The sequence below is a fragment of the Myiozetetes cayanensis genome, unplaced genomic scaffold (genome assembly GCF_022539395.1).
Source record: "Myiozetetes cayanensis isolate MyiCay16 unplaced genomic scaffold, myiCay2020 scf2-11, whole genome shotgun sequence".
Lineage (NCBI taxonomy): Eukaryota > Metazoa > Chordata > Aves > Passeriformes > Tyrannidae > Myiozetetes > Myiozetetes cayanensis.
In genome coordinates, this window is record NW_026087411.1 from 99,258,561 (window position 1) to 99,330,649 (window position 72,089).

Here is a 72,089-nt window from a genome sequence, read left to right on the forward strand (position 1 = left end):
TTGGAAAAATGACTTAAAAAAGGAATGTCTGTCTGCAGGCATATGGACCCTGAGGGATGCAGATGACAGCAAACTTTCTAAATGACAAATTTTTTACTTAATTCTGAAACTGAAACGTCAGTCTTCAAAAAAATTTTCTTTTAATATCTGAATGTTAAAATAACTATTTCTGCTTATTTCATACCTACTCACATGTTTAGCTTTTATTTCAAGAGGGATTCTAAAGCATCCATTTAAACATGTTAACTGTTCACCGGTAGTGGTGGTTTCCAGTGACACCTCTTGTGCCAGTCCCCTCCTGAGTAGGAAGGGAGAAATCTCACACTATGAACTAAACTTTCATGACTAATTTTCCCATTCAGAGGCTCAAAGTCAAAACCCAGTTTTGCACAGCATGTAAACCCACACTTAATTTTAAGCTCTGTTCCCACAGAATGTATTTAAAGTTTAAAATTTTGCTGAACGGTGATTGCCATAAGCGCATCTTCAATGCTCTGCTGAATCAAGTCGTAAATGCTGATTAAGTTGGAAAACTAATTCTTATCACAAGGAACGTGAGTATAATCTTAGAAGACATCTATTTTTTAAGGTCAGATTCTAAGCACTGACATACACTTTATATCTGTAACATCTCAGAAAATGTATAAACACATCTGATAAACTGGGATGCACATCTGTGGCCACTCCCAGTTACTAGACAGGCTATCACGTTTGCATCACACATGCATGTGCATTTCCTGGTTCCCCTCAGTACATGACCTACTTGAGCTTCCTATGTGGAAGGTTATGGTTTAAGAATCAAAGGTCATGAATCACCCTCTTTATGCTATACATGTCCACAGACTTGTCTCTGTAAGCTCCTATGGAATATTCCGTGTTTGCAGCCCTTGCAGTAGACATTTTGAAATAGTTTGTGCAAGTCAACACCTACCAGAAAGTAAAATCACACCCTTTGTCAGATACGGAATACAAAAAACGCTCCTGTGATTTTCGTCAGCGTGATACCCATTGGCTTAATGAGATTATACAGTGAGCAAACTACAGCAAGGTTGGACTCAAGATCTGCAGGGAGGCATTCAAAGTGCCAGCCCTACAATAGGAAAAAATATTCATCAGCTTTGCAGGAGACCTTTGTATGTATCACAATGCCTTCTAGATCACTGAATAAGTCTGTCCTATCACCTACCACATATATGTAAAATACACGCTGCCTCCCATCCTCTGAGCAGAATTTGAGGAGCAAAATCATCTTGCCTTCTGTCAACCCCAACTGGGCAATGAAACCTGTTATTACCTCACTCCTCTCTCGGCCTCCTCGGAGAGCAGTGTTCAGATTTCTTTTCTCTGTGGTACTACATCAGTCACTATTACCAGCCTTCAACCTTTGCTAGATCTATTACACATCATTCTGTTAATATGTTCACAAAAATTACTTTCCATTTGAGGTCGGAATTCAGTGCATATCAAGAAGACCTATAAAAGGAATAGAGACATTAGACGTCACGTCATTCTGAAACAACCCCAAGAAAACAAGTTGGCTTTTTGGAGGACAATAGGCTTTGAACTTTGTAATTACCGGCTATTCCTGATGACTCTACACAGAATAAGCCACAACTTCCACTGCTCATGGAGGTTGCAGATGTAAACCCTTCATTATTGCTTCTGCTGTATAAATGGGTTTTTTGTTTTTTCATGTATTTAACCTTTATGATGGCAAAGAAATTCAATGTTTAAATCAGCTTTAATTATATATTTTCCTGAGTGTTGCAACAAGATGCCTTGAGTGACATCCTTATTTGTCCAAAAGGCAGAAGAGTTTGCACAAATGGGTTTTAAAACACTACTTCTGGCCTACAAAAGTATTTCGCTCACAGAGCACAATAGACAAAGAAAGGAGACTGTGTGTTGCCTGAAAAAAAAAAAAAAAAGAACTTGGGCAGACCCCAAGTCTATCTAAATTGACTCTAGTGTCCAGGACAACATAAGATGTTCATAAGGCACAGCTTTGCTCTTCTTGCACATAATATGTTTTTGTGATGCATTAGATTTTACATTTAAAATAACTGCATTTTCAAAGACACTTAAGCACCTTAATCTTTTGGAAGCAGAAGGCCAAATACCTTTAAAAGTCTGGCCCATTATCAGCTGGAAAGAAATTGGTAAAAGTAATTTCAGTCACTTGTTTCTTTTCTCTGTTCATCATTGATATATCTTTTTCATATATTGGTCTAATTTAGACTGCAAGCTCTACTGAGCAGGGAATATGTTTTTACATTTACTGAGTGCTCCATAACTTTATAATACTAGATGTGCTTTTATAATAATAAGGGGGAAAAATCAATTGTTTCAATGAAATGATACTTTCCTCATACAAGCAATTGATATTAACACCTCCAGCAATAGCTGACACTGCCTGTAACAATATCAGAGCCTCAGAAAAATCCTGGAAACCGTGTGCATGTGTTTCTGTAGTATTTGCAGTTTGGAGTCTTGGAAAGTAATAAAAACTTTCAATATAAGATGTCTGTTGGCCTTTGCTTACATAAAGGCACTCTGCTTATCAGTGCAACTTCTCACATTCACATGTCTAAATCATTACCGAAACTCATGAGGTTTAACAAGACCAAGTGCAAGGTTCTGCACCTGGGTCAGGATAACCCCCAGTATCAATCCAGGCTGGGGGATGAACAGATCAAAAGCAGCCCTGACAAGAAGGACTTGGGGGTGCTGGTGGATAAGAGGTTGGACATGACCCAGCAATGTGTACTCACAGCCCAGAAAGCCAAACATGTTCTGGGCTGCATTCAAAGCAGTGTGGGCAGCAGGTCGAGGGAGGTGATTCAGCTCCTCCGCTCTGCTCTGGGGAGACCCCACCTGGAGTTCTGCATCCAGCTCTGGGGTCCACAGCACAGGAAGGACATTGACCTGTTGGAGCAAGTCCAGAGGAGCGTCACCAAGAGGGTTAGAGGGATGGAGCACCTCTCCTCTGAGGAAAGGTTGAGAGAATTGGGATTGTTCAGCCTCAAAAAGAGGCTTTAAGGTGACCTAATTGCAGCCTTCCAGTACCTGAAGGGAGCCCACAAAAAAGACAGAGAGGGACTTTTTACAAGGGCATGTAGTAACAGAACAAGGGGAAATGGCTTCAAACTGAAAGAGAGTAGGTCTAGATTAGATATTATGAGAAAGTTCTTTGCTGTGAGGGTGCAGAAGCACTGGAAAAGGTTGCCCAGAGAAGTTGGGGATACCCCATCCCTGGAAGTATTCAAGGCCAGGTTGGATGGAGCTCTGGGTAACCCAGTCTAGTGAAAAGTGTCCCTGCCAACAGCAGAGCATTGGAATAAGATGATCTTTAAGGTCTCTTCCAACCCAAGCCATGCTACCATTCTATGACAAGGCCATTACATCAAACGGCCATGATATGCACAACATGCAACACATGCAGCTTTTGTTTCACTATAAATTTCTTTGAACAATTATATAACTGATGTACCTCCCTTTATGTAGGCCTTTTGTCCTCTCAGCTTTTTTATGTTCTTGTCTGGCCCACACTGCAGGACACAGAGTGTGGTTTCAGGCATATAGTTTAGGCTCTAGTGTCATGCATGTAAAATGAATGCAAAATATGCTGCCAAGATAAACCCTGGCAGATCCAGAAAGTAGAGCAGAAGAAATCATTTTGCTTGTTACCTTTAAAATCCCTTCCATTTGATAATTATACAACCAATAGAGAGAGAAAAGCACTTTTCCTTGCCAGACGTGCATTTTCCTGTAATTTGGCAGAACTTCCCAGGATGCCTACTCTCTGTTTGAATCCTTAGGAATTAATTGTTTTATCCACCCATTTCCATAGGACAAGGTCACTAAATAATGAGACCCATAAACCTCTAGAATTAAAGAAAAATATGGATAACACAGAAACAGGCAGAGCTTTTGACAGCGTAAAAGGACACCTCTAGCTAGTTAACAGGAATAGCCAATGTATTCCTGGTCCTAAGTGCAATGATTTTAACAGCTGGTCTCACAAAATAGATCCCGTGATTAATACATTTGAAACAAACTTGAGTTGCTAGATTAGGGCACTCTGTTCAGCAGTGGGAGCATTCGTTAAATTGCGCATCAGATATCCATTGTCTGAGCACGGTACTGATAGTCGCATTGTAACGCTGATTCTCTAATATTCTTGGGGTGCAATGTACTGCATTTTTTTCATCATTTCCTCTACATGTAAACTGATCTCCTGCGTTGAAGCAGTACTATTTAAAACAAAAGGGTTTGATTTATAGCCAGTCTCCAGCCTCATAAATCACACCTGCAGTGTGGTGCTCTGAGCTCCCTGTGTTCTGCCAGCATTTACGTTTTATAAATGATTTGGGTTTACCTCCCATTGTGATGGAGACTAATACAATTGCATTCTTCTCTCCCAGCATTCACTCTTGCTGCTGCTCATTATTCCCACTGGGAATTCAGACCTAGTTTTTGCAAGCTTGTCAGGGGGGAGGGGATTGGTGGGGGTGTGGGGGTTTTTTTAAATTAAAGAATGTTGAATTAAAAATTTATGTTTGTGTTCTGTACCTTTTTCTATCACTAGATATACAGTGCAGTGGATTTTTTTCCTCCCTATTGGCTGTGCTTATATTTAAGCTCCCATTTACTAAGCTAATGATTTGGAACTTAAGCAGGACAGCAACTTGAAATGTCCAATACACACAGTATTTGACCTTCAGAGTAACCCAGGTATGGACATCAGGCATTGTACAAACTGCATAAGGAGCTTAAATGCTCATTTAAAAATAAATAAAGAAGGAAAGAATAATGACTTGAATTCCCTAAGAGACTAAGTGCAAAGATTTTATTTTTAACTCTGAATCTACTGAAGTGCCTCAAAGATGCTTATATAATATTTTGCAATTGTGTCTCAAGCTCTCAACCATATAACAGTTCTAGCTGGTTAAGCACAGCTCAGATACTTGGAGATAACAAGACTTGCTCCTTAGAGCTGACAGCCTTAAGTCCTGATGCAGGGAATTATTCCTAAGTCATGGCACCATTTAAGTGAGATTGATGGGATTTGTGCACATGCCTTGATTTCCTCTGTACCAAAACAATCAATGATTTAATTTGTTCAATTAATTATTTTCATCACTGCCATTTTTATTGTTAAATACTGGTACTACTACACATACAACCAACAGAGTAGTTTGAGATTGGTAAAAGCCACAAAAACGAAGTTAAATTTCTATCACAAATACTCAATACAACTTAGATTCTGTTTTAGAGCCCAGTCTGCCAAGCATGTAAATTGCAGCCTGTTATTTGATGAGACAGTTGAAAAATTTAGGCTTGAGATTTGAAAGGCTGCAACGAGTGTCAATGGAGATCAGGAGAATAGACCTAAGTAGCTGCAAAAGTATTTCTGAAATGAAAAGTAGATATTCAGAAAAGCTACTCCCTTTTCAGCATAACTCACAGGTGGACTGGAATAAGTAGACCTGTTCCAGTTCAATGAAGGATTAAGTTAAACAGAACTATTTTCTAAGTAGATTACTTGAAACAAGAAGACATTCTGATTCCTGAATTAGAACTGTCCACACATGCATTTATGCAGGAAGAGCTTTTGCACTTTAAATGCAAACCCTACTTTCACCCAAATTAACTTTCAAACGAAGGCAGCAAGCCTTCAATTATTGTGCCCATTGTCTGAAAATTCATATAAAACTATCTGTATGAAAAGCAAGCTTCTGAAGTTGATAGTGTGGGCATAAAGATAATCAGTTGTAAGAATTCTTGCTAGGTAATGACTAGCCTATTTTTTAGAACCTATTTGGGATTTATATAGCAACTGATTGTGTAAAAAACAGTCATTCCAATAAGTGCTTCCAAAATAGAATTCAGTGAATTCAAATGTTCTTAATTCTCCAGCAGTTCAAAATTACACTTTATTCTAAATCAATTACATAGAAGTAAAGAGCAAATTTTTAAAGCCAATACTTGTTACCTCAAGTTTAAATTTCTTAGATTTGTAACCAAAATATGATAGAGCCTGAGAAGTGATGGTAACTCTGCAAATATCTTACATTTGATATTTTATCTTTTTTTTATCTCCAGGACAAGGTAATAAAATTACTACATGAACATCCCTCCTCATTGCAATTATTGTTTGATCCACAGGTTAGTTTTACCATAGAATTTAACTGCAGTAGAACCGAATTATGTAAATCCTGATACACATGTAGAAGGTTAAATTACATCTTCCTATGTAGCCTTGTGCTGCCCCAATAGTAACTGAGCATAGTATGTAATACCATGCACTGTAACAAGTCCTCTATTAGGATTTGTTTTATAAAGCATGTTCATACATATATTCAGCCTCTCCTGAAAAGAGGTCCAGGATTATAAGCTTCATTCTGAAATAGCTTCACATGTGACCATGTTCACTGAAATATTAGAGAATTTTATTGTAGGTTTAGTGTATCAGTATTTCAAGTCCATTTGATCCAACTGCATGTGAGGAAGCATAATCATGACGTATGACATATCCTTATATATTTGGTTAAAAAAATCCCCAAAATTCCAATGTTTCTTCCTGAAGGCAATGTCTTTATACAAATTCCTATCAACAATGAACCCGTAAGAAAAATTTTGATGTAAAAAGAGAGGTTTTAGTTGAATGCATAAAGCCTGCTCCTTCAAAGTAGTCATTTGAGTTAACTTTGAAGTTTGATTTAAATATTAGCAAACGTGCGAGATTTATTGTTGTCTTTACACAAAGCAAAAAGGCATTAAATGTGCCCCAGTGTCTTCAATGAATGAAACTCATTTCAGTAAATGTAGATATGTTTCAGTTAATGGCTTTGTTTATAACGTGAAGCAGCAATTATAAGCAGTAGCTGGAACACTGATAAATTCATCCAATCACCTCTCAGATATTGGCACAATCAATTTAAATGGAACTACTAAACTTGTGCCTCCTAAACTCCCATTTGCACAAACAAGAGTGGTAGCTGGAAATGTGCAGTTTCATTTACATACACAGCTTCGACTTCTTCCCAGACAGTTCTGATGACAGGTATCAAGAATTTTTCTGGAAATTTGCCCTCCTGTGATTCCCTTCATGCTAGTATTCTTGACATAGTCATCCAGCTGTTTTCTAAATTAATCCTTACATAATAAAAAGTCTTGCAATCCACTATGTAATTGGAATCCAAATGGCTGTTCCAAGTTCTCCTGTAATAAAGCTGATATTTTGAAAACACATTTAAATATCCAGACCTAGCAGAAGAGGACTGCCTCTTTCAACTTCTGCAGCTCATTTACCCCTGGGAGAAATTAATAAAGAAAATTTAACCAAGAAATTTGCAAAATAAATATCTGATAGATCCATTAATATGCAATAATAATCAATAAAGAAGGCTTTTCTGGCAATAAATGACTAGCTGGAGGAACCATTAACTCTGAGAAATTTCCAATGCTGAGTGCAATGTGATCTGAAAATACTTATTCATATTATCAATCCTTATTCTTACAAAATAATGGTCTTATAATGATCTTGCTTCAGCACAGTAAGCAGCAGGGAAACAGGACTTACTCTCAGCATTTCCATAGGCTTAGGAACTTCATTAGCTAAGTAAGTGCTACTCCAGTGGTGCCCAGTGGTACACATTCTTTTTTCCTTTTTCATTCTGAGAAAGAACTAATTCTTGCTCATGGCCCCACAGTTGATCTCAGCACAAAAAATATGCAACGGTATAATTTCTCCCCATTACAACCAAGGCATATTTCTCTGGCTGGTTCACACAGTGCCAAGTGGTTGCAAACAACTTATCATTGACCCAGATCATCTGTACAACAGTAAGTATCATGACTGACCTGCTCTCCCCCCCAAAATGTGAAGTTTTCAGTTTAAACACAGAATCTTGTTTTCTAGAAGAATTCTTAGAATGATGGAATGATTATCAACATAAATAACACTGGAATGCCTCTGCTCCAAAAGAAATGAGTTATTTTAAGATGTTCAATGAGTCCCATCTTATTAAACTGTACACATGAGGAATAATTCTCTGATGCCACAGATTGTTCTGCTTCCTTGTTTTTTGACAAAGATGACCATTATACTCCCAAGAATAAGTCTCAAAGACGTTTTTAAGGAAAGTGATTGACAAAGAGAGAGCAATCTCAGAAAAAAAAAAAAAAAAACAAACCAGCCTATAGAGAAAAATAATTTTCTTTAGATGTAAAGGAGGCAGAGAAGGGTCACTAATGGAATACACAGCTTTTCATCTCTATATCAATACTTCAGATATAGCTGAAATTGTCTGTGATCATAAGTGATTAGTCTACAAATGCTGGTAGGTTAAAAAACATGCAAGAGGCAGAGATTATTAACAGCAGCATCAGAGACAGAAAAGAGGTAAAATAGGGTTAAATTAATATTAGCTTTCAAAGTAGCAAGAAAACACATCTCAAGAGAGAATACAGTTACCTATCTTCAGGTGGACTAGTGACCTAACAGCTGTTTTCTGTAAGATGATTTCAAGTGTGTAATAGGTCTACTGCTGCAATCAGGATAAATGAAAATTTTCCTTAGACTAACTTTTAAGATTACTGCTGGTCTTTCAAATATTCATCAAAACTCCCCTATCACCTCGTTCATAAAAATTTAATCGTGTGTTTTCTAGGTTCAGAATGGCCAGCAAAGTTAATTATAAAATTCTTCTTAAATAAAATCTTATTGTTAAGCTCAATATTTAAAAATAATTACTAAATTTGCTATTTTAAGGCACCTCCAGTGATGCTACATCTAAATGACTGTAAAGCTAGTCTGTGCATCCTGTACCACCACCAGCACCATTGTTTTGCTGTTTACTGTCTTCTCACAAGTTTCACGTAGCCTCTATAACCCTATCTAGTAACTCATACCTTGGCTTCTGACACTGCCCAGGCTTTCAGGACACTGCTGCAGAACAAATCACCATCATGGTCAATATCTGGGGAGCTGTGACATTGCTAGATGTGAACCTGGCTCAGTGACTACATTAGCCCCATCAATACACATCCAGTGGCCATGTGAGCAGCTGTGTGATGTAGCAGCAGTCGCTTCAGAAGAATCATTGACTGATTTACTGCACAGACACAGAACTGACAATTAAATGAACGAACAGCTTCAATTTACTTGCTGTGATCAATTCAAGCCACAATGCAGTCATGTGGGGAAAAGTTAGGAGCAGCATGACCAAACCTGAACCACAGCTCCAATTTTATGACAGCTTCTCCCAACAGAGAATTTTTCTGTCAAGGGTAAATAAGGCATCTTAAAAATCATTTTCCGTGGTTAATCTTAAAGGTGCTCTTTTGGACACACAGAAGAAGATTTTGGCCAAGAAAAGTATAGAACAATTAAGTGAAGCAGCTTCTGAGTGGGCTGCAGATCTTGTTTGCTCTGAGTAGAGAAATGTCCTGCATCTCAAATGCGCTCGACTGAGTACTTGTATATAACCCATACCTGGGTCTAATTCTTTGCTGTCTCACAGATTAAAATCTGTGCAAAGACTGTGAAACATGGTCACTCAGAGCAGACTTTTACAGCCACTTTGCAGCCCACAGAGCAGGACAGTGGAAAGCTGGTCCCCGAAGCCAGCACTGCAGCCATTACATGCAGTAAAACTTACATTTACAGTATATTTTTCCATGCTCCTCCTAATCCACTTTTTTTCCTTCATCCTAGATACAGGAATGGTTTATTTACTTTTCATATCCCTATCCTGTACTAAGGAGGTACAGCACTCTTTAAAATTGAGAAAACACTAAGTCACACTGAAGTGGTTTTGTGAAACACATCCAAGTTCTTGAGTACAATTGACGTGGTTTCCTTTTAACATAGATGAGACAGAGTTGAATAGGCTCCCTGGAGACTCCACAGTTGTTTTCAGTAGTGACAAGAGCCCATCCCAAACATAACTTCCAATCTGTCATCCCTTCTCGAATACTAAGAAGAGTCTCTTCCTCTTGAAATGTACTGAAACCAACTCTGTATAACAAAAACACCTCCTGCACTCTGATACCACCTGTATTACTTTTTTAGATGTGTATCCCAGTGCTGTAAATCAAGATGTAGATGTAAATCAAGCCAGCAGGATTGTGCACTGCCTTTTCTCCAACCCTACCAGCATGGGAAGTTCCACTGAGAAATACACATTTGTTCCAGGGGTAGCACATTGCACCATGGAATTAAAAAAAAACACTAACGAGGAGAGGATGCACTCAGAGGACAACAGAGCTCTAATGCAAACTAGAAAGTTTTGGGAGTTCCCCCCAAAAAAATCAATTTTTATTATAAAGTGTCAACTCAGAAGTAGTTCTATGTAGCAGCATAAGTCAATAGTAACGACAGAGAGAATTCACACTTTCTTTTTTTGGCAAGTGACTCGTATTTTTACAGGCAAGTAATTAAAAGAATTTCCCACCACTGGTCTTTTAAACCATTTGTATAGATATAGAAGCTCTTCATTTTTGGCAAAGTGGCAAAGCTGTGGTTATTACAGATGCAGTAACTTTGATTTTATGACAGTAACTGTTTGCACATATTCTCACTAAAGTCTTAACTACAACAATGAAGTTTGGAGACTGTTTTCATGGTGTTCTTGTTACTTTTTGCAAGACTGCGAGATTATTCTAAAGAAAAGAAAACAATTAAGATGTATTGTTTGATTGTGATCACTCATTCAAACAAACATCATTTACAGAATATATTTGGCATTTCTCATGCTTCAAATTTATGTAACAGTGTTGCCCCTCTTTCCAACAATTGTCACGCAAAGTCTGAAAAATTTCTCTTCTACTAGGAAAAAAATCCTACATACTAGACCCCTTTTAATGTCTTTTCAAAAGGAGATGGGTCTCAGGATAAAACAAGACATGAAAGGCCCAAAGACTGCATACGATTCTCTTGTGAAACACGAGACATGATGCTCTGACAGCACAGTCAGCCTTTAAGCATTACTGTACGTCTGCAACACAACCTGTCTTCAGTCCCGCAGCACAGCTGCAGTCCCAGGGGGTGGTTTCCCTCAAGCCCATAATGCCAGGCTGTTACTGGCTCTGACATCCCTGGCACCAGCCCTTGCACAGTTCCACATGTCTCAGCCCCTCATCCGAGTGCATGTGTCCCAGTGCCGGGGGTTGAGCAGCCGCAGTACCCGGCACAGAAACACCACGATGGCAGCGTCTACCTGAAATGCAAAAGGGGATCTGAAGGAAAACTTACCCTGACAGGTAACAGGGCTGATTATTAAAACCAGTGACACAATGCACGTGCAGCTATACAGGAATCATGGCAAAGGAAGACAACTGCAGTGCCCTCCTGCTATCTCTGCTCAGAAAAGAATTTCTACCAATATTGTTGGGCATTGTATCAGTCAAAAAGCAGCAAAGACACAGTATTTTTTTGTCTTAAGACATTACTCAGTTCCAAGGCACATGCATTCAAAAGATAATTTTAGTTTCCTATTACTATGAATTCATTAAGCACAGTATCGAAAGTATTCCTGAAACCATTTTGTTTATCTTTTGGCATTGAATTTGATATGACTAGAAACAATTCAAAATTTGTTGAAATAATTTTTAAGCCAAACATTTTTATCATGGAAGCTCATGCAAATGCTCATGCTCATGCACTGGAAAAATAGGAATATCATATTATATTTGGTATAATAATTGATAGTAAAACATTGTAGGACAGGTTGTAAGAACAATTGAGAGTGGTACTGAATGGTTTATTATTAAATTGCATCATATTGTTTAAGACAGCAAGTACATGATCTCTTTCTGCTTTTTAAATTATTTATATGGACTTAGCTGTCCTCTGTTAAATAATGTCATATAACCATTGACCCAAAAACAGCAATTGATTAGCTGAACAACATAGAAAGATTTATCATCTGTATACAGCACTGCAGCCTTCTTGCAGTTTGCGCACCTAAAGTGCCATTCAAAAAAATGTGTCTCCAAAGGAAATTAATTGGAATTACTTTAGCTGTTTCATTCTAGGATTATAGCCTAATACCACATTTTGACAGGAAACCAGTCCTGATCTCTTTCTATTCCTATTGCTCAGTGGGGGTAGACAGGAGGTACAAGAAGATGCATACTTTATTTTGTATACAGTATTGACTTCTGTGTTCACAGTTTACCATCAGTTTGATTTCAGTGGGACTAATGACCAAAAAGAAGACATGACTTAGTGTGTGACCAGTTCAAGAGACAGTTCATTCCCTGACTACTAAAGAATATTAAGAAGCAACTTTTGCAAACCTCAACTGGTATAAGCTTTGTTAAAAACTGCTGAAACGTGTACATCACCAGTGTTCACACTACCAGCCATTTATTACTGTTCAGCCTACCTCCTACAGTCTTCACATGTCCTCCTAAGAGTGAATGCAACAGCTCAATGCAACAGTTTCTCCTGCACATTCAAAAGCTACAACATCAAGAATCAAAACAGTTCTCTCTCATATTCTGTGCTGAAGGAACTGTTAATTTTTTAATTACGGCACACAAGCCACTGCTGACATAAGAAGCAACATTTCAAAAACCAAGACTGGGTAATGGATTTTGTTCAACACCTTTAGACCTTTGAATAAGAAAGAAGATGTCAGTAGCCCTGATCAAACAGCCATAGAATCAGTCATAGAATGGTTGAGATTGGAAGGGAACTCTGGGGGTCATCTGAACACACCTTGTTCAAGCAGGGTTACCTGAAGCAAGTTGCCCAGGACCATGTCTAGATGGCTTTTGAGCATCTCCAAGGATGGAGACTTCACAGGCTCCCTGGGCAACCTGCAACAGTGTTTGACCTCACTTACCATGAAAAAGTGTTTCCTGATATTCAGATAGCACCTCCTGTGTTCCAGTTTGTGCCTGTTTGGGCCTATAGCCTGACAGAAAGATAACAGGGAATGACCAGTTGGAGTACTGGGCAGAGTAGGAAGACAAGAAGGCTTTAGTACATAACAAGACAGGAAGTACTTTCTATGCACAGTTATAGGCTACATACACGTAAGGGTCAGTTTTTCACTCCTCTAGTGGTCCTGTTATGGGGTTTGTGATACAGCCTCTGTGACAAGCTCAACTTGCACCCTTCATTCTCTTTCATCCTTATCAGAAGATCAGCCTCAATCTCTGTAGTGACGGACACATAAATATGTTACAGCGAAACTTCTGCAAACTATCATCTGGAAAGGCTCAAAAAGTCTAATTTTCTTTATTACAGAAGCTTTGGGCAGGAGTTTGAATCTTTGTTCTGTTTTGGGTTTGGTTTTTTTTTTGGGTAAAATATCAGTTTAATGTTTTTGAAAAGATTTTGTCTTTTTTGTGGGCATATTATCAAAGCCTATTAGTGTAATACTTGCTATCGTTCATTTACTGGAGAAAAATCATTAAACACATGTCACTTCAAAAGTGTGTGACCTAATACGAAATTGAAATGACCTTTATTTTGGCACACTACTGCACTGAGTTAGAGTATTATGAAGTCCCAAGCATTCCCCGTTTACAAATGCCAGTCAGGTTACTACTACTGCTCTAATGTGCTCAGAGATTGTGCAGCCTACGAGCAACTGTAACTAACTGCAAATAGTCAATTGGTTGTGGGGGAAGATTCACAGCTTCCCAGGGCGAAAAGCCACTACTTTGAGACAATGATTTAATTTATGTTGGAAATCTGACCAAATAGAAGTGGAAACTTCGACCAAGTACTCACTTTTGTTAGATGCTGTTTCAGTGTTTGGCCTCCTGTTTTGCAATACGTAAATTTGGGTCTAGGTTATTTCTTCCCATCCATATGGTTCTCACACCAAGTCTGCAAGAGTGACAGATGAATGAGTCACAGTCATGCTTAACTTCAAGCACAAAGGTGTCTAATTCTTAGTCTTAAAAATGCACATGACTGCATCATAAAAATCCACAGGCTGCAACTCAAATCTTCAAAGCACTGCCACGGAGTGCACAGATGTGTACATCAACCCTCTTGCACCCACCGTGCCATTCTCAGGACTCAGGACAGTCAGACAAGAGTCAGATTTCCACTCATTTCCTGAGGTTGTTCAACAGCTTTAGACAGCATCTGATGGATGCTGTGGATCACTAAGATTCTGTCCCCTGGACCTTTTAACACACATTCAGCCGTCCCCCTCTCACATCAGGGGACTCCTCCTGAAGAGGTACAGTGCTACCAGACAAAGACATGACTGATTCTCATATCTGTTCCAACGAGAAGCGTCATGGCTATAGCAAACGCAGCATTTCACTGTGTCCAACTGGGGTGCTTCTCTTGAGGCCTAACAACACAAAAGGCATTTTGTAATAGCTCCCTTTGAAATCAAATTAGTAATGTTTCAAGGCGTGACCCGTAAAGGGCTGCTGTCCAGAATCTACATGTGTTTGACAGATACATCTTCCACCTAACGGGCCTCTTCAAGTGTACAGATGGAATCAAGATGTGTGAACAGAGCTCCAAAAGGAAAGCCATGGGATATCAGGATATACAGCAAAGCACTCTATCTCAACAGATAAAAAGGAAAGAATATCAGATATAGTGTAGAATAGCTCACTCCAGCTGGTAGGACAGATTCTGACACTACTATATAGGTGAGATTATTGCAGAGGAAGACACCATTCCATAGGTGTAAAAGCTAACAAAAATATAGCCCAAATTAAACAACATAACCTTGTGCCAACTCCTTACAAAGGTCACACAAAGTCACAATGTCCTTCTTACATATGTCCATACACTGCAAAATGCTAGAAGTTACTGAGGGCTGTAGCTCAGTATGCCCAGGTACATAACCTGATGGGCAAGAGACTAGAGTGTCCAGAAAGTAGCTTATTTTTACCTGTCTAGCTACAAAATTAATGGAAAAGTTATAAAAGAAGATGAGCTTTCAAGTTTGTCACAATGTATCTGCCAGAAAACTAACCACTCCATTGTCCTGTAGGGTCAATCTCTCTGGAACACAAGCGTGAAGATGAGAATCCCTGTCCATAGTATATGAAAACAGGAAAGGATTTGGTGGTTGGCCTTTCCAAATATCCAAAGGTCACATTTGACTGTATAGAGAATTAATTTAAAGCACAGCAACTTCCTAATGCAGTCCAGGCCTCAGCTCCATAACTCATTTTCACACAAATTCACAGACAAGAAAAAAAAATCATGCTAGTATAACAAAAACCCCTATAGCAGCCAAATAAAATGAAACACCTGCTGTCAGAACTCCACCAGCTACTTCTTGTTGCCAGTATCTCCTGTCTGAAAAGAGGACACAACAGACACTAGCTATGAGTATTTTTCAAGATGAAACAGAGTCCAGGGCAAGGCCGTAAGAAGACATAGGCTGTGCATTCTTTACTATATGTCAGGATCAGCCACTTCTGAAAACAAAACAAAACAAAACAAAACAAACAAACAAACAAAAAAACCCAATGGCTCATTTCTTTAACAGTCTTCAAGTTTTGCCTCTGCTAACAACAGGAATTGCAACCATTTCAGGAAAGAAAACCAACTGGCACAGTGGAGAACAGTGGAGCATGCCATACTCTTATACAGTTTACACATAAGGTTATAGCCAAGATTTGGTCCAAGTTCTTGCATATCAATATTTTCAGCTGCATTTGATTACTTAAAATGCCATAAATCACTGACTAGCACTCACAATTTTCACATTATTTTTCCAGGAAATTTCTTTAGAGACCAGGGAACTGTCACAGTGATCACAGAACAATATGTGAGTGCCATCCTGATAAACCTGACATCCCTGCAAGACATGCACAATATGAGATTCAAATCCTGATATGAAGTGCCAACTCAAACAAGGTAGGAATTCAGCTCACTCTCCATGTTCAAGAAGATCTCCCTGCTTGGATTGCAAAGGTGGTCAATTTTCACATTGACTTTGATCATTAACAGATGTCCCTCAGAACAGGAGTGAGAAAACCAAACTTGTCCCACTAGAATTTGATGGTGAATGATTTGCATCTGAATCCCAGTGTGGCCATAGCTCTCTCTTGGATTATGAACCTAGTTAAATCTTTAATTAAGGAGTTAGTAACTGACTGGTAATAGGATCATTCACATCAGTGCATCTGTATCAACAGCAGAGTAACATTCTCCTGTTGTTTCTGAAGCAGTAACTATTTGTGTTCTCCATGTGGTCTGTAAAAAAACTTGGTCCTGGAAACTGTGCTGTTGGAGTAGTCAGTTAAGAGAAAGTTTAAAAAAAATAATGCGTTAAAACACAGACTGAAGCCCAAAGGCAATTATCAGTCTGTCCTGTCCTGTCCTCCCTCAACTCAGGTTGGGGAATATGAACCAATGCTTACGCTCTGAGTTCCCCTTAGCATGGTACCTTTTCTTTTTCAGTCCATCATGACATATTTAGAGCTTTGTCTCTCAGCAGTCCCTACCAAGACTCCAGGGATCCACACTGGCCCATCATGAATGTTATTTTTCTTGTGCTACTACTGCTAAGAGCCAATAGAAGATATTCAGCAAAGAATTAAGAGTCTGTGTTAATGTGATTTCTGTCATCCCCACATATCCTGGATTAGGTTAAACACATTCTTTCTCCCCTTCCCCATTTCAACACTGCTTCCAAATGTGTATGCTATAGAATTAAGCTTACATTAGCTGTATCTGCACTAGACAATTGAACAAGCCTGGGACAGTTCTTTGGGATTATAGTTACTGGTTGCAAATATTACTTATTCATATTATTTAACCCTCATAGGCTCCAAAACTAAATAGTCAGGTACCTGTTCAGAATGGATCCTGGGTTGGAGTTAATCCCTGAATTGTACCTCTAAATTATTTGGGAGAAATCTGGTTGGTCCAGGTCTCAAGTCTGCTGGGGAGTCTTCCAACACTTTGATTGTAGACAATGCAGTGCTTGGGAATGCTTCCTCATAGCTTTTTTTTTTTTTTTAATAGTATAGATATTGCTGTAGATAACAGAAAAAGAAACTCAAAATCACACAGAATCCAATGACTAGTGCTCTGGTTTTGTTTTCTTTTGTTTTAATTTAAACTCCTGCTTTCAACCTATTAATATAATATTCTATTGGTTTATAAAATTATTCAATGCTCCTACGAACTCCCCAATAAGCTGTAAATACATTATCAAACAATACATTATATTAGAAACTGGAAACATCATGTGTACATAAATCACACCCAGAAATGAAACAACCCTCTCAGACCAGAAGGGGTCTGTCTTCCAGACCCACACGGAGAAAGAGACAGATGTATTGTTCAGCAGACCTAAAACAAATTGTGTCTAATATTAGAGAGCAAGCAAGCATTTACAGGTCTCTACCCTAGGACAGAGCTCCCCATCTCTTGTCTGAGGGTGACAGATCCCACGCTAAGGTCATTGGTTTCTGGGTTATTCAAGCACTCAGTGTTGATGTAGTCGATCTGTTCCTACTCAGTTATGCAGCTAGGACACTTTACCCCTCAGTTTCACCATACGTTCTCAAACAGATATGCAGACACAAGGACAGTGGTTCCAAATCCTTACAGAATGGAAAAGATCTCTGCTCAGAGACAAAAATCCCTATATCTCCCTGGCATCATTACTCGGTAGCAATAACTCCAAGGTGTTGAGACCACATTTAGCTTTACGGAATAAAACATAACAAGCTGTCAAAATGTGCATAAATAAATTACAGTCATTATTCTAGCTTAAGGTTCTGGGGACATAAACAATCCTCTTGAAGTTCACTGTGACATTTTTTGCAGCAAGAGCCAAGCATTAAAATTACGTCCTGTATACAGAGAGCTGTAAATGCATTCTGTCTTAGGGTCTGGCACTGTGGCACAGAAATCAACAGGCCTGCCTTGGAATAGAAAATACAGCAGTTCAGGGCCAAGTCCCTGCCCCTGAGCACAAGTTTTATGGCACAGTCCATGTCCATATGGCTAAATTCTGTCCTTCTGCTCACTCCCCAAAGAGGCATTCTCATCCATATCTGCCTGCTTGGAATAGTCACTGGCTCACACTGCTGCCCTAACCTCTATCCAGGCACCACGACAGAGTGCTGCTGGCACGGGTAGAAACACGCAATGGAGTGTGCCAACAGTCAAACCACAGGTCACCACATGCCACTGCTCCTGGTAACTGACACAAGTCTGGGACTTCTGCTAGGATATTACCCTAAAACATGCTCACCTTTTCAAAAGTAATGCCCAGTTGCATAGTAGAAAACGCAGGAAGTGAGACCGAAAAAAGACATGAAGACTGAAGACATGCACACATTTTTTGTGTTTAGGGATATAAAGGAGCTGTACCAGGTGAGACTGTGTATCCATCACTCCTCCATCACTAACCAATTACACAAACTTAGGAAAAAGTGTATCAGAGTAAGCATGCAGTGATACCTTCTTAGTACTCCTGCAGTACTTTTGACTTAGAGACTTCCTGAACCAAAAGTTGTCTCCTGGTATTTAATAGTCTTCTGAGGATTCTTCTCAAAGAAAATGAACTCTGGATTTAAATGCTGCACAATTAAAAAGTCAGTGAAAATAGGCTTCAGCAATTTGAATTACAAACAAGGACCAAACCCATTCATTCAGAAGACACATCAAAAGACCATCAAAACAAGGATGAACAAGAATAGTGTCATTACACGACAGCATCAAGTTGAAAGCTACAATCTCTGAGAGCAAAATGGCACTGACATCCTCACAGAAGGCTTTTGCTTGGGCTCAGTGCACACAAAACAAAATAAAAATAAATTTCATAGCGCATTCAAGGCAGAACCTGCTGTGGCAGAAATCAAAACAAACAGCTAGTAACTCAGCAGCAAAATGCAGGATCCTTCCTATTTTGCAACCAACAATTTTTACAGTAAAGGTTTTTTCCTGACTTTTTTTATTATACCCCTTTAAGGTTTTGAAAAACCACCATAGCAACTGTGTCTTTGGGTCCTAATGGGTATTTCTGAGCTACTTGCTAAATCCATATTAGGAGCTGAGGCAGTTGTGGCAGTATGAAGAATTGTTCCATTCCTGAGTGGGAAATTCCATGAGATAAAACATTCTTGCATTTTGTCCAGCAGAAATACTGTATTTCCACTGAAAATGCCATACTAATAAGCTCACTAGTGATGTTTTTTCTAGAAATAAATAAGACAGAAAAACTTCTGATGCTCTCTCTCTGTCTTCCCCTTTTTTTCTTCTCCTCTTCCTTTCTCTTCAAGGTGGGACAAAGCTGGTCAGAAATCTAAATGCATTTTCCCCACTAATAATAAAGAAATGGCTATTCCCTTACTTTTGCCTTGAAGTATCAAAAACATACCAAGGGAAAACCATCCTGCTTTCCAAAACTTTTTGTTGACCATGGAAAGGAAAGACTCCCTAGAAACACACCTAGCACAGAAAAGTTCTTGCTTGCTCTGTGCTTACTCACGGCTCAGTCACAGCTGTGCAGGTGCAAGTTTAAACATCCATGACCTGACTCCTCTGAGATTTCCCCTCACCTCCATGTACATTGTAAACATGACAAAAATGTGATCCAGTGTTTTTATTTGGGAAATTAGGGAAAATTTATAGAAATTAATTTGGAGCACATGACAGCAATTCTGACTAGGACAGAAATCAAGAAGAATGCAAAGTCTTTAGCCAAACTTGAGAAGGAGGTATACAGTACTAAACCACAAAATTCCCATTTCTATATATCACCATCTGATATATATTAGAGGAATGCTATGTTATTTGACTCTGTTCTGCCAAAAATTTCTTCATCTGCAAAATGGTGTCCTGTGAGGACAATGACCTGATTTCTAGTGTTCCTATGGTGGGTAAATATTAGATGAAGGACAGAGGAGCCCATCACCACCCTATGGCTCCCTCATATGTCAGAGAAGTATATAGGGTTCTTGGGGTGCAAAGCAGCTCCATTCATTCTCACTTGTACATATTGTTGCTATGGACTACCAGCTACTCAAAAGAGCAAAATACAAGCTCAAGGTTTTGCCAGCAAAGGCTGTGAAGAAAAGCAGTTGTGATCTAGTTGGGATCACTAAGTACTGACCAGGGCAACACAAGAAACACAATATCCAAAGATATTCAGGAGTAGGATGGGATCAATTTATCAACAAAAACCTCGATATAATTACCACTTGCTATAAACATGCTGATTGCAGTACTATTTAAACCTAGTAAATTAGATTTCCTTTCACCAGGAAGAATAATCTTGGCTCCAGTGCTGTATGGAGACTGACAGGAAGGTAGGGAACCATGCATGCTACTAGGGAAAGATCTGTGATCATTTTACCTAAACGAGCATTGATCTGGCTTCCTCGTATTACTAATCACCTTCAGATCAGAACACAACCACTATATCAATACAAGATATAAAAATTCAACATTTACAATCATATGTGTAGATCAAATTAAATAAGGAAAGAGGAGGAGGAGAGTGCAGGACAAATGAAACTAACAGAATACATTTGAGTCACAAAAAATTTAAGAAAAAAATGGGGAAAAAACCCTAAAACCATGTAAAATGATCCTTCAGACTAACCAGTAACTCTAGTAAGCAACCATATAGCCAGGGTTCAGTGATCAATACCAGCCTTGTGGGGAAGAAAATGTTGTTATGATGTGGGCAGTGATTGTTATGATAGGGAGGGCAGCAAGTGACACAAGCCCCTCAAAAACATTACATTTTCAACACAGCTTCAAACATCCTCTCCAAAGGAACAGTTTTATACGACAGTGTCCCAAAGCCTCTCACTCTCCGTTGGTGAAATCCATGTCTTGGAACATACACGTTAAAAAACAGAGGCATCACTACAAGGTATCCCTGGAAACAGGTTAATACACAGGAGGGGCAGAAAGACATCATGAGGTTCCCCATTTCCTTTCCCCTTAGCCTATGTTGTGGTAGGGTAAACGGTAGACATAATAAATATGGGAATCCACTCAAAAAATAGGAAAAGTTTTTCTGAAAATACTGTGTGTACAAGAATATAACCTAGTCCTTACCCTTCGGTGTTTACAGTCCAGCTTACATAGGCACGCCTTATCACTGAAGACAGACAATTAAATATGGGAACGGCTGTCAAGTAAATGGTCTGTGTTCTTGTGAAACCATTTCACCATTCTTCCACAGACAGGAAAATATTTAGCAAGAGGTGTGCAAACGGGGCACAGATGCAAGAGTGCGATTGAAAGGTGGGTGTCATCTGCTGAAAGCAGATCTAGACAGAAGGATTCAGCATGAAAAGCATTTCCTTTGTCCTCCAGACTTAGAATTTTTGTCCTCTGGTCTGAAAATGTTTGTTACTTTTAGTCTGAAACTTTGAGTTTTCTATTCACACTGTCAACTGCAGTCTCAACATTTACAGTATTTCTCAGAAAAATCTACTGACCTCAGCAAAATATTCCTCTACTTGCTCACATAGACCAAAGCATTTGAACCATTGGAAAATACAGCAGAGAATAAAACATTCAGCCATTAAAACTCACTTATCCAGTTAGATTCTCTCTAAGGGCACTTCAGAGCTTCAGTTCAGTTACATGAGAAACTCCCAAATCCAGAAAGTAGGCAGTCTGCAGAAAAAGCACTTTCCAACTGCTTTGATATGTCCTGGTGAGACTCTACATTACTCCAGGAGCCCCAAGGATACATGTTGTAGCAATATAAGGGTTGAAATTTGCCCTTATATTTTTGTACCACTAAAATCCTGCATAATCCTCATTTCAGAGACTTAAGTGACACTTAAGCAGTACATAGCCTCATACCAAATCTTCTTTGTGTTGGCACAAATTTCACCCAGGCAAGACAATATTTGCTCAGGTGCAGTACCTTGAGTGAGAGTTAATCCCTTTCATTTCTGACACAACACTTATTATGTACAATAACTAATAAAAGCCACTCTTGAGATCAACAACCTATACATTTTCAATTTCCTCTCATGTACTCTAGCCTTTCATAAGCTCCTTTGATCCTGTATAGGTGTCAATCTTTGCATGCATATAGGTCACAAGAAAGTTCATCTCATGTCAATAGCCCCATCACCTTCAGATCCATTGATTTTAAGTCATTTCCATTTCCAAATTTCAATTTATCCTCTTAGTCATTATCTTAGTCATTCCATTATTCTCAAAGATCCCAAGCTGTAGAGACCATGATTTTCGTTGAACTCTGTATTAATGGGAAAAAAGTCATGTCAAATATCAAAGCTTCCTTCTTGCTGACCAGTTGGAGACACATGTACACACTGTGCCCTTCCCCCAGGGGAAATGTGGGCCATCTGGGGCAGGGTTTACTGGGGCTCCCAACTCAGGAATAACTTTCTTGAGCTAGAGACTGGATTGAAATCACACAAAACACAGAATCAAATCATGCAGGCTCAGGATGCCTCCCGATATCTACAATGAGGATTCTGAATTTGGAGAAAGGCAAAGGGCTACCTGATGCAGGCACCCCTAGAAGAGGTTGGATTGAAGGCAGAGAGCAGCCTTGGGTTTCTGCACAGAGTGCAGCTGTACCCTCTTCTCCCCCCAGCCCCAGAGGCTGAGCACAGTCCTTCAGGAGTGTACAAGCAGGATCCTGTTGAAGCCTGAAATCCCCCCCACAATGTAAAACTTCTTTCATAGTTTTTTCCTTCTTTTCCATTAGCACAAAAAGTTCTGCCTTCTTTTTTGTTTCAAATAGGACCAGAGGCTGCCAATGACAGAGTGTGAGATGAAGGGCTGGACTTGATCTTTCCTGAGAAGGTAAACCTTATTGAAATGTTTGTTTTCACTCTGCTGTTAGACATTCCAGCTAGTGTGAAGCTTCAGGAACTTGTTCCAATGGCTTGTTTCTCCTGCTCCCTCCCATGGTAAATTGAAATCAATATTTTTAGATTCTTGTCATTCCCTTAAAGACTCTCTCTCTCCCTCCCTTTCTGAGGTCACACAAACTTTGCTTTGGACTCCAAACTATTAATTTCTCACATTACTCATTTTAGGTGTCTGAAAAGCTTCTTACTCATCAGTCCATAGAAGGAAGTGTTCTTTTTCAATTTTTTTTTTTCCTTTTTAAGACAAATAAGAGATACAGATCTCAGCAACAGAAATGAAGTCTCCATGCCATTGTAACAAGGTTTCTCCAAGCCTGATTTGAAGTACTCCCCACTCTGGCACAGATTTGCTGGCTTTCCTTCACACTCACTCAGAGTCCTTTACTTCTGTAGGCACAGCAAAAAATCTGTGCCAATTGAGGAAATCAGGAGTGCTTTTCCAACCAGGTAAACTAACTGCAGGGAATCTTAATGAAATTGAATTAATTTCTCACAGGCCACTGAACACTGTGTCAAACATTACTGACTTTTGGTAGCTAGGAGTTAAAGTTACACTTACACTCTAACTAGAGCTTAACAGCTACATAGCACAGTGCAAGTTTCTGGAGCTCAGCAAGGACTCTGGTCAGCAATGCCTGGAAAAGAGATGAGCACGTAACAGAGGAAGTGGCTTATGCAGCAAGAAGCAGCCTTCCTCATTTACCAAAACTTCCCCTTTCTGCTCAGCTCCTCTCCCAGACTCATTTGGACTAGCAGAGGAATATATCAATGCAGTCCTACCTGTGAGTAGGGAAGAATGTTTGGGCATCTGATTCCCTCTATCGCTCTACCAGATCTTTGTTCTTGAATCTCCTCAGGCTCCTGATAACCTCCTGATATTACTGCAGCTGTTTGTTTAACATAAACCCATAAAATTCTTGAGGTTGCCATATCTCCCTTTTCTCCTGTCCACACCCAGGATCTCCTCATCTTCTTACACACAGTAAACAATTCCCCCCAGGGTCCACATTTATTGTGATAACTCACCAGCCCATTAAAACTTCAACTCTGACAAACACAATGCAGCAAGTCTGTACAGTGCTGTCAGGTAAGACTTTGCTGATGCACTCAGACTTTACCAATAAAATAATGTTTGTTCTCATAAGGTTCTCACAGTAGAAGGTCCTCACAACCTTTTAGTGTAGTCTCCCATAGAGAAAATATTTTTTGCCATAGAGACTTCAGCAAGTCTAAGCTTACAGAGACAGTGTGGAAAGCATTTTGTAAAGGCAAGAAGTAGATATGGTCATACAGACAGTTTTGTTCAGCTCACCAATACAGTTGCTTTGGTTCAGAACAAATTGGATGCAAGTAGCACCATATTCAAGTATTTCTGGTTTGGCCCTTGAGTGAGCAGAATACAAATGAAATCCAGACAATCTACATTTTTTACACCAGGTAAGCCAGGATTACAGGGCAAAACAAAACAATTTGCAAATGTCCCTATCTAGACTTCAGGTCTGAAAAATATGCTGAACTGTTTGTGCTTGTTTGGAAACAGTCTTAAGTCTAGCTCAGTAAGAAGCTCTTTCTTTGCTGCATTGTTTCATGCCTACCTGGGACAAGGCTCTGCGCAGTTGTTTCTGTATTCAGGATGTCTGTTTGAGGTCCTAACTCGCCACCCCTGCAGACACTTGAGAATACATTCAGTGACAGACTAAATTATGTAGAGTTTCTTCATTCAGTTGACTCTCAAAATGAGATGATCTTTTTGATAAACACATAAGTTTTTTTTACACAAATGTGTCTGCATACACAGCCAAAAGAGAAAGAATAAAAGAATTAGTCAATCTGTATTAACAAGCTTTGTTTTAATAATACAAATATCTGAAAGCATTTCTTTGTGCATACCTTTCTGAAAGTCCACAGCCTATTTCCCAAAGACAACATGTTGCCCATGCAACGGCAATAAAGCTGTCACACTGCCTTCGGCTGTAACTTGCAATCTGTCTGTATCCAATACTTCACTAAAAAAGAAAGGTGCGGGTCCTAAATCTGGATGAATTGACTGGCAAAGGGCTCTGCTACCTAAAATTCAGATCACTTTTTTCTTGGTAAAAGCATTTAAATCCTCTAATATAGATTTATGTAATTTTGTCTGGGTGCCTTTCCCACAAAGGCTTCAGAAATTAATCATGCTTCCTCCACAATCATGGAAACATCCCTGAGTTAGCATGAAAGTACCTTTCAATTTTTTTTGCCTCATTTTTTCCACCTATCCCTCTCCTCTAAAATATCTGTCCTAGTTGAAAGTATCACATGCTATATTTCACATTTATGGAGAACCGCATCTGTGATAGTTAACAAGATTCTGCAAATTATTAGGACTGTAACATCTTCAACATTTCTTAAATTGTTTTCCAGACTTGACTGCTGGTCATGGACACCTGTAAATTCAATATCTTTAGAGATACTTTCTGATTTCCTATTTCACAATTCTACAATTTCAAATAGCTCCAGACTTGTGATTAGTTTTAGAGACAAATGGCCAGCAATAAACTACTCCCTTATTTATTATTTTTTGCTATGTTTCATGTTCCATTAGAAGATGCAAAACACCCTGACAAACAGGAACTGAAAGAGAAAATATTGGAGCAGCGAGCTCTGTTTTTAAAGATGTCAGTTTAATATATGCAAAAGGAAAGATATTTTATAAAACCTATTAATAGAATTATTCCCAAGTTAAACCAAAGTCAACTGCAGTACGTCTGCTCTACTTCAAACAATATTGGTTTCATAACTCATTATCTCACAATTACTAATATTTTTTCCTTGATGAACTCTGTGTTGCCTCATCCTAATGAAAGTGCTGCAAGGTAATACAGCAGTTACATGACAATGCAAATAGGACCCATTCAATTTGCACAAAAAAAGGTTGCAAGGAGCAATTAGCACTTCATTAATATGATATAAAATGCTAATTTGCCATATATCCCAAGTGACTCAAAACTCCTTTCCATCCATATGTGCAAATAATAGTTAATATGATGCAGTGTGTGTGAACCAGGTTCATGGTGCATTAGCTGGAATCCCTGTGTCAGTTTTCAGTATAATAGCTATTAGTTAATATGAACAGTAGCTCATATTTAACCTATGGCAGCAGTGTTAAATGATAAAAGGATCTGTTGGCAGCAATATCTCATAATTCCACCCCTGTAAAGTTCTCCCTTCCTTGCTATCCAGGATGAAGTATTGGAAACTGACTTCTAATCTAATTTATAAAGCAGATTGAAATGAAGTGCTGGTAGCACTCAGCTCAGCTGCTCAGCATTTTGAGAGGCAAGATCATTCCTGGTGAATTGCACAGCTCAGGCATTCAAGCACTCACTGGCAGCTTCTAATGATCAAAGTATTTGACTTAAATAATTGATTTATTTATACCAGTAAAGAAGCTCCAGGGGGTTGTGAATATTATGAGATATAATCACACCACTAGGGAATTAGAGACACTCAGATGTGCCTTGTGCTTTCTAATGCCCTGTGGGTGTGATTAGGATATCATACATCAAAGGAATTTGCTCTAAAATTTTTCATATAATAAATTAATAAAAGTAATTTATTTAAATAATTTCATTGATTTAATGGGACAGATCTGATGCAAGATGCAGTATGAAGAGAACTACAATGAAGTATGTTGATCTAGGACAGTACAAAAGCCCTGTCCATCTTCAGTTAACACACAAGCACCAGTGGGATCCTCTGGCTAGTGGGTCCCTTACGAGATATTAGCATCAGCTCACAGTTTACTGTCTGTGACAAGCATTCCCACAGACTGCATTGTCTGAGGTGGAGCAAAATGGTGCTCCTTCAATAAATCCTTTCAGGAAGGGAAATGCTGATTAACAGTGTCATACAAGGTGGTACAGCATTCTGCCACAGACAGGCAAACCTATGGCTGCAGTTCCTCATGGAGAACCCAGGGTCTTCTGGACAGACTGTTTATTCAGATATTTTAACAGCTACCTTAACAGCTTATATGGTTTGACCATTGCAGACTACAAGTACTTTACAGCCTTTAATGCATTTCTTGCCCTAGCATAAAAAGACATTAGGGAAGTGTTCTTATTTCAGTTATACTCAAAAGTAATTGAGTTACCCAGGCACCAACTAACCTGCTCAAGGGCACATTGACAGTCTGGGTAGACCAGGGGATTAAACCTGTACTGACTTTCTGCAGTATGCTTCTATTTCAGAAATACACCAGTTTTTCCACAAGAATATTATAGCAACAGGCAAATATCTTTACAGTAGTATGCTGCAAGGGAAGTACACAGATGTACCACTTTCAAAAGTATAATCCTTTTCTATATCCCAGGACTCACAGGGAAGCATTTATGGCAATGACAGGAAAAACAAGAGCATCCATTTAGAGAAGAGATGTGAAAAAACCCTGTAGATCCTTTCAGAGTCATAGAAAGGCATGAAGACAGAAAGCAAAATTTGGGGACAATTTGTGCCTTGGACAAACTAGTACTCCAGGTGCAAAACATGATTGCTGTCCTTGGGTTGCAGAAAGAATGAGTGAATAAGACATTTTGAGCCCATGTCTTAAATTCCCCGGGGTCAGGCCTTGTCTGTTTTATGTTGCTTTAATGCCCTCCTAAGATGTTGCAAAAGAGCACCAGAACCACAATCCTGTTTAAACAAGCCATGCAAGTTCTAAGTGAAGAAATCAACAGAAATTATAAATTCCTGCAAAAGCACCATCTCTATCGCTAAAATTAGGAAGGGAGTGGTGTCAAAGGACTTGTTCGTGCTTATAGGAAATGCCTGAGACTGTGTTCAGCTTTTCCACACTTCATTCTCGTCCTTGCAGATGTGTTCTGATCTAGGAACAACAAGCATTGTGGGTGCTGGCTGGGCCCATTATCAACTTATGTCACAGAATGAGGTACCCAGAAGCATATCAAGTGTCATACATGCCTTTATTGCAAGGGTCACATCCGAAATCAGCTTCAAATGCACACAAAATTCAGTCCCTCTCTCTTAGTGAGTTCAAAAGAAACTCTTCTGTCTTGGAATTTCAGGATTTGAATTGAGTCTGGAGTCATGCAGTCCACTACCAATTAGTGGTGCATGCAGCATGCTGTGTTGAAAATAAATGTACACATCTTTTTTATGTTTATAACCTCTTTCCCTTTCTTTATCTCATTTTTCCAACATGCACATAATAAATGCAGCCTGTCCTACAGATGCAGTTTCACTAATGTGCACAAAAAGAGGCTTTTTTTACTTCCCAGCACTAGAGGATACAGCACTGTCCACTGGATGGGCTGTGGCAGAGTTTCAGCAAGGGTGCCTGCCCAACATTTTGGTAGAGCTTTATCTGCCCAAATATGTATTTGCTTTGTATTGCTTATGTTTCTCATCTGTCTGGGTTCTCCCATGTCAATTTACACTTGTAGAACGAAGTTGAATACAATTACCATGAGGAATTATGAAACTCAGAAATAGTCTCCATACCTAGGCACACCTTTAAAAAAAGAAGTAAAAAGTCAGTAAGCCCCTGACATATCTGTCATCACTAGAAACAGAGTCGTGTCACCAACTCTGACTCCAGTTTCAAATTCTTAGTGTTTTCAGTGACTGCCAACTGGAGCCTCAACTCCCCTGCTACCTGATCTGAGGGAGTCCTGTGTTGACTGGGAAATCTCAGATGTGATCCCAGCTTAGATTAAAACAGAGTTTAATAATTCTGATTCTAGTGATATCCCAATAGTCATCCTATAACACAGCTGCCTATTAGTTAAAACTGCAAATATCAACAATCTACCCTTGAAGCAGATTGTCAAGTTTGCAAGAAACCAGTGGAGATCAAGGATTATTAACATCGGCTCTCAGAACTGAGGGGTTATTCTAAACAGTGTCTGTTTTGTTATCTATATCAGCCATGACCTGTGTGTTACTCTCAAGGAAAACAATAGCTACACCACCTTGAGCAAACCAACGAAGCCCAGAGAAGTGATTCACTGAGAGATTTCACAGCAGAAAGCAGCCCCTGAATGTCTCAGCAGTGAAAATACCTACTCTTGATTGAAGACAAAACTTGAATGTCAAGGAACAACACAGTATTAAAAGCTGAGGCCTATCAATATACTAGTATATCAATATACTGTGTGTTTTTTTAACTGAAAATATTATTTATATCTATACAATACTATAAAGTCCTCTCTCGTTGCACACGATACCATTTGCTCTAGCTGAAGTGAGAGGTGGACAGCACTTCTCAAAACCAAACCTCAGCAGAACAATAGTGAACATGGAGGGGCCCAGCATCTGTGATTAACATCATGCTGACTGGCAAGCCACAACTGAACTCAGAGGCAGGAACATAACTGCCAACACAGGTGTATGAATCACAGGACAAATGTAATTAGACAGGAGCTTTTGTAAGCAGGACCTGACCTTGAAGGCTTGGCTGTAGTGAATCAAGGATGGTGGTAGCTAACACTTGGCTCTCTGCACAAGGTGAGTCTCCAAGTTGACTCCATCCTTATCCTCCATTGCAGGAATTCAGTCCGAAGATAACAAAGACATGAATGACCATGCCAAATCACATACAAGTGCAAGATAGAAAGTAAAAAAATACATAGAGTCTGGAAAGAAACACTTTAGGGCATAAGAAACCAAGAATAGACTCAGCAGTGACAGTGGGCTTTGTAAATGAAAAGCAGGGGGTACCTCTCCTCTAACAAGCAGCTTTCCCTTCTGTAGAAAGCCACGCTTCCTTAGCCTCTCTCACTGCCTGAATTCAGTTAGAAGCCACTCTCCTTCATCCCAGTGGTTGCATCCCAGGCATTGTGAAATCTTAGTGCTAGTAGCGCTTGCAGCTGTAGGAAGTCAGATATAAGCCTTAGTGCCACCAGTATGCTGCTGGCAATAGAGCCTGGCAGTTCTGTCACCAGCTAGAGCCTTCAGCACACAAAAAAACAGTTAAATAAACCACAGACTTGGTGATCAACAACAGACCTGCCTGCTCATTCTGCCTGGAAAGGAAATTCCCTCCTTTTGAGCTGGCTCTTAAAGTGCCATTCTTCTCTGAAAAACACCTGATGTAACATGACATCCTCCACCTGAACCAGCCAAGCTCTTCAGCAAAACATTCAAATCTGGTACTGCAATTAGATGACTGTATTCACACTTACTCCCCTGTAAAAGAGAAAAGGATTTTTAGGGGCATTCACCACACTCAGTGGCTCTGAAAGACAAGCAGTTTGAGAGATGTAAGGGCCAATGCAAGGTCCTGCGGCTAAAAAGTATCACTCTGGGTACTGATTTCCTGCTCTGGATACACCCTACTCGTGGAAGGAGTCACCCCACCTTGCACTGATGCTGCTCTGTATTCCTCCTCCCCATTTCAGAGCCAGTTAGGCCTTCATTTTGAGTAGAGGTTCTGCAAATGGAATCAAAAAAATCATTATCATTGTGAGGCCAAATTCAGTCCTTGGTGCATGCCTGTAATGATATAGCCAAAACCACCCAGGGAGGAACCTAATGACATATTTCCACATGAGGCAAAAGGAACATTACTTATCTTTTCAGGCCTTTATATTGCTCCTGATAAAATCAATAGAAAATTTGTCTTTGGTTTCAAAAGGAGTAGAAAGCTGCACTATACATTTTTAAACAGAGTTTTCAAGTTTGGGTTTTTTTTTTTTTTTAAAACTCTTGCCTTTTTCAATAAACTTGCAAAATGAGAAAACCTTCTTTGCCACCGATAAAAAGACAACAAACATAGAATTCATTACTCCTTAGCAGTCATTGTGCATCACAGAAGCCCTGTTTTTTAAAAGGCACCCCCCTTTCAATGAAGAGCTGCAATGATTTCTAGTAAAATGTTTAAGTCTAACTCCTCATTACTCCAAGGTCCCCACCCTTCTGCCAGCCTGACAGCTTTGGAACCTGTGAAAGGAGGAATGTAATGAGCATACATTAATGTTATATAGTTTCCACAGTTCTTGTTCTGGTGTGACCAGATTTATGTATGGAGTAGCTTGAATGTAATTCATTACTATTATACATAGCATTAGCTTCAACATTTCTGCAGGTAGCACTGTCTCCAAACTCTCTTAGCTACGGCTGTATGAAAGGAATTGAGATGTGGTGACACAATGTTCATTTGTTTTGGTGGTAAGACTCAATTTAAACAACATAACAGGGTCTAAAAAAATAATAATCTGTGAAAAAAAAGTGAAAGTGAGTTGAGTAAAACCTTCAAATATTCCCTTGTTCAGGACAAGCTGTGTGGGCTGACAGCTTCTCCCATGGGAGTGAGAGGTCTTAGAAAAAGCCTTGCTACGAAAGGTCTGGCTGTTAAGGCAAATCCCCAGCAGTCAGAGACCTGAGGAGGGTGAAGCCCAGGTATTGACACCCAAACACAGAGCAGACATTGTGAAGAAAATACAGGCAATGAGAATGGCGGTGGAGGTAACAAAATAAGGACTGCCTCCCACACAGGGGAACAACAAACATGAAAATAAGAAAGTGCTTTTTCACTAGGTAGATTTTTAAGTAAGAAAAATGTGTCCCATGGCTTTCAAAATGCTACCTGGGCAATTAGGGAAGGCTGTCCCTACCACAGCTTGAAGCATGGTAGGAGGGGAGAAGGCAGGTTATTAAAAAAACAGAAGTACAAGAAGGGTTCTTTGCAAGTAAGAATCAATTCCATTGCAGCCATCTTCAGAGGTGACCAAAAAAAATAAAGTGACCTCAAGTATTGCTGACTTCCCATTTTCATCCTAAGTTCTGCAATAGCCAGTGTTGTTCCCGGAGCACCAGGGTCCTCCGACATTGTCACCAGAGCTCTCACTTTTCAGAGGACTGCAGTTCAACCAAACCACGTTTTAAAGCCTTTTTTTCCCCACACACACATAAGCTATAGTCATGAATCTAATGCAAACTGTTAGAAATAGTCATAATTTAGTCTCAATTAGGAGGGGGCAAGAGACAGGAAGAAGAGCCATGTAAGGACCTTTGAGTCTCTGAAGCCAAGAGTAACTTCACAGAGCTGAGATTGTTGAAAGGTGGCAAAGCTCCCACATTGTTGGTTTACACTTCCCAGAGACATAAATGGATTACACTTGAAGGCAATAATAATAATGATACATTATTATTATATATTATATATATATTATATATTATATATTATATAATGATAAATACATTAAAAGAGTGATTTTCACCGAAGAACTTACACACAATTTTACCTATCTGCAGTTCTTACATGTCACTACACCTCTCTTTAGAGTTACTCCTATAGCTGTTTCATGGCATACTGTACAGGAGTCCTGAAAGCCAAATGCTATGCCCCAGGACACAGTCAGAGCAGCTAAAAGAACCACAAAATCCCCCTCCCAAAACCCAGGTCTCACTGAAAGTCCCCAGCATATCTGTACAGGCAATGCTGGTAAATTGTGTGACTACAATGACTAAAGACAAAAGAAAACATTGAAGAACAATTCAACACTGAAGACAGACACAGACTTTTCTTATTTAGTACCATACTGCTGTATCACTCTAAGTCTCTTGTAAGGCTCCTGTGTTCTTCTAATACATGAGCAGTGAGAGAACAAATTGCTAGAGGCCTGCACATGAAAGACTATGTAATGTGTGAGACTGGATTTACTTCCCCAAAACTTTTCTCCCCTAAGGACCTTCTTCCCCGAAATAAATTCACTAAGGGAGAGGAACCTATTTGCAACCTCCATCCTTCACAGTGAATTGCCTAACATAGGGGCTGTTCCCAAAAAGTAAGCAGAGTATTCAGCTGTGGAAGTATAATTAAAAGACATCTGTGCAGTTCTTGGAGACCTCAAAGAGAAGATGTGGCCAGCAAGACCCAGGACTGCCCATTAGAAGCCTGTTTTTCTCGAGACATGAACTTTCTTGCATACCCCATGGCAGTTTCCACTAAGAGTAGTATTGCATTTGTTTAAATTTGCATAAGGACAGAAATACTTTGTTTCATAGAAGGCAAAATTCTCCTAGCAATTATTTTACTAGACAAGCATCTCAACTTTCATTTTAAAAAATAAAAGGAGCTGTCTCTGGTGTGTTAAGAGCTGCAGGAACTTCACGGAGCTTGCAACAGTTGATCTACCAAAGAGGTTGAAGGCAGCTCACAGCCCTAAGACAATGCCAGCAAGGCATTCCCAAGGAGATGACAAAGGACAGCCACATGGCCCTACCATATCCCAGACAACCCTGCCCTGAGCCCCTGGTCTCAGAGACTTTGTGAGAAGGGTTGCAGTCCCAACAAACACTGTTCCTTACTTTTCCCATTTTCCACAGCTTCTGTCTGGGCCTGGTAATGCTGAAGTTCATCTCTCTGAGCACAGTTAAATGAAATAATATGTCACAATAAGCATCAATTATGGCTAAGACAGCTCACCTCCAAATGCTCCCACCCCTTCCACGAAGCTGCACAGCCCTGAACATGACATCCCTCTCACTTGTACAACACTTGAGACACTGAGGCAAAGCTGGGAAAGGGATGTACCATGTGTTGCTTTAACATATCCAAAGTTTCTTTTGGAAGGTCAGCTCCCATGCTGACACTTTTGTTCTCAGGAACTGACAGCAACAGACAGTGCACAGCCCAGCTGAGGTGACACTGGATGGGCCATTGCATTGTGAAAATTATGAACTTGCAACATGGTGCTGTTTAGAAGCTGCATCCACAGGCCCCACAGCACCGCAGGCACCCCGTGAATGTAATAAATGTGGCAGAACAGATCATTTCCTGTAGAGGCAGCATATATTTGTGTCAAAAATGGGTGTGTTGCTTTTGAACAAATCACATGGCCAGAGACAGCAATGTTTCTGTTTACAAAGGCTTCACACAACAAACTATTTCCCCATAAGTACCTTAACTGACTACAAAACAATTACCTTTGTTCATGCTGATACCAAAAAAAGTACATTAACATAGGGAGAGTTTGGGAATCCCAGACTCTCTTTTCTCAGATCCCAGTTGTTACTTGATTACTATTCTCATCTCAAAATCCCAGAGAAAGAGCTAGGGATTTAAAACATATTATCAACATTATAGCAACGTTTGTGGAACTTGGATGTGAGTAGAAAAGCTGTCAGAGTGAAGACTTTGGAGGAATTACTTGAAATTCAGTCTGTGTGCACGGCTGGAATGCTTAATGCTTCTCCAACAAAGTTCCACTTTAGTTTTACAAGCATGGCATCCTTTTCACATTAGCACATGTTATGTGAAACATCACCCTGCTTTCCCAAAATAGCAGCTCTAATGAGTTTCATGGTAGATGTCCTGCTGATCAAACATGGGTTTATGAGCAATACAAAGAACCAATAGGATGCCTGAGACCATGTACCAACCCAAGTGCAAGCACGCTGTGAAATGCCTGCTTCTGCCCACACAGCCACTGGTTGCTGGCTAATGAATAAGGAGATACAAATACAGTCATACCACAGTTCATTAATAAGTTCAGCTGAAGTAGTAACAACCAGTTCGAATTGTTCAATAAAATATTTCAAAATGCAGTAATCTGGATACACCTTTTTATTGGAAAAAGAAAGCTAAGACTCAGCGGTACAGAGATCAAAAACATTTAGCCTCTCTCCTCCAGTGGACATACAAAAGAGGGAAGGAAAGAGACAAAAAAGTAGCATGCTTTCTATGCTCTTCCCTCTTCCACTAAATGTACTCAAGGCCCTCCACAAGCCAGCAGTAAGCTTGGGCTCCACCTGAGGGCATCATCTTGACACTGGGACACACATCAGGTTTACATGCAGCACTGAATCCCTAAATGGGAATATTAATACTTACCTTCCATACTTTTAGGCTCCTGCAACAGGGAACAAGACTTAGGCAAAACAACACAAAAAAGGAGTCAACATACTGTAATCTCCCTTCCTAACATATGATCAGTCACCTACTAGTCTTCCATTCAAAACATCACTATTTTGCCACATGACAAGAAACACATTCACACAACCAGAGAGAGAACTGGAATAACAAAACTGTTGTCCTAGTCCATGACCAAGATGAAGGCTCATGGCCATAGCCCAGCATGAAACCAAGAGAGATCCTGATAACGTGACTAGGCCAGAACTATCCCAAGCACACAGCTGTAAGTCCAACAGTCTTTATGCCACAGAGTCCAACATACTGCCATTATACAAGGAAAGAGTTTTTCACATATGACAATTACACAAGAGGGAGTGCCCCATCAAAATACCTAGACAGTCTGCAAATCACTCCCTGCCTACAACTGCAGAGACTTTGAGGCAGTAAGTTCCTGGCCTGGAGCTGAATGGATTATGCAGCCTAAGCTGGATATGACTTACAAGACCCTAAATGTGGCAAACCTACTGCAGAGGAACAAAGGAGAAGTATTGCCTGTACAACATAGTTTCTAAGCTCTCCCCAACACACGGAGAAGCTCAGCAAGGTGAACTACTGCATTCCCAGCAATTTCTCCCTACAATATCTATTTCCCAGGAGGCAGGGACTAGGCCTAGTTAAAATAATCAAGTGCTGGCTCATAAGATCCTGCCCTCCTTTCTGCACTGGGAGCAGCCTTATGATGATATGTATTGCTCAGCCTCTCACTATCACATGGTACAATTAAGTTCAGCTTCTAAAAGTTCTACCTGTAATTGGAGCCAGCTGCAACCTTTCTGACACATACTAATTGCCAGTAATGATTTAAGTGCAGTCAATTCACATGCTGCAATTGTTTTAAATAAAGGAATCTCTCGTACTTTTTCCTTGAGAAAAATCTGTTAATCTTTGCTGCTGACTTATCAAATCCTCCAGTCACCTGTTTGCCATCATTTTCATGAGCTGATAACGTGTTTATTAGAGCCATAATATGCAGGTGGAAGCATAAAGGTCTCATTTGGTAGAGTATGAATTCTGTCTCATATATCTGCATGGAAAAGCTTAGTTTCACCCTTCAGCTGTGCCACAGAAAAAGAATAAGTTCTAAAATAGTATCCTTTATTCTTTTCAAATGGAATATTAGTTCTTTTAAGCTCAGTACATATCTCAAAATACCATTTGGATGTGCTTGATAGGTTGGTTTTTGTTAAGCTCCAGATATCATCACTGTCTATGGTGAATCTATCCAGCCTTAGTTAATTTCAGCTTAATTGTATTCTCCTTTTAATTATTTTTTATATATAAAAGCAAGTTCTACAAAATAATAAAATGTCGTGTGGATTCTATAAGGCTGGTTTAAGAATTCTTCCCACAAACTATTTTAGTCTCCTGCAGAAGACCTGACCTGAGATACTGCAGACAACACATTTCTGGCAGAATGAACCAAATATCTCTCTGTAAGTTTTGCTCTCCTTTCTGTAGCATTTGGAGGTAATGACTGGGGTTTTGTTGTGGGTTTTTTTTGGGAGGGAGGTTTGGACATTTGATGTGGAGGGAGGTGCTTGATTGCTTTTTAAGGCATGCTAGTGAAGTTACCAGAGTTTGGAAGTCAGTGCACAGGGTTTATCAGCCTGCTTTTTGCAGCAGATGGATGTTCTGCTGCAGCTGAGTTCAGTGGTCCTTCAGCTGGTTTATGTGTGTGATGTACTGAATGCCCGTAGCTCCTGGGGCAGTGTGTACCATAACTCAGCCTTTAATTGGTATCTGCCATCTTCAGAAAAATGTTCATAACTCCTCACCTGTGAGATTGCAAGAGGAAAAAAAAATGTATGGACCATACTGTGAAGTGGGGATGTTCAACCAAATATCTTTAACTGTATGAAAGAAAAGAGAAAGAAGTACCAAAAAAAGGTACTGACCAGCCACTCATGGAATCATGGCAGATTTTTCATGTGAAAGAACCAGTCTGAATCCAAAGAGAAAATACATAAGAAAGAAAAGAAGCTGTAAACAAGAAGACAAATGAAAACCTAAATTACATTTGGGACAGCCAAACTTTCCAACTGCAAGTGGAATTCCATCTGAGTTAGGACTCCTGGACTTGGCTCCTGAAAATGTGAAGTAGGGGTCTAATTCTAGGACAGTATGTGGTTTACTATAAAACAAATCTAGCATATAATAATTTCCTTCCACAATTCCCATGACTTGTGGCACAGACCCAAAACCTCTTCCATGATTCACATCCAAACCTCCCAGGGGAGATACAGTGGCCAGATTGTTAGTTTTAGTGCATGAGTAGTTTGGGTGAAATGACAAATGCTAACACTCAGTCATACTGTGGAGAAGAGATGACCACAGTTATGAGCAAAGGGCAGAGCTTCACTGACAGTTTATTATTAGCATCTTGGATATGCATAAAAAATGTTGCTTTTTTTTTTTTAAGGTAAATAACATTTTCCTACCTAACTGTCCAGTCCTTGGGGACAATTTGTTAGTCACTGCACAGCATGGGCCAATTCCTCTTTTCCAGAGAGGAGAACAGCCCAACAGGCTGATGTTACAAAGTACCTCACAACTCTAAAGTCTGCTTCTGTGCCCAGTAATCTCCTGAATCTGCATTTTGTACAAACTCTGAGCCAGTGCTGACCATGCCCAGACTAACACCTCCTGGAATAGCTTTCTCTACCACTGAAAACCTTGCCAGAGTAAATAATGTACCAGTTTGCTGATGCAGCCTATTCCAGAACTCCTCCTAGCTTTAACCTTTCCAAATAGTCTCTGAATCTAAAATACAGTTAATCTGTGCCTTCGACTCATCAAATTATTCATTCCAAATTTCATGTTTGTTGTTAATTATCCCCTTTTTCTTTCTGTTTGCAGATTAATCACAGATCAATCTGTCAAATCATGCAGAGAAACAAGTCCCAGCCTCATGGTCTTTGCTCACAACCCATTCCTCACGATACAAGAGTGATCACTTATACCACGTGATATTTCCTCCTTGTCCCTGACTACATGGCTGAAACTTTTGAATTGAGGAAAATACTGACAAGTATTAAACAATCCTTGCCCCTTTGGCACAGCTTTGCAGAAAAAAGAAATTAAAAAAAAAAAAAGATAATTCTACTAAAATTTGTGAGCATTTCAGATCCATTACTCTTTCTAAAAATGCATCCTAAATATCCCAGCATTAGCAAAAAAAAAAAAAATTGAGATTATAAAGAGAAAAAAAGATTAAGAAAGAAATGGAAAAAACTTGCAACATTTGACTGTAAAAGCTATCATTGGAGAGATCATATTATGCAGTTAGATATATCTAACCACCTCACCTAAAACTTGTGGCAGTTAGAGATAATTCAACAGTAGAAAGCAGAAAGGCAGAGGTCTGCCTCAAAGGGCCAGAAACATCCTTTTTCTTCTCTCAGAGCAGTTCCTACTTCACACATGGTGTCCCACACACACAAAGGACCACGAGTTCTGAGTGGGAGCACCAAGCCAGCTATTCCTGTTTTTGAAGGGGAAGTGAGGGGACAGATAGGAGGAGGCAAAAATAGTGGTGACCACTGGAGAAGTAGAATTTGAAGATCAAGATTTCCTAACTGAAGTTAGAAGGAAAGATGATTGAAAAAAAGAACTATGTCTCCTAGTATATTTTCCCAGAAATGTATCTAAACAACACCAGTCTTAGCAGATAGAGGCATTGAGAGATGGAGGTGAGCCAGTGGACAGCCATGTGAGCAAAAGAGGGCAAGGGACAGGCAACATGAAATTTTAGCCTACTGCAGAGCAGGGGAAAGCATATGATGCTATTTCCCAAGCAGCCCCTTAAGCACAGAGGAAGAGGAACACCACAGAGACAAAGCAGGCCATGCCTGAACCCCTGGGTGCTAAACATTTGAGGACAAGATGGAATGGAATTGCTTAGAGCCATTACAAACCCAGCAGTGCTGATAGGAATAAGAGTTCAGCCTGGGCCAAGGCACTCCAGTCCAGCTTGCCAAACTTGGAAGTGGCTCCATACAAATCTAAGCAGCCTCTTACTTTCCTATCTGATGGGCTCTTAATGCAGTTCCTCCATCTCCCACGTATGAACAGTAGTAATGTTATGTTCTTACTTGCTATAGGATACCAGAGCTGTAATAGCAGTGGAAAGGCTGGAGAGAAATCAGGACAAGAACCAAGGATTAAAGGAAAATGTCAGGTTAATTGTCATTAATAAAAAACCCTTCTCAGAGTGGTAAGTTTCTGTATTTATCATGTGAACTTCCCCTGAAAACAAACAACCACTAGTTCCCTGAGGACTTTTCCAACACTCACAGAAGATATCTAATGAGGCAATGTTTAAGAGACCTAATTATAAGAAAAAATAAACCTTGATAACCATCTTATCCCACGTACAGCTCAAATATGACTCAGAGTTTATTTTAATAATCCTCACAGGTTAACACAGCACAGTCCAAGCTACACTGCAGCAATGCAGCTACTGAGAGATCATGAAAAGGAGCTGGGAAGTCACCCATAACAGGATGCCTGACCAAACGGAGGTGAAAGAACAGAGATGTGCTGTGGAGGGCTGAAAATAGCAGCCTTGAGAAAGCAGGGCTTTGCATTGCAAACTCATATCATTATATCAATTTTGGCCACTTTGCTCTGATCACCTGTGTCAACAAGGCATTTCCTCTGTTCTGTACCTTGAGCCACATTGCTGCACCTGCCCTTGAGGGAGGAGTTATTGGATTAACCCAGCTTCCTCTTATCTGTGTTTACTCACCAAAATTACTCTGCAGAGAAAACTCCCTGAATCAGTCCCAGGGCTGCAGTTTCACTCATATGCAAAAACTCAGATGTAGCATTAAACATGCATAGCTAAAAAAAAAAAATAGAAAAAAAATGACCTCATTGTGAGTAACCACCACAAGCCAAGCTGGGTGAAGTCACTGGGGATTTTTCTTTCCAGCACGCCCACACCACTGGGACTCTTTCAGAGGGACAGACACCTGCAGTGCTGCTGGGCACAGGCAAACCTTTCTTCCCCACTTTCCCTGAACTAGGGGAGAAGAAAGTGGGTAACCACCAGAGCAGACAAGGAAATAGGTTCAGACATGTTACTTTTGCTTTTGCTGCCTGTGTTGGGCGAATAGCAAAAAAAAAAAAAAAAAAAAAAAGGTGGAGTCATAAGGAATTCTGCTTGCTAACACTAGGGCTGGCTTTGCTCCAAACCCATGACCCTTACAACATGTCGCTGTAGGATTGCTGGGCAAGCTGCTAAAGTCACTGAAGCAAGAGAGAGAAATCCCCAGATTTCCTACTGTGTGTAATACTGCATAGTGTGAGCTAACCATAAACCCCCTGAGATACCTCTTGGTTTTACTGTTAAAATGGGCCCCAAAAAAATGAAAACTACACAACCTTTAGCTTTAAAGCAAGGAAATTCAGATGGCCAAAGACACTAGACTTCAGTAACATTTTGTTACTTAAAGCAGCCTTCCAATCCAGAACTGGGAATAAAACCTCAGGGCTGACTGCCCAATTGCTGAGATGGAATGTGATACAGTTACTAATGAGTCTTCCACTGAACAATCAACTTCTTCAAGGTGAGCAGAAATTTCAGCTGAAGGATAAACAGGAAACTGTTAATGACATCCTTAAAAGGTTAGATAAGAAAACAGGTTTCAAAGTACCTTATATTTATCTACTTGGCTTTCACCTGCAGATGCTTGCCACCACTTACTGCCTCCTCGGTGGACTGTTAATGACCCACCACACTGTTTACATGCAAGCCTTCATGTAAGTCATTTGTGTGAAAGAATTATAAACTCTACTTGTGAAAATCTATAAAATATATATATATACACAAATCTTATAAAATCTACTTATGAAAAAATTAAAATCTTCTCCTTAAAGGCAAAGGAAATGGGCCACTTCTCTCACCTGTAAATGGTAATTTGCCTCTGCTGAAGCCATTCTCTACCAATATAAGCCTGTATTTAAGTCAAAAACAGTGACTTGCATCTTAAACTCAGCAACCCAAAGGTTATTCTTTTGGCACATCTCCTGAACCTTTAACATACTGATTTCTAAGGGAGAGCATTTACTTCACAGCATCCTGAAGCTCAGGAAGCTGTCATCAGGATATCAGGGCCAATGCAAAACTCAATGAAGACAAAACATACCGATAAAAGTGATTCAAGTTAAAGTTGCATCTTGCAGCTTTCCAAGCCCTTGTGCTGTTTCTGCAGACAGACAAGTAAATCCTGGTCAGAACCAGCCTATACCCAAAACTATGCCAAACTGCAGTTTCAAAATAATATACCACCATTTTCCAAAAGTGGGAAAGACAGTAGGGGTATCTGCACACTGAAACATTTTCTCAGCCTATATTTCTAAGTACTTATAGCAGTGCTTCTGAAGTCCCCTTCTTCTATCAAGTGGAAAATTTCTGAGATTCCAGAGACCCACATGTGACTTGGCTAGAAAAATGCAAGGCCCAACCTTTTAGCACACAGGCCACCCACATGAAGAGATCATTCACAGGACCTGGGATAAGAAGTCTGAACTCACAAATAAATCAAGAGTTTGATCTTGGGTAGGTTCAGCAGAGCTTAGAATCAAATCTAGGGAGTCAAACAGATGTGAATACTGTGGCCCTTTGGTGCTAAAGCATCCTGGTAGGAGAAGACAATGATCAATACTGAAGAATAACTCCATAACAGAAATGTAGAGTCCTGACAGAGGTACCATGGAATACTAGATGTTTCAAATTGCAGGGGAAAAGGAGATGGGAAAACACCATTTCTCACCAGAGGAAGGAAAGTTAGGACAGAAATTAAAAAGAGTAGTTGACAAACAGCACACTCAAATACAATCTGCTAAACTGAGAGATTTTCCATACCTAAAACAGAGAATGTATTTAAGGTGCTATGACTTGGTACCTCATCATTTTCTGGTTGTCTGTGAGTTTACATAGCTGCGAGGCAACCATTTTCCCCAGTAAAATCATTCAGCAAGCAGGATTCTAGTGATTCACTCAACTTCTAAAATAAACACTATCACAACTGATTATAAGCACTTACCCATGCTGTAACTGCTGTTGTGTTCAGATACACAGGAGTATAACACTACCTTCAATAGTAATACCAGAAAAATGACATTCATTTTCTAAGTCAAGCAAGGTCTTACTTTCAGCTCAAGGGCATTCATCTGTCTGCCTGTAATATGGGAACTTTTCAATGTCATCTCCAGGCAAGCCCAATGTTCAGGAGAAGTTCTACAAATCAAAACACAGACCATATGATTTTGGTGACAAACCGTTCACCCAAAGAGAAAAGGGCAGGATGCATGCAATCCCTTGCCTCTACCCAGTCAAACCAATACCTTTATTTCCCCCTGCAATGGTTGATATAATGGAAAGAAAAATAACAATGGCTATTAACCATCTACTTCTCACCCCATTACAGCTAAAATGTGGTCAACTGAATAATTTGCCTCTTTTTGCTCTGCCTGGCAGATAAGACTGGTGGGAAGGAAAATTGTATTCCCAGCTCCTAGCACAGAAACAAATAAAGGACCTTCAAATGAGAGAGAGATGAGATAGAGAGATAAGAAGGTCACTATTTTCTGGTAGCAATGGAAGTGGATATAGGCCGTGTAAGGTGGCAAGCCTGAAGCCAGCAGGAATGCTTGAAGAAGCAGTAGATGGGAGAGAAGCCTGGAGAGAGCCTACAGGGGAAAAGCATGATGCAAGGAGGTCTCAGTGCCGTATTCAAGCCTGCAAAATACATGCCACACAGTGCTTTTCAATAATGTTACAGTTTTCTGAAACTAGTTAACAGGGTCCCCCTGACAGCCTGAGAACTTTTTACGAGCCAGATTTGGTGAAGTGGATTGAAATGAATTCATGAGAGACACTGGACTTCTTCTGTGTTGTGAAGAGCACTGGAGACGCAGAAAAAGAGGGGGTAGGCAAAGGTGCAGGCTGACTGTCACACCTGGGGACAGCCAAGGAGCACAGTGCTAGCCCGCACGTACAGAGCTGAGAGCTGGTGCCTGCTGATGAGGAGGCAGCATTTTTACCTCGAGGAAGCCAACATGCACACCAGTACCTTGAGGTAGAGAAATAGTGATGAGGCATTACAAGTTTTAGCACGGTGACTTGCCAAGATGAGTGTTGTACCCTGCCTGGGGTTGACCTGAGGGAGTTTACCTCATGGTAAAACTAATGTGTGTTGTCTTCGCTGAGCTTTTTTATTCAGACAGTTGACATGTACCTTTGTTACCCTGAGGAAAAAACACTCGGGTTTTTCTGACAGTGAAAATATGATGATTCACATCTTGGTGCCCTGTTCAAGAAACTGAAACCATTTTGCACTGGCTCTGGGTGTCATTAGTAATTTTCTTCACTTACTTTCACTTAAAAGCATATAATTTGACCAATACACAGATGCATATGCTCACCAGACAAGTTTCTGCAAATTTTGCAAAGATTTTTTTCATACACTGCAAATGTACTTTACTCTTCATTTCTGCACAGAGCCTAAGCATTTCACCATGTCATTTTCTTGCAAACAATTAAGAGGAAATTAATAGAATACAAATTAAATTTTTTACCACAATCACTCTGGAGGAATAATCCATCTTCTTCTTTTAATGAGAATAAACCTTATTGTTCAGCATTTAAAAAAAGAATTAAAAGTCAGCATGCAGGTGAAAACCCTTTCATGCATACAAAACCCCTTATTATTCTGTTCATGTGCCAGTATCACAGCACACCCAATAAATACACATTAAACTTTTCACTAACATTAATTATTGAGAAGAAAGCTAAATTTTTGCATGAGTTCCATATTATTAAAACATTATCAGAAGCTTCCACACTAAACTCACTGGGGATCAGTTTCACATTCCTTGCATCCCCCAATACATATGCTAGGCAATAACTGTAAGCAATTCAGGGTAAGAATGGTCCTTCCTTGTTTAAGAAATGGCCAGTACCATATGTAATTTTGCTCCTAGTTCACTGTAAACAATGATCAGTGACAATTAATAGCCATCTTAATGATTTGTAAATACTTTATAAAGGATTTTAGAGAGATATCTTTCAACAAAAAGTCTTTTAATTAAAGCTATCTCAGCCTCTCTCTAGAAATTTAGCACAGGAACTAGATTGCTTTTAATGTGCCTCATTCAATCAGGCAAGATAGAACAGGCTGGTCAAGTTTCCTCTGACCCTCTTCCACACTTTCCTGCCCCAGTAAAATGACCTTTCCCATTCCATTGTACCACGAGCAGCTGGCAGATGGATACAATGGGTGGATGCCCCCGTCACAAAACTCTAGAAGGTTGCTCATCTGCACACAGCAGTCAGAAACACGTGGTGTGCCTGCCATAAGCATTTTGTATTCAGTGATAGATAAGCTCTCAGCTGCTACTCCCAGCATTGACCACCAGGATAATGGAATACTTCCGCAGGCATATCCTGGCCAAGATTCAACACTCGTGTGCGACCTGCATCAAATGCGCCACCATTTCGGACACCTCTGCCCTTTGCATGATCACATTAGGACTTCAAGACTGTAGGAGACCTATGCAGCTAGTCTCCAGGTTACATACCAGGCAGTAGTTAAGCAGGCACACATAAATATCTAGCTTTGGGCTTAGATACTCCTCTCAATCCTCCCAAAAGACTAAAGCTGTCCAGGCTTCCAGGTACATGAACACTGAATGTCTGTGTAGAAATAGTTTTGTAGATACAAATTCTGCAGCCATGGACAACACATGGGCATAAAAGACACCTTCTTATCCATCTCCTAGAGCACTTCAAGGATCAGAAGCATTTTCCCACTTGATCAATTTATTTTCACTATAGGACAAAGTTATGGATTACATAGTTGATCTAAGTTGGGACATGCAAAGAGTATTAGCAACCAATGTATTACACAATGCAGCAAAAGATGGCCTGAGTTTTCTTCTATTTCAGAGGTTTTGGTTGTGCTTCCAACTCTAATTGTACTGATAGAAGGGCTAAAAAATTAGTATTCTAGTAAGAAACCAAGATTCTCGTGGCCTTGACCTTCATCCAGGAGCTAGAAAAACATGAAATATTGCAAGAATCACAATATAAATCACAAGGGAAAACAACAACCTAAAGGAAAACCATATCATCCACGCCACATCAGGTAACTCCTCATGTCCAACATCCCACTCCTGCTGGACTACTTAATGACTGTCACAGATTTAGAGAAAGACAATAACCCCAAAATGCGCCTGACCAATTACAAAACGCTGTATATGGATAAGGAAAAATCCTTCCTGATCCCTACAGAGACTAGCCAATGTGCTGAAATATGAGATTTAATTAAGCCTGTCTTACTACTTCAAATGCTACAACTGTTTGTAACATTTTCTAGGCCCTTTTGAATCTAGTATGGCATTCACACAGCCTCCTGTAGCTCACAATTCCACCAGCTCAGCCTCACACTGTGAGGCACCTTCTGTGGATGAATGAAATTTACTGGCCCTTTTGCCTCATTTTCTTAATACAACACTATGCCAGGTAGAACTCTATGTTTTTTCTGATGATGACACACACCTCAGGTAGTCACCTCTAAGTCCTCGTTAATGTTGGTCGAGTTGTAGAGCAGGGAGCATGACAGGAGGAAAGGAAGCCAAATAAGAAGGTATACCAGGACTAGCAACACAGTCCCTTCTCAAGTTTGCCTAGGATACCCTGAGTACGCCTGTGCATGTGCAAAATTAGTATTATATCTATAATGCTGCAATTATTATTAAAAAACAATAATTACAATAATATTATTGTTACTTTAGCCTGCCTTCTGGAACACACTCTGCTTTCTGCCTCTGCAATCCCACAAAAATTTACTTTTAACATTTTGAAAGCAGGAGATAAGAGTGAAATGTAAAACCTCAGGTACAACTATAAAGAGAAAAGGAAGGAAGGAAGAGGGAAGGCAACAAGTTAATAATTGTTCAGAAACTGAAGTCTACAGTAAAGAGGGAAATAGTTTTGTTCTGTTAAACAAACACCTTATTAATGACAGGGTCTCCTGCCCAGTTCCCACAATCCTCTGGATAAATTAAATTTAAAAAAAAAAAAAAAAAAAAGAAGTATTTGTAGGTTTAGCCTCTGCCTTACTTAAAGTCAATTCTGAAGAAAATTACTTGGAGGGGGAAGGAAAAAGGGGAACTGAAGGAGAAGTTAATTCGGAGAAGAAAATGTTGCGTTTTTGGAATTCTCCTCCCTAAAATTACACAGTACCTCATTTTGGAAATTCCAGAGCAATGTTTCAGCAGTCCTGGAACTGAGTGAGACCCTTGTCAATGTCAGCTGACAGTCTGCCCCAACCACAGCTGCAACACTGCAGAGCCAGTGAGGCCAAAGCCCCACAGCCCAGTGGCTGGGTGACTGCTGGGACCACATTCAAACTGGAAACAGTTTTCTACAGGGAAAACCAAAATTTCCAATGGATATTTTTGATTTTGAATGAATTAGGTTTCTTCCTGTGAATCTGTATGACTGCAAAGCAGGCTATCAACAAACCAGAGTGACTTCAGCAGGAGTCCGAAAGCATTGGAGCACTTGCCCAATGAGCAGGGGCTGAGGAAGGTGGGCTTGTTCAGCTTGAAGGAGAGATGGCTTTGGGAAGACTAACAGCAGACTCCCAGTGCTTATGAGGACAACCATCAGGGAGATGGAGGCAGGTTCTTCACAGTGGTATGTAGTGAGAGGAAAGTAAGTTGCAAATGGAGTTCAGACTGGATCTGAGGAAAAATATTTTTTCGCAATAAAAGTCTTTGAAATTGAGCAGGGGAACAGGTTGCCCAAAAAGGTTGTGCAATCTCCATTCTCGGGGGGTTTCAATACCTACCTGGATAAAACCCTGAGCAACCTGGTCTATCTTTTAGCTGACCCAATTTTGGGTAGAAAGTTTCGCATGAGGCCTTCCAAGGTCCCTTCTAACTTTAATGATCTTATGATCTTAAAACTCCCAACCTGCTTCACCAAAAACAGATTTAAGAACTGAACCATCTCGAGCAGATGAACTCATTCAAGTACAAACCATACTGTCCTCTTCCCTCTCCTCTAAACTGTGTTAGAAATCATTCAGTTTCTCATAATCATCAGTGCCCCTCTATCTTCAGTTTGTGTGACTAGAGAGCTCATCAAGTACTTCTGTTATCTGACACTTGTTTATAAACCTTTCTACAGCATTCACAAATGCTGTGCAAACAGTGCAATAACAATAATGAATCAAGGCTGCCGGAACCTTCAGAGCACACCCTGCAGCCACCAACTCTCTGCAAGGCTTGGAGGGGCTCTATCCCATCCTTTTAGCTGTTTTAGTTGTGTATCTTTATGAATGATAACACCTGTGATACTGAGGGGTTTCTTTGTCCTCCAGCACGTTATCACTAGGCTTTACTTCACTATTGTTATCTATCTAAAAATTTTGAGGAGCAAGCAGAGAAAATGGAGCAATCCCTTTTAGGTACTAATGCTTTTCTTCCTGTTAGTGTCATGCTTGAGAAATTTTTGGATATCAAAACAATAAATACATTGATCCACATGGGTCCCGAGGTCAATACAGTCCAACACAGAGTATATGAAGTCACTGCAAAGATTCTAATAAAACTTTACAAGCTTTGGAACAAGCAAGCAGAGCAGGATCAGCAGATTGCTATGACTTTGGATTGCTTTGTGATTTTCTCCTGTTTGGCAAAGCAAAATGTCAAGAATAGGAATCCAGGGAACAACAAAAGTAAAGGTTTCAAACTTTTCACTGTCCTATACAACCATAGTAATTGAGCACATCACATTCTCTAAAGTACTGATCTCTGCAACACCTCTGAAAGGTAAATATAGCACTCCTGTTTTGCAGATACTGAAGTGAGGCACTGGAAAACTAAGTGATATGTTGAAAACTGAATCCAGGCCTCCCAAATCCCAGGCCAGTATCTAGACCCGTAGACATTGCTAACATATAACTACTTACAAAAATTAAGTTGTTTTCATCCTCAGTACTAAAAAGATTTTTAAAAACTTTATTTTCTTCCAATTTACCAAGAGTTCAATTTGCCAGAATTTAGACAAACATTTGACTGAAATGTAACCCAATAAGTGTTCATACTAGATCACTTTCAAACTGTGAAATGAAATTACTTTGGAAATTTTTAATTACATGTGCTTTTTCTACCTTTTCATTTCTATTTTTGTACAGCAAGAATAAACCTTTGCTGGTTGAATAGATGCAGAGAGAGACTGGGGTCATGGTGGCTAGAAACTACAAGATCAGACAAGTAAAATCTACCACAACACCTGCTGCTCCTCTAAATGCCCCACACACAGCACTTTTAGCAAAAATTACTGAGTCAAGAGATACCTAATTAACACTTAGTCCTTGTGCTTTCTGCATCTGACCCAGGTGCAGAAATGAATATGCTAGCTGAAGTTTCAGTTTTCTAGCTTTCTGTTTTTAATGAAAAAACTGTTTTTCTGTCAAGCAACAGTTTTAATGGAAGTTTTTTTGAGCAGTGCCAGTTCCAAGTGCTCTCAAACCCCATTAATTCATCAAGTAAGGGCATTTAGTAGCTCTAAGTGCTCAATACTTTTGTACTTGACCCTCTGGGATCAACATAACATGATACTCAGAGGCAGAAAAGTAGTTCCAAGTAGCACAAAACCTAAAAGTGTTGATGCACATTTGCTGGCAGAATTAACTGGGATGCATGAAGCATTTACTGTTGCCAGCTGTCGCCTCTGTCCCTCTGTTAGAAGCTACCATCCCAGGGAGGGTTTAGCAGAACAAGTATCCCCTCTTGAGTCAGCAGGGTTTACAGCCTGAAATCAGCAGGAGCTCACAGGAGAACAGCGAGCTATCAGCGCCCTGGCTGGGGTGCAGGCACACATCACATCCCACCGTCTCATGGCAAGGCAGTGTCCCCAGCAGAGGGTGGGAAGAGAGCTGGGAGCCGTTTCTACTTCAGCTGTCTCTGACTGAACTCTCACCAAGTGTGAGTCAACACCCAAGGCCGGTTAGCGGGCCGATAGCATAGAGCACTGCTAGCTTATAAAAGGGAATGGCCCCACAAAAACAGGGCTCAAACCTTCAGTGTGCAAACCTGCTCTTTGAGACAGACTGTAGGGTCACTTTGAATCACAGAATGAAATATATATCTAGTGAAATCTAAGAAAAATGACTGCCTTTTCCCTCGTGTCTGCACTTTTATCTGCTCATCTGAACATTTTGCAAAAAAACAACAGAAAACCTATTACAAAGATTGCTAGTGCGTGAAATGATTGAGAAATATTTGCAGTTTGAAAGCAGTTTCACTTCCTGCTTGATACCACAATGAAGCTTTTTAATAAAGTTAACATCACTGTTATTTGTTTTACATCTATGTCCTTATTGAGTCTATTTTAGATTTCTTGAAAATTTCTGTTAAAACAAAAAAACCCCACATCTCCTAAAGCCAGAAGTTCCTAGGCTTTCATTGTAAGCCACACTGCTGATAATGTGATAATGTTTCTAATAATAATACTTTGTGCTTACACTGTAAAGCAACTTTCATCCAAATATTTCAATGTGTTCTACCAATTTTAGTTAAGCTACCTAAATATAAGCATATAATTTAACAGCTGGGCAGCCTGACAGATTTTGTGACCCTCTTTTCACAAGCATAAAGGCTGAAAAACTAGGTTATGAAGTGCTGAGTTAAAATACTCCAGGAACCATTAAACTATACTGTCTGTGCAACACCTATTCACAGTAGTTATGCTCCAGAGCTGATAGAATACTAATTAAATTAATTTTGTGAATGCTTCTGTGTGGCTATTTGTGAGGTTGTGTTCCAATATGCAGACAAGCTGTTAGATAGTCATAAAATATATTTATGAGTCCTGAAAGTAATGAATTTCAGCATGAATAATTAGCTAAAGACTGTCCTACAAAATAGAAAACACAACAAAAAGCTCTCGTATACTCCCTACTATTATTTTTGGTTACTTAAAATGTTTCAGCTACCCACTCAAAAAGCCATGTGAGCAGTATCATAATCTTCCAGGCTCTGTTTCTTTCTAGAAACTACTTGCACCATGTCCAGAATAAAAAAGCTACATTTGTTCATTACAGTTTTAACCAGTACAGTAAAACACAGACCCAAACACTGTTCTGACCCACAAAGGAATTGCCACAGGGATGGCTGACCACTTGTTCCATCTTTTAGTTCAGAAGGAGGCTCATCAGTTTTTGTGACAGCATCTTCCAAGGTCTAAATTGGCAGTGGTAGAGTTACCCCATTAAAATCATATCACACAGCTTTACTAATACAGTGATGGTACAGACCATGCCCTGCACTGCCTCAAAGGTCATGTTTCTTGCATCTTCTTCTGAAGCCATCTGGGGGCACCTGTTGGCTGTTGGACTTGCTAGACTCTGGGCCAGTTCTTGCAGGATAATGGACATTCTTACACAACTAAGTAATGTGGCATAGGTGCAAAAAGTCTTTTTTTTTAACCATTTTCTTCCCAAGGGAAGACATGCATACTTAAACTAAGAGCTTTTATTTCTATAGGGCTAAATGAGTTGCAAAACCCACACCAAAACGTGATTATGATTAGTGACATATGTGGGAAAAATGCAGTAAGGTAGGGTGTGAAGAGCAGGAAGCAATGATGGCATCTGGGTGATTCATGTGTGCCTGCATCTTGCATCTTCCACACAAAAATTTCATTGCCCAGGGATAATCCCTGAGTGAGCTGATGTTAAACCACCATAACGAGTCTATTCCTTCCGTGTAGGTAGATCTGTGTAATTTAGATCTTTCCAGTACAGCACACTGGAAGTTCTGAAAGCACCAGGACTTGAAATAGCTGTAAATAGCAGAAATGCTAAAGAAAAGTTTTTCTGATGTGCATAGATTTCCTTCCCTTCAGGAAGTCCTGACAGCGGTCCGAGGCTTTTGCTGCTCTCTGTGTCAGCTCACACATTGCCCACTGCCCATCATGGAGCATGGAAAGGCTTGAACAGCCATCTGGCATGCAAGATCTGCAGCATCTGTTTCCAGGTCGGCAGTGGACCTGCAGAATCTCCAGTGTTTTGAAATTCTGCTTTTACCCTTCTTTCTTTCTTTAAGAATACAATTTCTTATTTGTTCCCTGATCTTGACCATGCACTCAGAGATCATCAGATCACCAGAGGCAGGGCCAGGCTGGCAGCAACCCTCTGTGCGTGCAGACCTGTGTATGCACAAACCTGGCAGGATGACCACGTTTCAAGCAAAACACCAACAGTGGACAACAAACAATTCAAGAGGAATATATGAAAGGAAATTTGGACAACTTTTCACTGTTTTAGCACGAAAAAAGTGTCAGTTTATAACAAGGGACAAGGTTTATAATGATGAAATTATCACTGTATGATGCTTTTTTTTTTCTGGTAATTCCCACTATTTCCATTGTCTATGCCAGGACATCTTCTATACCCACACCACTTATCCCTGCACTGCAACCCACTAACCTTACTCTTTCCCCAGTATCTTCATATCGACCACTACAGCTTTTTATAACTGTAAAAACTCCATAAAGACCTACATACATGGAACACACAGAATATACATAGCTACATGCCTTTTCACCCATATGAAAGACATTTAGGCAACACTATTCACTACTCTGGACCTCCTGTGTTCTTCAAATCCTATTCTCTGTATTACCCAAGATTTAGGACAAAACTTTGTGTCTGCTTTTAGAAAAAGACATAGGCACAAATTGCAATGTTAAGAGTGATGGGAATTGCATCTCTCCATACCTGCTTTCCACTAGACCTGAGCAGTTGTCAATCAGGGTACTAGTTTAGTTTGGCTTCTCTTGGCTCCAGAGAAGTCATGCTGTATTTGTTCATGACGTTGGCTAACATATGTAAAATAAATTTGCATCCATCACATGAAGAATGGATGTTACTATGTTGATGGGTACTGTAATAAATAACAGGTTACACAACAAAACAAAACAATCACCCCTGTCATTGGAACAACAATTGGTAAACATGCTGTCTCCCTTTTTATGGAGCATTTCAGATTCTGTCTGGGTTTTACTACAATGCAAGCAACATTTGCTTTGTGTTAGGTTACTCTTCTCTTTTATTCTCTTTTAAAATCAATGGAGTTTTGTTCTACAGTTATTTAATTTTTATTCTTATCTTATATACCACTCCACTATTCATATAAATGCAGCAAGATCAACCTGTCAAGTGCGACTAAAAAAATCTTGGAAATAACAGGAATAAAGTGATATATTCCCCAGACCTCCCTTCAGCATACAAACAAAAAGTTGCTAAACAGTACAAGCCAGCCAACATGGAAATCTCCAGCATTGTTCTCTTCTTGATCTTGATTTAAAATGCAGAAAAATTGGAAAATGTGGGAAACAAAAAAAAAGGCATAGACGAGTACAGTTACGAGGACAAAGAGAAATCTTCATGTAGAGCATTGTATCATATTTCCAAAGCTTTTTCTAGTGTATACAAAACAACTCCTCATTGATTCAACTAACAGAGGAAATAGCAGTCTATCGATCCAGTTAGAGTAGCTGCAAGTGGTATGTGAGTACATAAGCACATATTAAACACATTTTGGAAATAAAAAGTAGTTTTTAGTACATCACCCCTCTCAACATGGCTGCAGCAATGTTGCCAGTTGTGCTGCAGTTTAATATAGATTTCCTACAGAAATTAATTCCACATGCTGATGGCTTACTAGTTAATGCCTACGAGTTACTCATTTATCTGTTTCACATTTATCAACTGTCAATGTCATAGAATACCCCCCACTTTCTCTTGTTATGAGACAGTGAATAGTAGCTCTTCATGTTTCCTCTATTCAGTAGTTTCCAATAAATGCCTTATGCTTCTCAACGTAATTTTACAGTGTATTATATGTCTTTTTAATACAGGCCTCTAACTAGGATCATTACACTCTTATTTAGTCTATTTTGTTTTATATAACGTTTGTGAGGTGATCAAATACCTTCAGTATAATTGGTAAACTCCAAAATTGTAGAGAATATTGCTAATATTTTCCTTATAAATCTCTTTCTTTGCAGATAAAAAGCAGTTGTTAGGTGAAGGCAAGTTAACATCATTGCTAAAATGAGAAAGGATGACTTGTGTACTTGCTTTCTCCTACATGATCTCATGTAGGGCTGACCGAGCGTGTTAAGGTTATAGTTCAGTTTGACATCCACTTTTGCAAGGAAAGAATTGTTAACCAAAGTTGGGTCCTCTTACTCTGCTTCTTGTTCTACTGTATTCTATTCCAGCAAGACTTCACCTGGGAGATTTGCAGCTCAAAAACAGCCTGAAGTCATTGTCTCACATTAAGGAAACATATCTAGGGAGACCAATTTCTCTCTATATTATCAGTGCTCTTCTTGTATGTGATAATTATAGGTCAGGGCATGATTCTCAGCTTACCACAACAATTGTAAAACTATCAATGTCCATGGAGTTGCTCCCAATACAATAGAGATCTCCAAACCCTGCAATCAGTTAAGATAAATATTACTATTTTGTAAAAGCACTTGTATGGATCTTGGTGACCCTATGCTTGAAATTCTAACATGCATACTGGACAAAAACATCAGCACATTATTTTCAAACAAATTGTGAAAGTGGTTCTGTTAAAAGCAACATTTAGTAAGAAGTCCTTCAGTGAATGAATTTCTGCACTTAACAGAAAGCAAGAAAACAATTGTTTCCTGTAATTGGACAGTTTGATTAGAGGCAGGTGGTGCAGAGCTGAGAAAACTAGAGCCATGAAGCCAATTGTAACGTCAAGTATGCTTCCTTTTCTTTAGGATCCAGAAACATAACATGCAAATTGCTTCCCCCCTCCAAAAAAACCAAACCTACATTTAGTTCCTATTTATTATCCCCACTGGTATTCTATCCATAGTAGGATTTTGCAGCTTGAAAAGAGATGTATACTTGATGTTCATTATACATAATGTATACAGGGATAAAAAGAACATAGACTTAGGAGGGGAAAAAAAAAAAAAAAGAGAACACAAAACCAAAATGTCTTTAAGATTTCCTTGAAAAGGTAGGTAAGATATGTGGTGTTGTGGCAAGGAATCTTTTCTTGTTCAAACAACACACCCTCACTAAACTATTATCAACTGTACCTTTATTACTTTTATTACCAGTACACCGAGGAGTCCCATGATAAACCAGTGTGCTGGGCAGCATACAAAGCAGTACCTTTGACTGCAATAGAATTAAATTTCCTTCAGCTCTTGCTGAAATTTCAGTGGGTATCAATCTCAATTACTGCACAAGCAAATAAAATAACCAGGTCTACTCAAACAGCCTCAGCTCACATTAAGCCAAACACCATTTCTAATCAAGGAGAAACTAAAGTCCTGCCATGGGATGGGAAAGAGGTTGACTGTTTATATACATCTGGTTTAAAGTATACAGAATACTGGACACCGAGCTGAGATAGAATTAATTTTCTTCTTCACAGCCCACTTCACTTTGATCATTCATAAGAGTATGCTTTAAACAACTGAAGGATAAAAACCCCAGGGACAAATTTGCTGCTGGTGTGGACCAACATATAACTTTGATCAGTTTTTGGTATAAGAAATAAGTCTGAACAAAGGGAACTTCCTCCTCAGAGGATGACAGCACACCAAGAACTGTCAGTGCCACCAACCTCTCTCAAAGCTGACTCCTCATGCGCTGAGATGGGAGATGCTCATCACTCCCATTCTGACATGGTACAGAGGACATGACCTCATCCCACCTGCTCCGACCAAGAGCCTGCTGCACATCTTGACAGCAGGCAAGAACAGGAAAAAAACCCCGCGCTGGGCCCTGCGCGTGGGAGGAGGAAGCCGTCTTGGTTAGCTGTCACCCAGCGCGACTGCGAGCGATTGCACACTCCCACTCCCACCACCTGCATCCTACAAGCGAGCTACACCTCTGATCTGGACTGAGATGCTGTGTGAGCACAAATTTACCACCTCAATGCTGCCGGGAAGGGGAAGGGGAAGGCCCGTGCAAATGGCGGCACCAAACCACTCAGTGTGGTGAGCAATGAGAGGCAGGAAGGAGCTGAGTGCGTGACAAAACTTGCAAGGGCCACTCCTAGGCTTGTGAACTTTCTCTATCACACACTGCTCATAGCTAGGCCTAATTCTCCCACAAACATGGGACTGCCTTTGGGCAAAGCTTCATCCAAAAGCATTGTCTGGGGAGGTACCTCAGTGAAATGCACACGGCTCAGGTCAGAAGCATCAGCAGTGGGATCACAGGGACAGCTGACACTCATCCAGAATATAGGTGGATGACTTACAACACGTGATGGGGCAGAATGAACCTTCCCGGCTGGTGCTTGAATGAGACACAACTGACACACCTGGATATGTTGGGACTATTACAACAGCAATATTTTCACAAGGAAGATAAGTACTGAACAATATTTTTACTGTATCAGGCTCAAACTTATCTTCAATCAATACAAGCTATGCGTGACCTCTTCTCCATCTATTCTTTCCCTCAACAAGGTATTTATTGCAGGTAACATTAGGCGTACTTGCAGGGCAAGTGATTTTTTGCATCAGAACCTGCACCATTTAAATGAGGGTAACATGCTGTATGTTACATCCCAAATATTTATAACTTAGGCTTAGTAATAACAAAAGGGTAAGGGACAACAAATATTCCAAGTGATTGCTTAATGCCAGAAAAAATGCTCACTATTAAAGAAAATTACAAATTCTGAGAGACAGAAGTGAGGCTATATGAAATCCAGGAGTGCCTATGTGTCTTTAACACATTTCAGTGGTCAGCGCTAGTGACTTGTTAGTTCCAGATCAAAATATCCCATCTTTTTCTTAGTTGTTGAAAATTGTTCTTAATTTGGTCACTAACTCTTCCAGAGCAGTCCAACCAGGATCCATCAAGACGACTGTCAAGCATGTCATTGATTCAGTTTTGACTAGACAAAAGGATTTGACATAACAGGAACAGTCATTACCAACAACATAGGAAATGAAGCACTATTTGAACATCCTAGAGCTCATGCCTTCCTTGGTATCTCTCTGTCTCTGAGACACCCACTAAGATGAGAGGGAAACGGATGAGTTCTTAACATAACACTCTAGATGCTGGTCTGGAAGAGGTTCCCTAAAATGAGAAACCTACTCCTCTACACTGAAAAAGCTTGGTCATCCTGGGTAATATTTATAATATCCAGTTGTTCCATATGGTTAAGTTAAATTTTAATCACACTATTAAGCCACCAAAATTCTTTGCATTTCCTCAGAGAAGTCAAAACAAAACAAATTCTCTTTGGTAGACACTATTTCTCAGGCAATCATGCTGACTGTGGATAATCAAATCACATTATTTAAGCTCTCTGTGTACTCCTCTTCAGGTTTTCCAGCCTCCTCCACATGCATATTGTCTCTTTTCATAATACACTATTTACCTAAATGGTGCAGAAGCACAGGGATACTATTGCTAGTTGGACAAAATTGGCATAAAGTCAATACAGATTTTAAAGATATTTAGGCATTTAGCTCCCCTGGCATTAGGAACAAAATATCTCACAAAATCTGTTTGTTATACAGGGACTGGAACAGAACTGCATTCCTCTGTACAGCTGGAGTCTGATGGTCATGTTTGAAAAGGGTCTTTATCACTGAAGTGGAGAGAAGGCAGGCACAAATCAGCTGGACATAAGGTCAACAGCTATGCAAAGAAGGAAGAAATCCTGTCCTTATTTTGCTAAATCTCCAGCAATTCCAGTCTAACCAGGCCTAGTCCAGGAAGAACTGCTACTGAGAAGTGCAATCTCTTCCCTAATCCACAGTCTTCCAGTTCAGCCATCCTGTTGCAAAAAATATTCTACAATACACACACTAATAACAACAAAAAAATGCTACTGAAACAAGGATCTCCACGACAGACTGGTTCTCCCAGGAGGAGAAGCTGAGAGAGCTAAGACCCCATGGCTGTTGTTACTGGAGGTGCTCAAATACTCCAGTTATGACTGAGATTCAGAAATGCACATAAAATAGAAACCACCCAGCTAAGAGGACTGCTGTACTTTGATTCTCTTTAGGTCATCACTGATATTACACTCTTGCCAGTCTTACAGCACCTCCCAGTTTTCTTGTGTTGTCCCAATTGCCTCAGAATTCAGAGAAACTGGTTACCTAGGCATGGGTTATATCGACCTTGAGAAATTGAGTTTTCAGGCATTTCAATTTCATGATCACCTGTGCAGGTCTGATCCTGATCTTCTCTAGTAATTCTCTTTTCTCCCTTGGGAAATTTCTGCCATCTGTTCTCTTATTCTTTCCTGAAAATGGAGGCAAAAATATAGGTTTTAGCAACACCCTCAGTAAATGCTTTCACTTTCTCTCATAGGCCCCATCATTCCTTTCAGAAGCCTGTTATTTCAAATGCACTGCAGGCAAATACATTTAATTGTATTTTAAAGTGAGCAAAGGTTTCAATTACCAGTTTCATTCTTGCCCAGTTCATATATTTATTTCAAACACTTATGCATGTTTCCCTTCATCCTCCATCTGTCTTCTTTTATTTCCATTCATTCATTCTGTTGTGAATTGTCATCTAATATAGAACATTATAATGAAAGTCAGGTCTTCTAATTCAGCTGCTTATCTCTCAAACTCATGGTGTGACCCTGTGTGTGTCATTAAGCCTTAATAAGCCTCATTTCCTACCTTTAAAAAGGATGTTGTCTGTTTGAACCATTATATTAAAATTGTTTAATTTAATAAGAGTAGAAATACTTTATAAATGCTAAGTATTATTTCCATTACATGCCAATCATGCCACCCACATTAATAAACTCCTTTGTGTTTACTTCTGGGCTGATATTGTCAGCCCAGCCTGGGCTGATAATGACTACTCTTGGGCTCTGGGTCCACAGTTGAACAGACAAATTTCACTTTTGAAGATCTGTCTTGCTTCTGAACCATTTCCCTGCCTGCAAAACTTTCCTCCAAAAATTATCCTTCATGAAACCATGCAGAGAAAACCTGTTAAAAAGAAACTGAATTTTTAAGCTGAACAACAGATAATATAAATAGTTAGGTCCCCTACTCTGCTAATTGTTCTCTTCTTTTAGAGGTTTCAGTAAGAGTATCTGAACATATGTATTTACTCAAAGCATTTTCAACACAATGCAATAACATTGAAATGAGGAAGGAGACCGAAGTATAGATATTTGAAGGATGGATCCCATCTATTTATTTGTGGTTCAGAGAGGTGCAGAAAGCCCATTACACTCAGATTATGGTAACAAATTGAAAATTGATACAATGTGTTTTGTTTTGGTTTGTTGGGGATTTTGTTTGGGGTTTTGTTTGAGTTTGGGGTTTTTAACTTCAGTATGATATTATTCAAAACAGTTGACAGAGATAGGATAATCTTGTTTTAGTTTTGAATGGTCTTGTTAACATTCAGCTCCACAAAGAAAAATATTTTTCCCACTCAGAGCAACTCAACAGAACCTGATTTGGTTACTGCCACTGGAACCCTTGCAGTCACAAGTCCAGGTGGCCTTTGTGCTTCAGGCAATAATTTTCTAACACCTTTCACCTCTCGAGCCTCAGCTGCATTCCTGACATGCTCAAAACTCCTCTGAACATCATGGCACATTAGAATATTCAAGAAACATGGAATCAGAAGGACAACAGAGTGTGTGTTGTACAATTTATTGGGATAAAAACATCTCAATCATCATTTGTTCTTGTTTATAGGAGGTTATATTAACTCTTCAGCTCTGGTTCCTCTAGAAGAGTGAATTGCCTATCAGTTTCTTTCTATTATAATATCAGGTAGCTTCTGCTCTGGGCACCTGCAGTAACACACACTGGTGGGAGATAGTTTATAAGTGGAAAAGCGTGAGGATTTTCATTATTCCTTTGAAGTATGAAGGCTAGATCAATGGCTTGATCCTAGCCATTGAGAGGCCTGGAGCAGAGTTGAGTGCCTATTTCATGTCTGATATTTCTTTCCTCTGACCAGATAAAAAGGAATAGTGAGAAAACACAATCATTGTGCTTTGCCTCAGTACACCTGTCAGTCAAAATAACCCACAGCAGGAGCAAACCAGGAAACTTTAAAGCTCTGCAAACCACAACTTTTTCTCTAAGATGCACCTCACCTCTTCTGGTTTTAGTGATTAGTGACTAGTGATTCCTGGCTAGGCTGTTACAAAGCTGATAGCTGCCATACATTCCTCCACAAGGATGCAGTAACTTTTTTGCCCTGACCCCTTAGACATTTCCCTTCACTCAACATTGATGCTTTTCCTTGGATTTTGTTTTCTAAAACTTTCCTTCTCCCTACAACAACAAAGTTATCTATTCTTTAGTTCACCTGGTGTCTCAAGTGTCACCTCTAGTTTCTCCCTGTCTGATTGTCTAAACCTCCTCAGAGATCTCTACCCACTAACCACTATTTAAGAGCAGTAGAGAAGATGCTGACACCTCTGCAACTACTTTGTTCTCAAAGACTAAGTGACTACTAATTTTCATTCATCACCTAAAGATAATCACACACATTTACCAGCCAGAAGAGTACTGCTACTCAAATACAAGTGTTAACATTACACAGATTGTTACAGCCATTCAGGATTAATACCATTTACCTGTTGTCCTCTGAAAGTCTTTCTTTGACTTCAGGTCTTACTTTTTCCTTCTTCCCTATAAAAGGCTATTTGTCACTGTACTCTGTTTCACAACAATACAGAACTTTCCATGAGATTATGGATTTATTTGTCAACATCAGGCACTTCCACTCCATCTTTCCCACTGGATCCTCACCCCTAGGGCTCAGTCATCAGCCTGGTGTGACTTTCAACCCACAGGCTGCTCCATCTCCAGTCCACTTAGCTGGCTTCTTCTCCCCATATCTCTACCTGAGAAGTGCTGAGTAGCACAACTTGCTCAAATCTCTCACCTTTGCACTCATGCAGCTTTGGAGGTACATCTCAAGGCATGTCTCCCTGCAGTGCAATACCCACTCCCTTTAGATTCTCATCTTGCAGACCTCCCCCTCAGAAAAAAAGGAAAAGGCTTGTCTTACCTACAGACCTTACAGGCTCAGCTGATCCCCTGATAGATGAAAACATTTAGAATATGTACTGCTGCCATAAATTGTGGATAGTTAAAAGAAAAAGAACCCTGTGGAGATATCTGAAATTTAAACTTAGACAGGCAGCAATCTAAAATAAACTACAGCCGGTGTTTCAGCTTTGATTCTGCTGCCACTAAAGGTAAATGATACAATTCCCATTGATTCCAATTAAATCATAGACTAGGTCCTCTTCTTACTCATCTTTCTCTTTTTTTGATGCCTCTATTTGCCTTTCAGTAGTAAGTTTCCTTGTAATACCATGTGGCTCTCAGGACAATAAAAAAAATTCTGAGAAATTCATACAAGTGCCAAACTTGGTATTATTTTTTTAATAAGAAAGTAGGTAAGATTTTTAACTCCACTAATTAATGGCATTGAAGTAAAAGCAGAATGGTTTTGTGCTAATGGTTTAGTTGGTTTCAGTTTGGTCTATAATCCATGCTAAGAACCAACGTACTTTCTGTACATCTCTGTACTTAAAAAAAAAGCACTCTCTTATGACACTAAATACATAAATGTTAAAATGTAACTTAATCATTTTGCAACGAGATGGATGTTTAACCATTTCGCATCCAGCTTGACCTTGATATGCCTTATCTCAAAGCAGAACATGCACACACTCATTTTTAGGATGTGCTTTGCACACCCTTGTAGGAAGCAAGCTGTAGTGACATGTGACATTCCTGCATTGGTGCTGCCATTCCTGTGGGAGTTGCATTGCCACAAGCAATGCAGCTTTTTGCTTCACTCTCTGTTCTTACAAGGACAGCCAGAGGGTCTCCTGGTTTCCACTTCAATGGTGACACAGAGCATGACACTCAGCCTACGCTGTGGGCAGTTCAGCTGCAGCTGTTTTGAGACACTTGGGGGTAAAGTTTCAGGGTTGTCAGCTTCCACACTTTGCTGAGCTCCCTGTCCTCTTTCCTAGAGGTCTGTTCTTGAAACTCTGGCCTTCCTGGTTGCAGAGAAAAGCCTGAAAACATGGAATCTTACAGTATTTTGAGGTGTGACTCCTGACTTTTTGCCAAGAAGGGCATATACTATTGCCTCCTTTCAACTTCCCTTTGCCTCTTTGCATGCAGCCGCACCTGCAGATGTTCAGGGAGGAGTGCCTGCACGCATCCACCCTAAAAGCAGCTTCTGTGTATGCAAAAGTCAGCACCCGCCTGCACAGGTGTCACTATTCCCCACGGGCGGGTGCAGAGGTTCTGCTTGACAGGGCCACATGTGTATAAGCAGTTGCCCCTTTGAGCAAACTAGTCTCTGCATATCACACTTTAGCAAAGTAGCACAGCTTCTTCCATGTGTTCCATGCTCAGCAAATTTCTTAAAGTAGTTTTATAGAGGTAGATATACAGATGTCTATCTCAGACTTTTTTTCCACTTGTCCTATTTGACCTTCGCAGTTACATCACACTGAGCTCAGAGACCAGAGCTCAGTTTAACTCAGTTTCTAATGGCTGCTGCTGAGAGTGCTCAGCTCACAGAATAAGAACCAGCCCAAAAAACTGACCAGGGCAGAAGGGCTTAGAAGTGCCTGTCCTCATTACACTGGTCCTCCTCAGTTTCCTCTGGGATTTGGAGGATGCATGGCCTTGTACCATAAGTGAACTGGCAGGCCAGGCAAGGACAAAGCCACTCTACCCTGTAGCCCACTCCCAGAAGAACGTCCCTCCTGACTGGACAGAATGTCAGGATCATGTATCAACACAACCCAAAACCATTGTAACTTAAATTCATCTTATGACAGATTTTTAAAAGATGTACCAACAAAAATGTCAAGGAGTTCTGTCATTTTTCTTCAAAGATAGCAAAAGAGGTTTGATCCTTCTCCAAATCAAAAGGTGAGAGTCCTGTTACCCCAATAGAATCCCATCCTGGGACTCTGCTGGCAGAAGACCTTCTGCAAGCTGGCAACAAAGTTTTTTATATCAAGAAGACCACCCAAAACATCCTTGTTGCTTTCAGAGCACTACAGAGGGAGCACAGATCATCGTTTTTCTTTAAACTCCCAGGATAATTTCATCAAAAAATTACATTAGATGATGAGACCAACACCATGACAGCCCCAGGGGAATCTTCCCAGAATGGCCTCAGCCACCTTCAGCACAAAGTTGCCCAAAGAAATCATCACTCCAGATACCTTTAATAACAATGCCTATGACTCAGACAGCTCTTAGCAGCAAATGTGGAAGGTAGCTGAGCATCATTACCCCATACAGATGGGGAAAACCAGACCCACTGGGCTAAGTGATTTGCCTGCAGCCCCGCAGCACCTGGCAGACCTCAGAGCAGGAACTAGGGCCAGGGCCATGCTGTGCTAATTCACAGCAGAGAGCCAGTGTATCCCCCCCTGCTTCAGAGGGGTTACATCCCCCTTGCTCCTCTGCATGCATGAGGTGAGTGTGACCCCACAAACTGTTTTGCCTGGAGACAGGATGAAACATAAATTTAACTGCATATTTTTGCTATTAAATCTGTTCCACCAGCCTAGTCCCACTATATTAGTATACATGAATACAAAGCCAAATAGAATGTTAAAAATTAAAGTGTAAGTGGCTGAACTCAGTAAAGCCAATAGTTGCATTCAATACAGTAGCGTATTTGTGATTACGTATTTTTGCTAGACACGTTTTGAAGATAACATCTTATTTGTACAATGAATGGTTAGGCTAATCAGTGCAAGGGTTTAAATAGTCTTAAGTGCATTAGCATAATCACTCATGAAGCACATGTAGTTTATAAATGAATTAACAGCTACAAATTAAAGACGAAGTGTCTGCTTTTTTAAAGCATCTGCCCAATTTTAAGGGAAAAAAAGGGAAGTTCAGCATTCTGATTTTCAAACACTCTCAGTTCGTGCACTGTGGAAATGCTTCCACCCTCCACTCTTCAACCTGCCCAGCCCACCACGGGGCTCCCAAGGGCAGCTCAGATGAGGTAGGACTCCATACACGAACGAAACTTTGCAGTCCTCAGTCCTCAACTCTCACCAGTTCTACCTCACTCAAATTCAAGATTTTTTTATGTTATGATGTGTTGGGGTTAAACTGTTTTAGGTTTTTAAAGTGCTTGTACCTTCCCAGAATTTAGAAAATATGTATTTTTATAAATAGGATGATTTTACAGACCTATTGAGTCTGAATTGAGAAGGATGTATGGTTCCCACTCTGTGTTCCCTCATTCCTGCACCTCTTTCACATGCATTAATCAAAGGAGGGTGACTTCTTCACTGCTCCCTAAGTTCAGACATACCTCAGCCAACCTGACTGCCCATTTCTCTCGGAGTTGAGAAAGACAGGTACCTCCTTAAGCCTATACTGGAGAAATCCCACCTGAAAAGAACCCCTGCAGCACCATATCACAGCCTCCATCGAACATACTAAGGTGCACATATGATGGAGGTACAGATGCTTCATTTCCTGGAATAGAAACTGAACGGGTAGGATTCTTGCAAAAAAGTGACATAGAAAGGGGAATAAGAAATGGTTACTGAGAACAAGGGACACAAAATAGAAATGAGGAGACAGAATCAAAGTGAGGAGAGGTTCTTCTCAGCAGAACTGGTAGTTAAATGGAGGAGTTCCTTGCCAAAGGACATTGTGAATAGTACATAGTTTCAAGGTGTAGTTACACAAATTAACTAGACAGACATCCATTTCAGTACTAAACACAGGCTTCTGTGGCTTAGGAAGGTAGGAAATTTATAAGGAAATATTCCTGGGTTTGCCTTGTATACCCTTCCCTAGGCATCTGTTTGACCACTGTCAAAAGACAGAGCTGGAACAGCTGTTTTATGTTCTCATATTGATTCCTGTAGCATGGCACAAGTGAAAGTTAAGAAATACATTTTCCAAAAGGCAAAGCACGGGGGAACATTTTACCCCAAGTGGATAGCCTGTTCCCCTCACCTCTTGCACAACATCACTTGAACAAGCTCATTCACCTCCCGTTCCTTTACAACCATCCCACCCACAAAACACACCAGCAGTGGGTGCATTGGGGCTGTGGTAAACATCTCTTGATCCCTCACTGCCCAGCCCAGCCTGCACACAGCCCTCATGGAGGAGACCAAGAGGTTCATTAGTCCTTCTCATGCTACAGTTTCATTGTGGACAATTGTCAGCTACTATGTGTAGAGCAAAAATGTAGCAAACATATATATCTTTTGGCTATACTAGTACTACTTTTTCTTTTTTTCCCCTATGGAAAAAGATACCACTAGAGTATACTTAGCCCTTCACACACACCAAGTTTTCAAAGGCAAACTTGCCTTTTATTTTGGATGGATTTTTTTTTTTTTTAATCTTTCTGACTGACTGGAAACCACTATGAAGTAGTAATCAGGTGCCTTGCACTAGAAGTCCAACCTTCTGGCTTGACTCCCTAGTAAATGTACTGCTATTTTCATCTTAAACTAAGGGCAGCCCAGTCACCACTCACACTGAGAAGTATTAAAAATACTTCCCTCAGTTCTCAGAAAGAGAATAATCTAAACTCTGAAACTAACTGAACTGAAAAAAAAAAAAAAAAAAAAAAAAAGAGGAAGCCTAAGCGTGAAGAGCTATTATTATGTCTTCTCACATTTTGCTGTAGCTAAAAGCATGAGTTGTATATATAACTAATGCACCACCCACCCAAGCAAAAATACTTGCTTGAAAAAGTAAAGGCACGCCTGTCAGAACTCATCCTCTTCCATTCAGTCTCCATTGTATATTTTTGTGCCTATGACAAATTAGCCCACTACTTCTCAGGTGACTCTGGCATTCCAAATTTGAACACAGGACATGCTCAAGTAAAATCACCTAGTAACTTCACTAGCAGACTGAACTCATAGGGCAGCTAGTACTCAGCAAAGCAAAACTGAAATGTGAAGGTAATGGGGTGAAAGTTTGAGGCCTGCCCTCCACTTGCACTCACTCACACATTAATGTTTCCATCCTGGCAGCCATAAACACTGTTTACCATCAAACACCTGCAACAGATTTCCAATACTCTCATGCTTGCAGTGTAGGTTAGCATGTAATCTGTTTTGAATGCTAGTACGCAACAGAAACCTGAGATTGCCCTGGAGGGTTACAGTTTGTAGGTGGAGCTACCTGGTCATATCTTTCTTCGTTTTCTCATTTCTGTCTTTCTCCTTCAAAATTCTAAGTGTTCTTCTCAGTGTCAGCACCGATTTAACATTCATTTGTTTCATTAAGTATAGCTAACATCTACATCAGCCTAAGCTGTAGTCATTTTCTGGTTTACACAGGCCAACTTTCAGCCAGTGAAGAGGAACACAGAAAGATACACAGAGACTCAGTCAGTAAAGCAGAGTCTTTTGCAATTTTAGCTCTAGAACTAGGCTTACAAATATAGAGTGGAAACCAAAGTGATTTTACTTTATTTTTGCAGGGAAAGATACCAGCACAGTCTGTGACCAGGTATGCTTTTGGAAGGCAGAGGGGACAGGTTCTTGAAATTTCTTTAAATTATAAAGCAAGGTTGAGAAATTCTAGACAAGACTCCAGACACTCAAAATATTTAGCAATTTTACTAGTGGTTTTACAAGGATATTCCAGTAGATTTTGGGCCTCTGCTCTATACCATTACTAATATCAGGATAAAGAACAGGTCTTCTCACTAGTTCTGCTGCTTTCAGAATCTCAAAACAAACTCAAGTTCAACATAGTTGGCCCAGCTCTTAACTTTCATGCAAAAGAAAATTATTATCCTGTAACATAACGTCCAGGGAAAACCATAATGTCATGCATTACTCCTGGACTAGGTCATCTCCTTAATTATCATATCTTTCTCCATCATGCCCTTATGACACACCCTAATTCCTCCTTAACAATGCACAACAGAAACCTGGGTACAGTGGGGTGAGAAGGAATTCAATAATTTCTAGGGTAACTGTTCCTCCAGTACATTGGATACATAGGGCAATGCTGCATGGGCTCCAAGGGAGAATTTTCATAAGTATCTGAGATGTACAATTTGGGAGCAAGATGCTCCAGCAAGAACCATTATGTACATATTTTGCAGCTTGTGGCTGAGGTCAGCATTAACATGTTGACATACAGTAACTGCTGGTATGCAAGAACCGAATAAGATATTCCAGAAGATCTCTTCTAAGATGAAGTATTTGAGTCTTCTCTCTAAGCACTGTAAGGTAAATTGCATTCAGGTATTTCTGAAGTTCATAAAGTTCAAAGCCATTCCAAGCTGGGTTACAAGCAGTGATGGATTTGATGATACAGTAGAAGAAAATCCTAGTCTAAGACTTGTGTTTGATCTGAAACAACAGACTGCTCAGTGTGGGAGAAGTCCTGGGTATTATTCCCTGTGCATAGTTTTGCCATACAGAGCCTATGTTTTCTAGGCTTAGGGTGCTCAGGAAGGCCTATGTGATACTGAGCCCTTCTGAAAAGTGGGGTATAGTTTATCTATGCTGATTTTTCTATGTTTGTTATAAGTTTAAGGCTTTTAAATCAAGCAAATGTGTCTAGAGATTGCAATGGGTGTGTGTTTGAGAAATCCAAAAATAAAATAATGTAATGCAGCCAAATACTTAATTACCAACATGTGCATCTGTTGTCAAACCATACGCTAAGTGAGTGGCACTGCTCATTAGTTCTGCTTTCAGGAGCTACCAGGCATTCGTGTCATCACTACCAAGAGTCTTCTGAGTCTGAATCATCTCCGGAAAGGACAGATTCTGTCACTCATGCAGTCGCTGCTAACAAGACTGCTGATGGCGTAGCAGGTGTTTCCTCCACTTCTCTAAACCTGGAAAGGTTTTGGCAGAGCTTCCCTCCAATTTTCCCTCTTCAGAAAGGAAAAACAATCTTTCTCTCCTGGCTCACACGAACAGGCAGGCATGTTCCAATAACTCAGGTATTGGATACAATTGCTCCTATTCACTCTGTTGCCTACAATACTATGTGATTATCCTGCTGTGCTAGGTCCTCAGGAAAGAATGCTAGTTTATCCAGTCCAATCCCTTTTCATGCAATAAAACTCCAGGCCCAGTGAAACAGAAGGGGGTCTGTGACCCACAGCAGTAAAAAATGTCCACTCACTATTTAGCTGATCCATTAATTTGGCAGTGGGTTTGAAATGTTCTTGCTAAGTCACTGACTGATAAGCCCTTTCAAATCTTTAAAGGCATATGATGTTCTGACATGGACTTTGAGAACTGTCTCTGTTCTGTCCACAATACGCAAATGCCAGCTGGGATCTAAAGAAAAGAGCAGAGCATCACTATCAGAAAACAACACACAAGTGCCAAAGAACAGTACTGGGGGAGAAAGGATCTGAGCAATCCCAAATACGGGCCACAACCTGATTAAACATTACAGCAAAAGCTCTACAAAACTGGCTGCTCCAGTTGAGACCGAATGTAGCTCCTGGTCAGCTCTTGCAGTACTGATGGACTAGGGTTCAGCCACTCCTTTCTAGGGATTGCACAGAGCTGGGGCTGATCTCCACAGCTCATGGAGTCAGTGTGGCCTCCTGTGGTTTCAGATGAGCTGCAGAAGAGCACTGCTTGCCTCACACCTCATTCTGGGTACTCTCCTTGGTCATCTATCCACCCGCCCTGGTGTGCAAGAGCTGATCCAGCCACACTGGGGATGCAGCAGAGAATCAAGGAGCCACAGCTGGGCTTCATCCCAGACAGGGCTTTGCTAGATGCCCATTTACATCCCAACCCATTTCCACTCAGTTTTCCCACACTTCCTCTGAGTCAGCAAGGCATAACTTAGGTCTCTTCCCTCACTTGTGAAATATCTCGTGGACTTTTAGACAGGGTTCTTTACGCAGGGAAAAACTCAGCAGTTAGCCAACCCTGAAAGTGGCCAAGCCCAGGCTCAGGCTGTGGCATTTGCGTGGTCACAGCAGTTCCAGGTTGCACCCTGGTTGCTGCTGCAGAGCTGGAGAGGGTAGGGATTCTCCCTCCCTGTGCCCCACTTTTCTGTGCTACAAAATGGCCAAACCAAATCCTTTTACTTTTCAAATAGCTGGAGATGGCCCAGGCACTCCTTTCCACTCATAATGAAATACACATTTTCTTTTCAGTACAGTGGCTCCCAAGAGCTAAAGTTCAAGCTGGAACATTGAAACTCACACAGCTTAAATCGCCAGTGGGACACCTCTGTTCAGGGTTTGGACAGTACTGGGACTCCATGCTCCAGAGCTTCCCTCTGCAAGCTTTCCTGTCTCTGCCAGCTGCAGCAGCCAACACTGCCTACAGCAAATGTGTCACATATAGGTAGGTCACTAAATATCATTCCCAAATGCAACACAGGACCAGATGCCATTAAAAACAAAAAAAAAAAAGAAAAAAACATGTTAATGTAAGCACTATGCTTTAACTTCCCCAAGTCTGACAAGCCTCCTACACAGTCAACAGCAAGTAGCTATTTCCCTTGTAATATCATCAGCCTCCAGTAATGTTCACTTGCCTGTTTTTAATCCCCTCCACAGCCCTTCCTAACATCCCTTGATAAATCCCTTCCCCTCTACTACTTCACAACTGTCCAGATCTTTTCCTCTCTTTCCCCACCACATCTGGCCTCTAGACCGCTCTCCACTTCTTTCCGATAACATTTTCAAAGTTTATCTAGGGAACAACAGACTTTTTTTCCCTTCTGGTGGTAGAGGGAGGAGGAGGGAGGACCTGCTGCTCAGCTGGCTTTGGCAAGCCTGGGCAGCTCTAGCTGAACTCCTCAGCCCTCTGCCAAGAACAGTCTAAATAGGAGCACCAGAAACATCTTTTAATGTCATTTGTATTAATATTTTTGGAATTAAGCACACTTGAAATTGCTTTAAAAACCTTAAAAAATAGAGAGAAAGGGTTAGCAACCATGTGATCGAATTGTATCCCGCACAGCACTGTCATAGGGAAGTGGCTATAACACGGTGAGGGTCTCAGCCATTTGTATCAAAGGACTCTTTTTCCATCACTTTATTTAACAAAATTGTTCTTAAAACAAAACTGTTCTTAGTTTTTGGACAGAAGAAAGTATTCCTGTCTTTGCTCATCCTAAGCAACATACAACAACAGTGTACATGTTCTTGAGAAGAAAGAGACCCTGTCCGCTCAAGGTATATCCAAAAGGAGAAAAAGGCAGACCAGGATGAAAGGGACCCATGTGCCTTTTCATTTTCCTTACTGTTTGCCCTGCCAGAGAAGCAGGGTGGGTCTCTGGAAGGCCCCTAGCTTGCTACCTACTCATATCTTCAGGCCCAAAGAGCTCCTCAGAATTTCAGTCTGTATGCTTTAACCTTGCTTCTGTAATCATCAGACTCTGTATTCACTGGACCACCAGTTTTAACATCTTACAAGATGTGATAAAGGAGCACTAAAGCAGCAGTTTTAAGGAGAGTTAAAGCCAGTCAGATTCCTGGCACCTTCCTGCCTTCTCAGCTTATGGCTTCAGAGGGGTGGTAGAGCCAGTACTATGTGACAGACTCACGAGATCACCTTTTGAGTAGCACAGTCAGGGTTTTAGGTTGGTTTTCTGATGTCCAAAACAAGTACAAACTAGGCCATGAAAATTTCAGGTATAAAGGAACTGGAGACACTTCTCATGCTATAAGTGCGGCCAGACAGACAGAGGGGTTGTTAAGGCTTGGAGCCAGGGCACTGCATAGTTCACAACTTAATGCCAGCTTCCCCTTCTTCCTCTCACACACAGTGCAGCACAAAGGCTTCAGCCAGTGCTGCAAGGATGTCACATAAGTAAGTATCCCAATGAAATAAAATGCTCCCAATCACAGTAGTCTGCCACTGGCTAACCTCAGCTTGGGTTTGTGTCTTCAATATGATGATCACAGCCATCTCCATGCCTGAACTCCAGTCTGGATACAGCCAGCAGGTCTACTTTGGGATAGTCTCCACAGCAACTTGCAAGCACAAGTGAAAGGTCTCCTCACAATAGCAAAACATAGGTTTTGAAGCATAAAAGGAATCAAAATAATCTGTAGGAGTAATCTAGATATACATGCACACTTTAGGAGGGAAAACAGATAAGAATCTTCCAGGTCAATTAGAGGGCATATACCCACAGAAGAATAATGCTTCAAGTCTACAATCATTTCATGATTAATGTCTGCTTCCTTGGCCAAGGAAGGCTGGTTTCTCTCTTTCAACAGCCCAACCCTTGTTCCTAGCTTCTAGATGGGCTTTTGCATGTTAGCTGTCTCAGCAGGAGATATCATATTCAGTCCAGCTCAGTTTGCATTTAACAAATTTCTCAGGCTCTTATTTGTCCCCTTAAATTTATTCTATCTCAATTAAAAATTACAAGGAATTAAAACCTGTTAGATTTCTGCTAGACTTTTGATCATCTGTCTCTCAGTTGCTATTTTCAATATGGATCACAGGACAATTCATATTGTCACAAGCAGAAGAGAAAGAGCCTATGCATTTCACAATTATTTAGAAATCCCCCAAAGCTTGAAAGAGAACTTGTCGAAGTCTTTTGAATATTTTGGCCTCATCCTGTGATGTCTCCTTTATGAAGAGAATCTTTCTGTGGTACATGCAAAACTGGAAAGTTCCTTTTTCTTTCATCAAGGAGAACAACTTTCTCGTAAAGAAAAACAAAAGTTGACATACAGCAAGTGTTATTTGCAGGTTGGTTTGGGATAATGTAAAACTTGGCATGTATGGCAAAAGGCAGCCCAGACTTGGAGATCAGTTAATTATGTGTCTCATTTGTGTGACCTGATAATCTGCAGTACTGAAAAGCTTTTCTTTCTGGGAAGACAAGAAAGTTGTACACTTACACCTCTCCTCATACTTCATAGGAACCAGGAGAGCTTAAAGATGACTGAGACAATCTGCACTTTTCTAGAAAGCAATGGGTTTGGGATTTTTTTTCGTTTGTCTGCTATATGCTGAAAGTGACTATCATTTTATATTATTATAATATTTTGAATTGGTTTTATATGCTGTAAATTCTTTCTTCTGTAAAAAGAGATCTGTGCAGGAAATTTGATAAAGTAATTTTATGTTTTCTATTCATTGCTACTACTTTCACTTGCTGACAAGTTAAATTCCAGTCATCTGAGTCAGCCTCTTATTTTAGATCATCATCCCATTTTCCCAGTGTTTTGTCAAATAAATACACTTGCATGTGTAACTACATGCAGAAACCTACAAATTATCTACATGACACTCTCTCACTTTGCAAATTAGAAGAAATTAGTTCTTCTAGAATAAGTTATTTAGGTTTCATAATTGCTTTCCATCACACTTTTCAAAGCTATAGCATTACCAAACTACTATTGCTTTCTGCATACAGAAAATATTTTATTAGCTGAGACCCACTTCCTTTGCTTCAAAGTTATTACAGACTAAAAGCTTGGCTATGAGTGGGAAATGACAGTTTGGAGAATTGCCCTGTGAATGCATCTGCATCATGGTCTGTACAAGCACTGGTGTATTGAGGCAGGGCACTGACCCTTTTACTCTTCACACACCGTCCAGCCAAGCATAGAGCCCTGTGCTTCCCACGGTGCCGAAAGACTGTGCGTCTCCCTCTGCTCATTAAGCAGCCGGTGACGGGCTGGGTGATCTGACCCACTCCAGAAGGCAGCTCAGATCCTGGCAGTGCTGTTCTGAGGCAAACAAATAAAACAAGAATTCAAGCCAAGAATTCCAGGAAGGGCTGAAGGAACAGTAGGCTGTGTCCAGGAGTCAGAGGCATATGGGTTGTCTGCACTAGGCAACCAAAGAGGGCCAGGGCATGGGCCCAAGCACTGGCACAGCCCCACCACGCTGCTCGACTTTCAGTGCCGTCATTGGCACGGGTTCATCTCAGGCAACCAGCCCTCTCTCACACAATGCCTGGACACTTTCAGCAATAACCTGGGACCATTGGCAGTGCACTGCCTGGATGGGCCACCTTGTTGGGGTGGGAGAAGAAGAGAATTTACAGTCAAAAAGCAATGACACTCCAGCTGGCCTTATGACCAGTCAGCAGTCGCCTGGGCTTTTTTATTCAGTAGTGCGGAAGCAATCTTGAATACCACAATTCATTCAGCAGAGAGAACTCCTCAGAATGGTCACTGCCTCTTACTAGGACTGCCCCAACTGCTCTCAACATAGTAAACTCAGCCTCTTTGTATTCTTCTGCTCCCTGAGATATTTCTGTAGAGTGTATTAA

The 72,089-nt window shown here is 40.2% G+C and overlaps 1 long non-coding RNA gene across 1 annotated transcript; it reads right to left on the reverse strand.

Moving 5' to 3' along the window:
* Positions 1 to 11,101: 11,101 nt before the first annotated feature.
* LOC126640226 (uncharacterized) lies at positions 11,102 to 57,067 on the reverse strand. The gene is made up of 5 exons (XR_007628957.1): positions 57,033 to 57,067; positions 16,801 to 16,986; positions 13,754 to 13,852; positions 12,858 to 12,929; positions 11,102 to 11,225 (listed from the first exon to the last, which is right to left on the reverse strand). It is a non-coding gene; the product is annotated as an uncharacterized LOC126640226 (long non-coding RNA).
* Between the last annotated feature and the right edge of the window lie 15,022 nt (positions 57,068 to 72,089).